This window comes from Dermacentor silvarum, chromosome 1 (assembly GCF_013339745.2).
Source record: "Dermacentor silvarum isolate Dsil-2018 chromosome 1, BIME_Dsil_1.4, whole genome shotgun sequence".
Classification (NCBI taxonomy): Eukaryota; Metazoa; Arthropoda; class Arachnida; order Ixodida; family Ixodidae; genus Dermacentor; species Dermacentor silvarum.
Genome location: NC_051154.1, coordinates 35,210,359 through 35,270,877, shown reverse-complemented (window position 1 = coordinate 35,270,877; position 60,519 = coordinate 35,210,359). Strand labels below are relative to the sequence as shown.

The 60,519-nt window shown below is 43.9% G+C and overlaps 3 protein-coding genes across 3 annotated transcripts in view; 1 reads left to right on the top strand and 2 right to left on the bottom strand.

Moving 5' to 3' along the window:
• Nucleotides 1-217: 217 nt before the first annotated feature.
• On the bottom strand, nt 218-27,792 carry LOC119460123 (E3 ubiquitin-protein ligase TM129). The gene is made up of 6 exons (XM_037721398.2): nt 27,576-27,792; nt 20,556-20,794; nt 18,301-18,530; nt 14,216-14,375; nt 4,988-5,196; nt 218-475 (listed from the first exon to the last, which is right to left on the bottom strand). The coding sequence occupies exons 1-6, from the start codon at nt 27,778-27,780 to the stop codon at nt 433-435; spliced, it is 1,086 nt and encodes a 361-aa protein (XP_037577326.1). The 5' UTR covers nt 27,781-27,792; the 3' UTR covers nt 218-432.
• Nucleotides 27,793-28,029: 237 nt separating this feature from the next.
• Nucleotides 28,030-44,169, top strand: LOC119460107 (tetratricopeptide repeat protein 1). Its single transcript, XM_037721397.2, has 7 exons — nt 28,030-28,173; nt 28,517-28,789; nt 34,145-34,318; nt 39,070-39,106; nt 41,966-42,114; nt 43,850-43,904; nt 44,006-44,169. The coding sequence occupies exons 2-7, from the start codon at nt 28,535-28,537 to the stop codon at nt 44,119-44,121; spliced, it is 786 nt and encodes a 261-aa protein (XP_037577325.1). The 5' UTR covers nt 28,030-28,173; nt 28,517-28,534; the 3' UTR covers nt 44,122-44,169.
• A 12,940-nt stretch (nt 44,170-57,109) lies between these two features.
• Nucleotides 57,110-60,519, bottom strand: part of LOC119460091 (ionotropic receptor 25a-like) — a 39,681-nt gene continuing 36,271 nt past the window's right edge. Inside the window, 2 exon segments of the mRNA XM_049672948.1 lie at nt 57,110-58,667; nt 59,888-60,015. Of these exon segments, the coding sequence (XP_049528905.1) occupies nt 58,510-58,667; nt 59,888-60,015 (286 nt within the window). The 3' untranslated portion in view covers nt 57,110-58,509.

The window sequence follows — 60,519 nt, the reverse complement described above, 5'->3', positions numbered from 1 at the left end:
TGGTAACAACAGAATAGCTTATGAGAACATCATGCTTGCTTCCACAAGTCTGAAGCATGATCTTTCCATCTAGAGCATAACCTCACTGCACATTCAGATCAATTGTTGGTCACTTTAAACCATCAATCACCATGTAAAAACACACCGTGGATGCAAGAGGTCAACCATGTTGCATGGGCAATTACAGCATGTGCAGGAAACAAACTTGGCAACTATGTGTACAGTAACAACAGGAAGGAGAGCTTTGTTTAGTGTGAGAACTTTCAGGAGTCTTTCCTTCTAGATGAGCTACACGATAGACTCACAATTTTAGCTTTATCTTCGTTGTTTGCATAATAGGCAGTATGTCACACACTGTGGTCACCAAGTGCTCTCATCCATTGATAGTAGCCAAGATCAACCTTCCAGATGAACTTCTTGATGGTAGGTAAGCTAGGCTTCAACGATGCACACGTCGAGCATGCAGAACACGGACCTGCAAGGAAACAGTTGCAGTGAGGCTGGGGAAGCAGCCTTCTGTGTGTGGTCTCGCCCCATGAGTGGCGATTATGAACTGCGTCAACACGCTGCTTGGACACACACTTATTTGATTCCTGCAAAGCATTACTCCTTGCAGCCTGCTAATGACTGGCTGAAGCAGCAGGTACAGTTGCGACGGCTCTGACACTGACAAATTCAATGTCAAACAGAGCCTTTGAGATTGTGGAATACTATTGCTTGAGGCTGACAATGACACCACTATCCCGAACACATACAAATGACTGCAGCACACATAAGCACTAAGAATAACGTGACAAACAAGACAACTCATGTTGAATTATGTTCCTCATGCTAGCTGCAAACATTAGAAGGTGCCTGAATGGTTTATAATATTAAGTGCAGCATGAATCCCCAAAGTTGTGTTTTTGTGAGACAGCAGTATTCTGGCTTCATTTATCTGACTAGTATATGTCACATTTATATACGATATATACTAGCAATAAGCTTTCAGACATGCCACTTTCTCGTCGTCTTTCCCTGTGAGAGCTCGCACATTGAGGATCCACGTTAGACTTCACTATCTCTGGGATCAGCTCACTTTTCCCCGTACTTTCCTCGTAGTAGTTTACACTCTGTAGAAACTGTGCAACGTTGTACCAACTTCATAGTCACCAAAGTTAATCATGTTTTAACATTTCTTCGCTAGAGTACAAATGCCATCGTGACATAGTCATAGGTACATACGATTGTATGACATGTAGTTTCTGATCATGTCACCATCTGTGTTTCTCTCGCTTACGCTCATTAACTACCCATGTAGAACCCAACAATCGTGATTTCATAAGCTTCCATTTAACAGCCAGCTTAGAAATCATACCTTTGCTGCCATACGATCGTCACACACACGCACGCTTCTAACCCCACACAAACTATTTAATTTACACAAACATGTTGGTTCACCTCGTAATGGTTTGTGGAACCCCAAATAGTGCTGGACAGCCAGGTATGCAAAATGCTTTACACAACATCGATTCCCACTGTGTGTGGGATCTACGCAATTCTTTTCTCCTAAATTAGTTTTTTTCAGGCTGCCCAATTTTTTGAGTGGCTTCACAGTCTGCTTTAGGTACAAACGAATTGGTCAACAGCAGTTTAGGAATTTTTACAACAATAACTCACTGCATATATTCAAAATAATTAAAGCACACCTCTGTAGACCACCATCGCGGTGCAAGCCCACACAGAAGTCCTACACCAAGGTTAGGTTAGGCTATGTTAGTGTCATGTTTTTCTACCTCAAGGCTGCAGTGATGATCATTATAGTGCAGCACTATATGGCAAATCAGTTCTACGAAAGCTTGCAAGGTGGAGGAACAAGAATGGGAAAATTGTCATCCACCCAGCTGTAGCACGAAGCTACAGAGGAAATGCAAATGGGTTTCCTTTGTAGCCTCACTGGATGACAACTTTTCCCTTTTATGCAGCATTATATACCAATTTGCCTCAGCTGCAGTGGATAAAATTAAAACAGGTTCCACACAGCAAAAGTGCAAACGTGCTCAACATTGTAAGGATGTGCTGCCTATCTTGGGAGGCAATCTGTGATGGGTTCGAAGGCTAGCTGAGATAGCTGATGGTCTATAAGACAAAAATAAACTAAAAAAATCAGCAACAGCCCTTCAAAGTTACAAACAAATGAAAATAAAAATAGAGAAGGATGTCCTTTGCACAAAAGGTGCACAGCCTCTGTCCTGCCTGATCATGGAAGGTTTTGATTGCTTTTGCTTTTCTTTTGCTGAAGGAGCTCGAGTGCTCTTGTTGCAATGCAGCCAATGTGTAAGTTGAGCTTGCCCTCCTTCCAAAACTGTCACTGCTTGTTCTTTATAGCCTGTACCTATTGAATTAAGAATGTCAGAATGCTAGACTTAAAGGCCAAGTGCAATAGAATTTCACTTTGGTTAAACTGATTAAAAATGAGTAATACAGTATATAGTACCATGGGTTCTCAAAGTGGGTTCCGTGGAACCCTGGGGTTCGCAGGCCCCTGCTCGGGGTTCCGCGAGCCACTGATAAATTTTCCGTGGTCCCGCGCTCGCCAAGTGGCTAAAACAGCGAGCACTAGGTGCGCTCGATCCACACAACCTCTATTACCCATGCCCGAGTGTCAAAAAGCACATCACAGTGTGTAATGGCAACGCGCGAACTACACAATAAATCCGCAACCAGCTTGTAGTGACCCAACCTCCGAAAACAGGCAGCCATGGGCAGCGCGACTAAGCTTTCGCACTTGAATCTCGGAGGCCGTAACTTAGCACCGTGCACATTTGTAGACAGGGTAGGTGCTGATGAACGTTTATACATAGATACTTTTATAAACGTTGGTGCTGATAGCGTGCGCACGGACGTATACGTCAGCGGAATAAAAAAAGAAATGTGCAGAGCACCGCAAATGCGCGCCGCAAAAGAGCAAAAACGGCGCTAGCGTCCAAAAACGAAGCGGTGCAGTCCGCATCGCTATGGTTTTCAGCGGCAATCGTACGCGGTACGTGACTGGCAGCAACGCCGGAACGCTTCGTGTCTAATTGTGCCCCCAAAGCCTTTTCTTGCGTTATTCGCCGCGCGTAACCGCGTTGGCCACTAACCGCATGCCTTCATAAGTGCGTAGTCGCCATCTATGGTCGCGTGGATAGCCACTACAGTTTCGTCCGCAGCGGTAACGGCAAACAGTAGTTTCGTTTTGACTTGCTGCGTGCGTCGGTCGCCTGACTTCTGAACCGCAAGGTTGCCGTACATGATCGCGTCGATAACTGCCGCACTTTCGTCCACAGCGGTTGCGGCAAGCAGTAGTTTCGCTTTGACTCAGTGCAAGCTGTCGAAGACTGAGCACCCGCTACATCGCGATGGACGGACAATTTGTTGGCGACCAGCTCACTAGCGAAAAAATAATCGGGATGTGCGCGCGGTAGTGAAAATCGTGTCTCAGATGAAGACCCGCGCCGCGGCCCTGCTGCGAATGATGTCGTGAGGCCTTCGGCGCTGCTAGCTCTAATCAGTCATGAGATGAGAATTTCAGCTTCCACACTGCTCTTGTGCGATAGAGAAGCAAGACTTGCCGATTAATTCAGTAAATAAAAGCGTGTTGACGTAGTAAGCATTCATTTATTGTTTTCTTGATACCCAGTATAATTTGACATTCGGTTAATTAGGACATTTTATTTTGGTTAATTCAGGGGGGGGGGGATTCCTTGGCGCTTCATGAAGCTTAGCAGGGTTCCCTGGAACGAACATGCTTGAGAACCCCTGGTATATACTATTAACCCTTTCTCTACCACTGACGAGTATAGTCGTCATGATCAAAAATGCCTCACACATTGAACTGATGATGACTACAGTTGTCAAATTGCGTCTATTCGCAATTTTGGCAATAGATGGCCACACCTGTTCATGCTGTGCCACTGTGTCTCGCCTTTCTCTTTACTGCCGCCTCCTCCGACGCCTGCGTGAGAAATATGGCCGCTTTCCTGCCGCATGGGAATAAAAGTAGATGCAAAAGGAAGAATTTTGACGACTGGTCGTTAGAAGACAGCTCTGTAAAGCTTTGGCCAGAAACAGAAAGTGATGTGTTCTCCTTTGAGGATTTGGACGACAATTCTGCAGATGGACTGAAGGTTCTAGCTGCTGCATGTGAGTGGTTCCCCATTGATGTGTCAAATCTGCCTGCAGCACCACTGCATTTCCTATTCTCTGCGTACATGTGTTTTACACATTTAGATTTTTTTTTTTTCGTATTCCTTTTTTTCTTCATGGAGTATCGAGCCCCGCAGGGCACCGAGCCGCAAGGCCTCACTGCCGCGTAAAGGAGCCTTCTTCAAACTTATTTTTCATTCAATCTTGGAAACAAAGCAACCTAACTGAATTGAGAAAATGGTACTTTGATAAGAAAAAAAAAGCGCTACAAACTGTGCAAAAAAGAAAATCTGGTAAATTTGGTACAATTTTCGTTATTCCAGCAGTACGGAAAGGGTTAAAGCAATCTTGACAAAGCTGCAGGACTGACAATTGTTCATTTTTTCTTATTAACAGCCTTTCAATAGCACCTAAGGAGACAACGCATGCAGCTGGTGGTTAGCGGAAATGGCACAAATCCAAGACCATGGCCTCTCAGATTTACAGTGCACCATGGGCGCCACCTAATCTTGGAGGTCATGCAGAGAACCCACACTAGTTCTAAAGTTCTGGGTTTCGAGACATTTTTGACAAGCAGTAATGGTGATGTTTATTTAATAGTTTTGGTATCAAAAACATTTTTGCAATCTTTTTGTGATGCAGTCAACCATATTTAATATGCAGAATTTTGCACAGCAATTGCTCTGTATCTACACTATCTGAAACTAGGCTTTTTAGGCAGTCAACATCTTTTGCGGGTTGGCATTTAAACACAGCAACAGCAGCACATGCCAGGAATGTTGGAAAGACAGCAGTGAAGCAAGGAGGGCACTTTTCTGACCTGCAAGTGGGGCAAAAGCAGCGACTTCCCAGCCATGTCTCGGGCCGTGCCTGGTCCTGGCGACTGGCAAACCAGCGGCCCATGCAATCCAGGCACCACATTGGTCGGCATAGGCAGCCCTGGCACTGGCCTACTAATGCTTCATCACAGAGTTTCTGCAGTTTTACGTTGGCTGTTGTCTGCATGCAGCCAATGCATGGCTCCAGTTCCTGCACCAAGCACAACCACCCCTCATCTCTTTTCCAGCTGCAAATTTTGGTTGGACAACCAGGGAGTCGAAACAGAATGCTTTTTGTTCTGGTTTTAGTTTCGTTCCACTGAAAAACATTCCGTTCCGATTCTGTTCCGGAACGAAAAAAAAAAAAAATGATCCATAACAGGTCATAACGGTTTTGGTTCGCATGCAAAAATTTTCCAAGCAAGGTAACGATAAAAACAAAGTAATAATTTTTCTCAATAAGTGAATTCTGAGATCATGCTCAGTGCCTTGAGTCAAGGCACTGATCATGACCTCAGAAGCAGCACGTCATCGAGTGTACTCGCTGTAATTCGAGACCGCTGTTCCAATAAAACGAACACAAACGAAGGATAAAACTTCGGTAACAAAGTGTTGTACCTGTAGAAAACGAAGTGATAAGCTCTTAGCGCACAAGTCCTGGGTTTTGCTACGATGCCAATCTGCTAGTGCACCGAGCGGCAGGCTTAGATTAGTGGAGCACTGGACCGGCTATCGATCGCACTATGCCTGCCTGAGATATGCGCTTACGCGGACCCCTGAGATACGCACTAATTCTGACGTTGCCAGACATCGGTTGTTTCAGATTGCTGACTTTTCCCTTGAACTGAAAACCGATCAAAAGATATTTCGGTTTCACTCCGAAACAAAATAATAAACGTTTCAGTTAACTTTTCATTCCGGTCAAAAATATAGTTTTGTTCGTTTTTCGTTTTTGTTTTCGTTCTGTTCCCACACACTGCGGACAACCCATACAGCTCTTACAAACATGCAGCAAAAAAAGCTCCAACAAAAGTGAAAATCATGAACATGCACAGGCATGCTGTCATCCATGTAGTAATGACAACTTTTAAAATGCAAATGCATATTTCTAACCTGGGCTTTTCTACCGAAACGCAACTAGCTTTGTTTCTGCACGACTTGCATATAAACCTTGACTCTAACCAACAAACTGACGCTATTTTTCTAGACTATGAAAAGGCCTTTGACAAAGTTTCTCACCGCCACTTACTACTAAAGCTTTCTTCTTTGAACTTGCACAGTGATGTACTCAAATGGCTCGAAGCATTCCTTACTGATCGCTACCAATTCGTTTCTATAAATGACAAATCATCCACTCTTCTCCCTGTAACTTCTAGTGTCCCGCAGGGATCAGTTCTCGGTCCTCTTCTCTTTTTAATTTATATTAATGACTTACCCCTACATGTATCTTGCATGATAAAAATTTTCGCTGATAACTGCGTGATTTACCATCCAGTTTCTAATGCTACTGACGAAAACACCTTACAACAAAGTCTTAACAACGTGCAGTCTTGGAGTGAACAATGGCTAATGACTCTTAATCCCAACAAATCTAAACATATATCTTTTACCCGCCGCCGTAACCCTTTCCTGTCCTCTTATACAACAGTAAACAATCCCATAGAATCAGTAGAATCATTTAAGTACTTGGGTGTAACACTTTCTCATGATCTCAGTTTGGGTACGCATATTTCCAATATACTTTCATCAGCTAACAGAACTTTTGGCTTCATGAGATGACACTTGCGTGACGCCCCGCAGAACGTAAAACTCCTAGCTTTCAAATCCCTTATCAGACCAAAAGTTGAATACGCATCACCCATCTGGAATCCATATCAAGTCTATCTTGTTAACGCGCTCAAGTCCTTTCGAAACCGCATCGTCAGATACATCCATTCATCATACTCATATGACGTAAGCAAATCATCCTTAAGAGCAAAATCTGATCTACAGCCCCTTGCACGTCGTCGCGCTACAGCCAGCTTTTGCCTCTTTCATAAGTTCTTTTACAGTTCCCTAATTCACGAGCCATATATCACCCCACCCGCACGCATATCGCTACGAACTGGGCACCCATTACAAGTCTTACGGCCACGCTCTCATACAACTACTTTTTCTTCGTCTTTTTTTTCCCGCACAGCATCAGACTGGAACGCCCTTCCCCACCACGTCGCTGAAATCACTTGCCCGACATCGTTTTTCGAAAATGTGTCTCTGTTGGCTGAAAAATAATCAGCTTTTTTTCACGCGTCATTTTTTTTTTCCTTCTTTCTGTTTTTATGCACTTGCGAACTGTAGCTTTCTTGTAGTTTTCTGAATACCTGTGTTTCTGTTGCATTATCAACTGTAACCAGCCCTTATGTAATACCCCTAGCAAAGGGGTCTTTAAGGAAATAAAACTGAACTGAACTGAACCTAATTTTTCCAGAGCTTTATGAACATGTGCAGCCAAGCCTCATGATGCTTTATCATTAAAGTAGCATTCATGTAACATGTGTACCAGTACAATACGGTTGACTTCCATTAATTAGACTTTGACAGGACCGACAGGATTGATAGTCAACCAGCGGGTCGAATTAAAGAACAGGCAGAATCTCATCCACACACACACCACTGCTTCAATTGGCAGTATGTACTCAATTTTAACACACCACCAATTTTAAAGCATATCCAGTTTTTATGGGCTCAATCAGAAAATAATGTGCACCCAAATCTATACGTGCGACTGTTTTTTATGCAGCATGCCTTCAATTCAGGCAATAAGAAAATGATGAAACCAACAAAGTTTACCTTTGCAAAATGGAATTTTATTTATGCTAAATGTCCACCATCATAACTCTCAGACAGCTCTGTATCACTGTATATGGATCACAACATGCGAACTTCTGTGCTGTCCATTGCGTTTGATATTCTGCATTTAGCGAACAACTCTGCAACAATAGCATATGGCATGTTGGCTCATGCCAGACTAAGCACTTCGCCTGTTCATCTTGCTACATATATGAGTCTCCAGAACACTGAAACCACGAGATGTGACTTCATTGCTGCTAGCTGAGCAGTAAAATAACTTATCTTCTGAATGAGCTTCGTAATTAAAGACTGAAAGCAGTGCATTGTTGCCACCATGCTATGCAAAAACTTGTTCTGTTGCCATGTGTGATGACAATGGCGACTTCGCTGTTGCAAACACCACGAATGTAGCTTTGGTTTTGTATCCTATCACAATGTTCTGGTGATTTCTGGACCAATATTCTCGTAAAAAAATTGTACAGATCCTACGTACATGTTGGAATGTACAGTTAAACGTCAATATAACGAAGTCGATACAATCGTCAGTTTGCTTCTTTATATTGAAATTCGACCATTTGTGCAAAAAAGTACAGCCACCGACGAATTTTTCTTACGGAAGGAGCTGCAAAATTTTCTGAATTATCAAGCAATTGGAAATAAATAATTTCAATAAGAAAAAAGATAACATTTTGTTAAATTTGGGAGTCAACAACAAAAGATATGGTTTCATGCTGTGTAGACGATATCTTCACATTGGCGGTACAAAGCAAAGCCTGAGACCCTTTCGTGCCCACTCCGCCTCTACAGTTGATAGTGATGCCTGCAGTAGGACGACGCCACCATGAAAAGCGCGTGCAGAGGGAAGCGAATGGTTTGTCTGCCCTCTTACTTCAACGCATTTCCAAAACTCGAGATTATGCAATCTCTAGCACTAAACACGCAGGAAGACAGCGCACACCAAATGGCCATCTCGGCTAGCACCCCTTTGCAGTTTCCACCCACTGCAGATTACTGCCAATATAGAGCGTACAGGCCGCGTATGTGCTCAGCTGCGCTGACAGTCAGGCGCAGCCAAGGCTGCGCTAGAAGAGGAGACATGCACTCACCTACCTCCCATCTCCCTAAGTGTGTGCTTGATCACAGTAATGTGTGCTCAATGGGCAAATATCCAGTGGCACATACCCAATGGCTAATCAAAGAAATTCAAAATGTAAATGAACAAAGCTGTTGAATGTGCTTTTTCACTAAGAGGTCTGCGTGCTTTAGAGCTGACATATGAGCTGACAATATATGTACTGGTTTCATGTTGGGATTTATTTTTTTTATTACGTAGGATAGAGGCATGGTCACTGGGCACCATATTGGTGGTCAGCATACATGAATAATATATATATATATATACATAAGGGGTGTTCAAATGAAAAGGTACGAAACGACATTGGGGTATAAATGAAGACTTTATCCAAAGTACAGTTAAACCTGGATATAACGAAATTGAGAAATTCCCGAAAAACTTCGTTATAAAGAGGATTTCGTTATATGCAGGTTCGGCACGAAAATTCGAAAAAGAAACGCTTACCGTATTTACTCGATTCTAACGCGCCCTCAATTAATTGTAACGCGCACCCGTTTTCCGTTTTCGTTGAAGCACTCAACCTCGGGAATGCCACACCAGGTACCGGATGCGTGGATGCGTGTCGTTTCGCACAAGCGCGAGGCATTGGAAACGAAGAGCGAGCGTCACGATGGCGTCGTATAGTGTTACAGTAGAACCCCGCTGTTACGTTCCCGGGGGCTGCGTTTTCCCGGCTGTTACGTCGTTTTCGGCCGGTGCCGGCACAGCTCCCATAGAACCCAATGCATTGGTAACCCCACTGTTGCGTCGCAACTGTGGGACCGTTCCGGCATCATACGTTGCATACTGCCGCCCCGCGCCGGCCCGTGTGGCCATTTTGACTTTTCATTTCGCTTGGCTTGGTGGCTTGACGATGGCATTGGCCGCCCAGAGTGCCGGGGCGACAACTATGACATATTTTCTGTTTCCGCCAACAAAATCATGGCCCTTGAGATCCGTGTTTGCTATATAAAGATGGTGTCTATGACGTGTTATGGCCCTAAAATTGGTTTTGGCTCATAGATATTCCGTATAAAGTCCAAAGACGATAACACAGTCACCGCGCTCCGTATGCTGTATGTGTGAGTGAAAATGTGCGAGGGGAGCCGACGACCGCGTCTAAATCTCGCGCGCGCAAGAAAAGCAGGGAGGAAGCGCGCGTTCTTCCGTTGCGCTCGAGGCACTGGCGAGGGAGCGAGGGGGGAGGAATATCGGGGCGGCGTTGTACTGTACTCTGGCATCAACTGCGCACTGCGCTGGCGGCGCGCGGTCACGCGGGCCGTATCTTGAAAGCGATCTGCGTAGGGGCAGAATTACAGTACACTGTAGCAGAGTCTAGCAGTGTAGGTGCGTCAGCGGCTCGTAGTTTTGTGCATGCTGTGTGTTCTCGGTGCTCAGTTTACGTTGAAGCGATAGACAACAGCACAAAGGTCACTTCGCTCGCTTCTCCAGCGGCGCTTCCACACGCCGCCAGCGTTTGACAGCGCGTGTCCGCGCTCATAGAGTGATGTCACAGCGTATACCAGCGCGTCAGCAACATCAACTGGAAAAGGAGAGAGTGCCGGCTTGGCGGGCTAGGCCAGCTGCAGCAAGCGGCAGGATCAGGTTTGAATGAAGGGAGGGGGAAAGGTCACGCCCACGGCGGCAAGATCGCCGGGTCGAGGGATGCAGGCCCGCCTCGCACACGTGCGCTGGCTTCGCATTCCGTCGCGGCGGAGAAGGTGCTTCCGGTTGCTGCTCGCGCAAAAATGACAAAATTTGGGGCGAAATCTCTAGGTTGCGGGAGGGGAAAATTTGTTATATCGAGGGGGTCTCCCGCTGCCACTTCGTTACGTAGAGGTCTCAAATACATGTGCTTCTATGGAGTAACGGCAGGGAATAGAAAAACTTCGTTATATCCAGGAATTCGTTATATGGAGGTTCGTTATAAGCAGGTTTAACTGTATACACCATAGGCTTGAGCACAACAATCCCATTGATGAACGAGCCGAAGGATTCCTTGTTCCTAGAATTCCTGTGGCCGTGACGAGACCCAGTCCTTCAAAGCGTCCTTGAGTTCGTCGTCCGAGTAGAAGCGCTTCCCTTTCAGATGTTTTTTCAGGGAACCAAACACATGGAAATCGCAGGGTGACATGTCCGGGCTGTAGGGCGGATGGTCAAGCTGCTCCCACTTGAACTTGGCCAGTTCCGCGTGTGTGACCCTGGAGACGTGTGGACATGCGTTATCATGGAGCAGAACCCCACCCTCCGTGAGCAGCCCCGGTCTTTTGTTCTTGACGAACCTGTGTAGGCTTTGGAGTGTCTCACAGTACACATCGGAGTATATGGTTCTTCTGTGCTCAAGGAATTCAACAAGTAGCGGACCATGGACGTCAAAAAAGGCAGTGGGCAACACCTTGACAGCTGACGCCACGGCTTTGCACTTTTTAGGGGGAGGTGACGACGCATGCTTCCACTTCATGCTGTCCCGCTTTGTCTCTGGCTCGTAGTGACGGCACCGGCTCTCATCACCTGTGACGATCCGCTCCAGGAAAGCGGGGTCTTCATGATATCGAAACAGATGTTGAAGTGCTAGCCTCATACGCAGTTCCTTGTGCTGGTCGGTGAGCTGCTTCGGAACACACTGCGCGCATACCTTCCGATAATGCAACCTGTCGTGAACAATTGTCCGCACTGTTCCAACGCTGATATCCACCTTCACCGCCAACATTTGCAATGTGACACGCCGATCACTTCTCACTAGATTGTCCACCTTGTCGATGAGATCGGCCGTGATGACTGTGTTTGCCTGGCCTGGTCTCGGGTCATCAACCAAACTCTCATGGCCTTCATGAAAACGGGCACTTTATTTTCTCACGGACTTGTTGGACACACAGTCTTCCCCGTATACGGTCACCATCCGGCGATGAATGGTGGCCAGTTTAACACCTTCCACTGTCAGAAATGTGGGCACCATCCGCATGCTCCAGTCCACGGCGGAGACTCCAATCGCATCCCTAGATGTCTCGCTAAGTTCTCCCATAGTGGCATAGGCATCTATGTTAATGGTTACGTTGTTACAACATTTCGTACGTTTTCTTTTTAACACCCCTCGTATAAGCCTGTATGCTGGCTTATATATGTTTGTTCAGCAAACATACATAACCTTCATATATACATGAAGGTTAGATATGTCCTCGGTGTCATTGTTTGTTGGCATCTTATAATATGACTAATAAAAATTGTGCCCCTCAGTTTCCTTTCTTCTCCTTTATATATATATATATATATATATATATATATATACACACACACACACACACACACACACACACACACACACACACATCCACAAATACCGTATGTACTCGCACAAGACTGGCACTCGCATACTGCTCGCAATCCCACATTGGCCATCATAAATTAGTTTCTTTTCCCCTCGAGTAATCATTGTACCCTCATACTGACTCAAAGTCGCTCTAGGTTCCCCCCCAGCTAGTGTCTGCAAATAAAAGGCCTGTGCAGTTCCTGCTCGTGTAGAACATGTGCTCTTATTACAAAGGTAAGTGCTATTCTCTAAGTAATATATTGTCCGAGCTTACAGTCGCTGGCCTGAGAACCCCAATTTTAACTTTATTTTTACATTTAGCCCCTACAACTTTCGGTCAGAAAATTTTCCCCCGCGTAATTACCTCCCCTAACCCTTGATTCACATCAATTTCCCCCCCCCCCCCAAAAAAAAAAAGAGAGTGCAAGCATTATGCAAGCAGCAGCAGCCACATCAAACCCGAGGGGCTGTAGACAGAGAAAGACTTACAATAATTAAACTCCTGTTTTTGTCTTTTTAGTTAATTCGATCCCAGCCACGGGCCTTAAACAGGCATGTGCTAGAGTTGGCTTAATATGGTAATCAATCATAGTGAGCTGCCACTTTCATTTGAAAATCAGCTTAGGGCAGGTCGAAAACGCGTTATCGATGAGAGATAATGTGTCATTAATATGTTCACTGTCCCCTACCTCCATCAAGACAGACACTACAGCCATTGGGGTTACGACTAGGGTCACGATTGGGGTCAGGCACATGTACAATGACCAGTTTAGTTCGAATTATCCAGCAAGGGCCAATTTCAAGATCAATATAATGAAAGCCTCGGCCCATATACAGTTAAACCTGGATATAACGAAATTGACAAATTCCCAAAAAACTTATAGATTATAGCGAGTTATAAAGAGGATTTCGTTATATGCAGGTTCGGCACGAAAATTCGAAAAAGAAACGCTTACCGTATTTACTCGATTTTAATGCCCCTCGATTGTAACGCGCACCCGTTTTCCATTTTCGTCAAAGCACTCATCCATGGTACTGGATGCGTGGACGCGTCTCGTTTCGCACAAGCGTGAGGCATCGGAAACGAAGAGCAAGTGTCACGATGGCGTCGTAGCGTTGTATAGTGTCACCTAGTGTCAGGTTAGTGAAGTGAAGCGCAGAGACTTGCGTAGTAACCAACGAGTGGCACTGCCAGCGCGTTGAAAAAAAAAAATAACTTTTTTATTTTCCTTCGGCAACATCAAATGGAAAAGGAGAGTGCCAGCTTGGCGGGCTAGCCCAGCTGCAGCAAGCGGCGGGATCAGGTTTGAATGAATGAAGGGAGGGGGAAAGGTAACGCCCGCGGCAGCAAGATCGCCGGGTCAAGGGATGCAGGCCCGCCTTGCGCATGCTCTCACGCACGCACATGTGCGCTCACTTTGCATTCTGTCGCGGCGGAGAAGGTGCTTCCGGTTGCTGCTCGCGCAAAAATGACAAAATTTGGGGCAACATCTCTAGGTTGTCGGCGGGAAAAATTCGTTATTTCGAGGGAGTCTCCCAGTGCCACTTCGTTACGTAGAGGTCTCAAATACATGTGCTTCTATGGAGTAACGGCAGGGAATAGAAAAACTTTGTTATATCCAGGAATTCGTTATATGGAGGTTCGTTATAAGCAGGTTTAACTGTAAATGTATGGGCGCTGGCTGGGACCTTTAGTTGGGATCGAATTAACTAAAAAGACAAAAACAGGAGTTGAAGATCTAATTAACTAAAAAGACAAAAACAGGAGTTGAATTATTGTAAGTATCCTGTTTATTCAATGTAGGGCAAAAAAGCAACTAATTCAGGACACCTAATGAACAGTTCTAGCCTTAAAAACCATGCAACATCACCAGTTGTACTTCCAGATATATAGTGCTATGTGTATACAAATTCTACCGGCTGAAAGCAGGCTAAATGTGATGCAGTGAACCCTAAGTGTGCACATGAACTTATACTTACCATGCCTGCCGGCAGCCTGTACCTGGCATTCTGTTCAACATGACTTCTGAAGGCATCAGTAAACCTGTCACTGAGACTCCGGTGTATTACAATATTGCGCACATTGTCCAATGGGGCCTGCAGTTTTTCCTTCAGATCATTGTACTCCATTGAATTCACCCTGGAACAATTATTCATACATTACAAAGAGGTAACAAAACAAGGAACTACAGTAAAACAAGTGTTGACAGAAAGTGTTCACTTCCTGCAAAAACTGGGTTCACAGTGCAATGGCATTTACATAAGGCTTTCAAGTTTCACACCGGTGAGTGATGAGCTATGACAGGGTCTCTGCACTCCTGGTGAGCTTCTCACTCAAACTCAGACAGACCAGTGAGTCTAAGCGACTTGACATGAGTCGGAGTGTATGTGAATCTAAGCGAGTTTAAAGAAGTCTGAATCACATGCGATTCCATGTGTCCATGGAACTATATGCAAGGATGACTCCATATAGCCTTGAGTGAACCTAACTGCGCATCCATGAGCAGTGTCCATTTCAAACAATGAGCCTAAGTGAGTACATCATTGGAAGTTTGCTCTGGCCTGCTACTTTGCACTATGGAAAGGGGACGGGAAAAAAAAAAAGGAGTGATAAGTGGTCATGATGAAGAGAAGGAGGTGCGTATTTACAAGTCCACTATGCAGTCACATCCCCAAAGCCATGTGTCTAGCCCAGTGGCTTGTAAAAAGGCTATAGCTGCACTTAAAGTCACAGCTGCACTGTTTGCATCAGGCCAAGGACCCAAAACAATTTATCTGGAAGTGGTCTGCTATTGCTACCGACGTGTGCGATTGAAGAGATCAGCATATGCCACTCTTGCAAGCGCAAAATGCGTATGCAAGTGTCTCAAGCACCTAACAGTGTTTGCAATTTTTACCAGTGTCACTGCAACCTATCAGGCACCTATAATGCCCAGTGAATGTGACACCACAATGAATCTCATGCCCCATACTTATTTGGTTGCTTTTAAACTTATAAGGCATACAAACCTCATTTCTGAGTCTCACTTATGCAAATGCTTGTGGCGTCAATTTAGTTGGGTTTAGTGCTCAAATGTAGTTTCGCATGATGCTACAAGGTAGGACGTTCGTGTGTTTCATAGGCATTGTTCAAGGCAATCTTTGCTTCAGCATCTGCCTGTTGTAATGAAGCAGACGCCCCTCGTGTTTTCGGTAGGAGCTCGAAGACGACGACGACCCGTTCTGTGTTTACTAGAGAGCTCGGGCTGTTCGCTCTGCTGCTAGCTGCTGCTAGACTGGACTGATAAATATTTAATTAAATCTCATTACATTTGGTGGAGTTTGCTGGGATACCTCGAATTACCCTGGAGCTCCGCACTCGTACGTTGCCCACCAACCCCATGGCTGACGCGACAATGCACCAAGTGAACCCATGGTTGCCCCTGTCACAGCGTCTACCATGGCTGACGCGACAATGCACCAAGTGAACCCATGGTTGCCCCTGTCACTTGCGCTGGCGTTCTCCATCAGCGTGATTGACCACCTTCAGCGGGACCGGAGAACATGATGTCGAAGACTGGCTGTCCTCCTATGAACGTGTAAGCGCTCACAATAAGTGGGACGACCAGTCCAAACTGAGTAACGTCGTCTTCTACCTTGCTGACGTCGCAAACCTATGGTTTAAGAATCAGGAACGTGACACCTTGAGCTGGTCTGCATTCAAGACACATTTCACCGAGGTGTTTGGCCGCCCCGCTGTCTGCAAGCTACGCACCGAACAGCGTCTACGCCAACGAGCACAGCAGCCAGGCGAGACATTTCCCAGCTATATTGAGGATGTGCCGGATCTCTGCAGCCGTGTGATTCCCACGATGACGGAGGATGAGAAGATCAAACCTATTCTAAAGGGTATTGAGGACGACGTCTTTCAAATGCTGCTTGCCAAAAGTCCGACCACTGTCACCGTACTCTTCAACCTGTGTCAGAGTTTCGATGAATTGCGCCGGCAACGTACTATCGCCCGCCAAAACGTCCCACAGGCTGACTCCGTCTCGGCCATTGCAGTAGCCGCTGGCCATACCGATCCTTCTGCTCTTGTCCTTCAGCTGAAGGATTTCATTCGTGAGGAAGTGGCCCGCCAGCTGTCGCTGCTCCCTCATAGCAAGGAGCCTGCCCCAACACTGACTCCGGCCGTGCAACAAGCCATCCGTGCCCAAATATCTGACACACTTCCCCCCATTCGCCCGCCAGCTCCTGTGGTGGCACCGCTCTCTTATGCCGACTACCCATCGCGCGTCACTCCTCCGCCGCTTAACTAGGCTGCCGCGATTGCAAGCCCCACCCAATGTCATATCCCGTACCACCACCAATGCACCGGGTTCCCCTTGCTCCCGTTTCACGGCAAGCACGCCAGCTTTTTCGTCGAGCCGACACATGGCGCACGCCAGATAACCGGCCTATTTGCTTCGCCTGTGGCACTGCTGGTCACGTTGTTCGCTTTTGTCGTCACAACATGTCCTCGAACCGTGGCACCTTCGACCAGTTTCGTTACGCGCCACAACATGCCTCAGAGATACGTAGCAGAGATGCTGCTGACTCGCCGCCGAGACCCTTCGATCCCGACTGCTGTTCAGACAGTCGCCGTTATCCTTCTCCACGTCGACGGTCACTGTCGCCTATGCGTCGTCGGTCACTGTCGCCTATGCGTCGTCGGTCACCTCCTGCCGAGGGAAACTGATTAGCGCTGTTCCGGAGGCAAGAACTGCAAACTCCTCGAACTTTCTAAGGACTCCATTTTCACCGCAGAATGTCACTGACATCCATGTTGAGGGAGCATCCGCACAAGCGCTTGTCGATACCGGGCTGCTCTCTCCCTCCCGTTGTCAAATTTTGCATACTGCCACTTTGTGACATTGCAGCAACTGAACAGAATGTCAAATGAACAAAGATCTCCAATCGCGCCCCAGGACTGTAATATTAAAGTTTTGCGATAGTTGATGTTGACTTATGGTCTTAAACTGCTGAATGATGATCAGTAGGGAAATGAAAAAAACTGCAGTAGAGACAGATTGCGTGACATATCCATCGATCTAATATGTGTGCAGTATCCCCATACATTCTAATAACGGGCTGTCTTTTCCTTGCTAGCAATTTAGGAAACCTTAATATTGATCTTGAGGTGGACTGCATTGAAAGCATGTTAGAAGAGGAGTTATTTTTATAATTAACAGAATTTTTAACAATCACCTGTGCGACTTCGCTAAATTTTGATTATAGAGCTAGATTGCTCTCAAAGGAGACATTATTTGCACAAGAAATCAAAATGAATATTTCACTAAATAACAAAGTCGAGCAAAGTAACTTATAAACTAACTACTTTACAGCACGCACATATTACACAGTTTGCGAATTGTAGCTAAATTATAAACTAACTACTTTACGGCACGCACATATTGCACAATTTGCGAATTGTAGCAGGTGACTTCGAAGATAATATTCACTTGGAACGAATACTGAAGATAACACCAGTTTTGAGATATGCATTCCGATAGTTTGCTATGAAATGCATTGGTGTTCTGCAATTTTTTAGCTTCAATGCATAAAAAGCCTGTTTGTTGAAAAAGTAAGAGGAACAACAGTGCATTTTGACAGCGCTTATCTCAAAACTCGTTCCAAGTGGATGTACCTTGTGAAACCACTGGGTTCGTATATTGCAACATGTACGCTAAAGTAATTAGTTAGAAAATTGATTAATAAAATGTTAATTTTCAATTATGCATGTTGAAAGTATGTTCACCTTTTCAAGTAATCCAGCTCAATGAGTAGATTTGTGCTATATGCCACAGGCAATTAAAAAAAATTATGTTAACGTTAAAAAACTAAAACACCCGGTATTTTAACAAATTACCGCAATTTATAGGGTTGCTGGTGAAGTGTTCCAGCCAACTTCAATGCTTTACAAAGCGTTACAACAAAGGTGACCAATTGACAAAATCTACCAAATGCACTGTGGCATTCCAAACACCCTTCCTGCAAAAATGTCGATGCAGTACAAAGCCTGACTTCAATATCTGGCAGGAGCCTACCTGATGGTAAAGGAGGGTATTCCAGGCCTGCGGCTCTTGACCAGGATGTCCAGGTACTGGATGCCCATGCCACTGACATGTGACACAGAGTGCTCAGCACTGCTCACCAGCTCTAGCACTGCATCTGTCTGTTGGATCAGATGCAAGTTGTATGGTGTAGCTTTGATGATCCATGAATTGGTTACTACAGTGCGTGTGAGTGACCCTGCACCACTGATGAACTTGTCCACCTGTTCAGAAAAAGAAGGCCACCAATGAGACAGAGGAAATGGAGTAAGAACGCCAAAACACTCTGAGCTTGAAAAGTTGTTACGTAGTGCCAGCTGTGTACCAGTGTGCAATTAACATTCAGCTGCAAGAATTTTTCAAAATGACACCACATAACAGTCAAAGTTAGAGGTGTTTGAAGAATGATTAGAAGCCACTGCTGGTTTCTCACTCGCCTTTGCTTCCCACCACACAGGCGCTGTCTCCTCCTCGCTTCATATTTTCACCAACTCTATGCAGCGTAGTGAAAGCTAAGTCACATCAACTCACCAGAAGGCTCCTCCATTGTCCACCTCTGATTGCCCTCCGTGCAACACCAACTGAATGGAAGCCTTACAAAAGAATTATTAACGCAAAATGGGTAATCCCCTTCCCTTCTCGGAACACAGAGCCATCTTTTGTCACTGTTGGCACGTCCCTCGTCAACCAACAAACTTACAGCTTTTACCCAGATAATGTCACATGCAGGACCCTGCTGCTGCCACAACATGGAAAGAAGGGACAGGAAAAGCCTAGAGAGGAGCACGGGATTGGTTTTTAAAGTTGTGGGTTTGCCGCGGCACTGCCATATATTGGCCAAAGATGACCATCGAAGTATTCTGTACATGATGCTTGTGCTTTTAAAAAGCATTCAAAATGTCAGAGGTGGTTCAAGGACCCTTGAAGGACATACAAAGGAGCCTACTTCCTAACTCTACAAACATGTTAAACCCTCTAAAACAGCACAGTCTTCACCTGTCCACCAGTGACAAAGTCAGTAAGGGTTGCGAGGTCCAACCACCTTCAAAATTTGGTGGTGTGCCAGATGCCCTCACTCCTTCGAAAATGCTGGCTATGCCACTGGTAGTAGCTGAGAAACTTTCTAGTTATGATGCCGCAGTCCACTCATAGTGCGAGAACCTTCCGTGGTTGCTCAGTGGTTTGGTGTTGGGCTGCTGAGCACGAGGTCGCGGGATCGAATCCCGGCCACGGCGGCCGCATTTCGATGAGATCGAAATGCAGAAAATACCTGTGTACCTAGATTTAGGTGCACGTTAAAGAACCCCAGGTGGTCCAAATTATTCCGGAGTCTCCCACTACGGTGTGCCTCATAATCACATGGTGGTTTTGGCACGTAAAACGCCATAATTAATTAATTCATGGTGCGAGAGGCAAAGAAAAATGAGCAGCATCACTCTAATGAGAAGGATGAGATCTTTGCCACAGAAATAAAGCAAGAATAGATAAGATAGGAAGACAAATGCTCTACTGGCACTAGTGCATGTGGGTGACCAAATGTCACATAATGGAAAGCATGGTGAGGTCAAGACTGGGGAGGAGTGTACGGGCAAGAGCTGGTGGCACTGGAATGCAAGGTTCTAGCATTGCAACTAGATAATGTTGTGCTGGTGCTGCCATCACCAGATAGCACCATTGTGCAATGGGCTCCAGCAAAGTTTGAGGTGTTTTGCAACAATACCTTGTTGCAATGAAATTTTTCTCTTTTCAATTCTTCCTCCACAGCCATAGTAAATTAAACATGTCCACTGAAATAAAGCTTGCAGAAATTTATGTATGATGTATCAAAGGCAGTAAAGGCCAGCCAGCCATATCCAGCAGTGTCTGGCTGGTCTTTACAGAATTGCATAACAGTGTGCATAAATGTGTGTTCTATTATCGCAGCCAGCTAGCACACAATCAGAGATAAGGATGGAAAGGCATTATAGCTCCGTTATTGATATATTGTAGCCAACACTAAAAAGTTACCACAACAGGTTGCTCAGGCATTTTATTAAGCTACATTTTTAATACCATTTTCATTCCCTTGATATGCATTCATATACAGTTTATGCTATGCTGCATGTCTTTATAACTAAAAGTTAACCAGTTTTCTTTTTGCACTTCACTTTTGTAACATTTTAGCAGTGACTAAATAAAAAAATAGCCACCACTGCAGTTCTCATTCCTTGTAAAGGGCCCCACTGATAGTGTTTTGGATCTTTGCCCACCTGGGAAAATTCTGTGTTGATACGCATGGCAATGATGCGCCAAGGGCTACCATAGTGCAGCAGCCGCTGGGTCACTGGATGCCGGGCCCAGTCTGCCATGGACCACGTGAACGCCACCACAATGCCTGCTGTGAACACCAGGCAAGACACAGCCAGGCCTACCTGCCACAACAGCTTGGACTGCCACAGCTCCACCAAGCTGTCATCTTCAATCAGGTTCGTGAAACCAAAGAAGTAACCTGGGAAGGAAATGTGCAACCCAGTCTACATAAGCTTCTCAATAGACCACTCGATTGATGAGATTTAATGTGTCAATGCAACACAGGGGCTATGAGAGACACCACAGTGGAGGGATCTGGATGACTGTTGATGACCTGGACTCCTTTAATAAGTATTTTTGCATTATGCTCTCATCAAAAAGCGCCCTCGACGGACAGGAACCCACACTCAGAAGCAGCATACCATAGCCATTAACCCTTCCAGTGTCACTGATAACTGGTACGTTTCCACGTCTCTGCCCCGCCAAGTTCCTTTTGACATTCCTTTTGACAGATGGGAATGCGAAGACCACACCAGGAGAGAATTTGCTGTTATCTGTGTTATTTTTTTTTTCATTTATGCACAACTAAAAATGAACTGTTACGTTTGTTTTATAAAGTCTGAGAAAAAACCCGATGCTGGAGGTGCGTCACCTCCGAAAAAAAAAAAAAAAAAACGACACTGAAAGGCTTAATCCACTGCAGTGGGTGAATAACATAGGTACAGCACAACAATTTTTGTTGTTGTTGTTTTGTTTTGGAAGGAAACGAAAAGACAGGAAAAAACGCTGACTTTCAACTGTGTTTATTGAAATTACACCGCTTTTATACAGGCGAAGAACCAGGCACATGTGCAACAACGTTCCGCCATCACGTGTAACAACACGTAACAACAGCTAACACAGTGCAAACGTACCAACACGTGCGTGATTATACATTATAACAGTGTTTACCGAGGAATAAAAACTCTATCAGATAGGTGAAGTGAAGGTGTGCTAATACATTGATCCGCGGCCCTCCTGATGAAAAACGCTTCTAAAATTTCCCTTTCTTTTCTTGTTTTTCCTTTTTTCAGAAACCTTGCCTTGTGAATAATGGATTGCATTTGCACTCCATGCAATGCACAGCCATAACCATTTCTTACGTTGTAGGCATGCTGCCTGGTTCGATCGTTAAAGCATTGCCCTGTTTGTCCTATATATACTTTTCCACATTTCATCGGTATTTCGTAGATGACTTCAGATTGGCAATCAGTAAATCTGCTTCCGTGGACAATGTTGCACAGTCGAATCTTCTTGTTTTTATTCTTATTTAAGACACACACCTTAGAAAGTTTACAAGGGGCGGAAAACAGTAAATTGATTTCATATCTGGTTGTTATTTTTTTCAAGTTGTGAGAAAGCTTACGTACGTATGGAATAACATGCAATGGTTTTTGACCTTTTTCGTTTCCTTTATGACCAGTTTTTCTGCACTTCACTTTCTGAAGAAGGGTTTCACAAGTTTCGAAGAGTAGGAGCCGCAATTCCAGAACGCTGTGGGTGTGAATTCCAACAATTTTTTTACGCTTTTAGAATTCTATCTCTGTTCAACTACCATTCACCACGATGGGCAATATTTAATTCAATGAACCGGCATATGTATAGGTTCATCTATACATATAGGCCTTTAACCTTTTTTTTTCCCTTTACCCGACCAGTTTTTCTGCACTTCACTTTCTGAAGAAGGGTTTCACAAACGGCTACGATAACACTGCTAGGGTAGCCAGCAGCTTTCAGTTTTCCTATCTGGTTTTGTAAATTGATTTCGGCCTTGTGCTCACATGATTTGTTAAGGACAGCCTGAATACACATGGTGGCAATGCCTCTTTTTATTAACTTTGAATGGCCACTATCAAAAGGGAGGACACTCTTAGCGCTCCTAGGCTGATAGCACCAACAAGTATGTCTATTAAAAGAAAAGGAAAAATTGACGTCTAAATACCGAATGCATTTGTCTCTCGGTAATTCAAATGTGAATTGAAGGCCCCCGAAATGCTCTTTGAAGACGTTGAGCATGTCGGCAACCTTATCATTAAAACACAGCTGCCCCCCTTCCTCAAGAATCACAAGATAATCATCGACATAATGATAGGCTCGACGAACATGCCTACATGTAAGGCTTGCAGAGATGCATTTGTCTATAAGAGATAAGAAGATATCACAGAGAAGTGGGGCTAAAGATGAACCTATACATATGCTGGTTCGTTGAATTAAATATTGCCCATCGTGGTGGATGGTAGTTGAACAGAGATAGAATTCTAAAAGCGTAAAAAAATTGTTGGAATTCACACCCACAGCGTTCTGGAATTGCGGCTCCTACTCTTCGAAACTTGTGAAACCCTTCTTCAGAAAGTGAAGTGCAGAAAAACTGGTCATAAAGGAAACGAAAAAGGTCAAAAACCATTGCATGTTATTCCATACGTACGTAAGCTTTCTCAGAACTTGAAAAAAAAAATAGCAACCAGATATGAAATCAATTTGCTGTTTTCCGCCCCTTGTAAGCTTTCTAAGGTGTGTGTCCTAAATAAGAATAAAAACAAGACTATTCGACTGTGCAACACTGCCAACGAAAGTAGATTTACTGATTGCCAATCTGAAGTTGTCTTCGAAATACCAATGAAATGTGGAAAGGTATATATAGGACAAACAGTCCAATGCTTTAACGATCGAGCCAGGCAGCATACCTACAACGTAAGAAATGGTTATGGCAGCCTGTGCATTGCAAGGAGTGCAAATGCAAGCCATTATTCCACAAGGCAAGGTTTCTGAAAAAAGCAATAACAAAAAAGAAAGGGAAATTTTAGAAGCTTTTTTCATCAGGAAGGCCGCGAATCGATGCATTAGCACGTCTTCACTTCACCTATCTGATAGAGAGTTTTCATTCCTCGGTAAACACACTTATCATATTACACGTGTTGGTACATTTGCACTGTGTTAGCTGTTGTTACATGTTGTTACACGTGATGGCAGAACATTGTTACACATGTGCCTGGTTATTCCCCTGCATAAAAGCGGCTGGAATTTCTTCAATAAACTCAGTTGATTGTCAGCGTTCTTTCCCGTCTCTTCGTTTCCTTCAAAAAAAAAAAAAAAAAGCAATTCTTAAGCTGTACCTACGTTTTACAGTATGAACCAACTCGCCCAAGTCAAGCTGTTGTTGCAGTGGGTGAATATACTACTTAATGAGTGTCTCATAATGCCCAAAATCATAGTGTGTAAGGCCTTTCTATAAACAATAAATTCAGTTTGGGGCTGGTTGAGTAAGATACGCAATGCAATGTACCAAACTGATACAAGGTGGTGTTTTTAATGATGCAGACAGCAATAAAATGATGAGAGCTTCTTGGTGCATCCATGTGAGCTGCTTTCTCTTTTCTTCACACGTAAAAAAATGCACGGAGCTACCAGTGAATTCAGTTTTGTTAGTGCCATGGGAGAATGTTTTTTCTGGGAAAGATTAGCTACACAAGTTTATCCCGACTTTCAAGGATGCACCACAACTTACCACACTCAAAAATAACGAAATACAGGCATCATAAATTAATCTTTTCTGTTTTCACTTGCATTTAGAGGTATCAGCAATGAAAAGTAGAGTGCAGGGGCAGCCTGTCAGCAAAACAACAAAGTGGCATTGCAGGGGTTCCCATGCATATTTTTTTTCCCCACATAAATAGTGAAAAAGTGCTGAATGATGGGGCCTAACATTTTAAAGGAACCCTGAGACTTAGAAGTGCTATAGTGGAGGGCTCTGAATCAACTTCGACCCCGTGGGGTTCTTTAATGTATACTAAAAGCACACTACACCAGTGTTATTGCATTCCGCTCACATCAACATACTGTCACAGCGGCTGGGAATTGAACCCGTAATCTTGTACTCAGCAGTAGAAAGCTGTAGCCACCCCAGCTGCAGTAAACAAGGTATTGTGCCCCACGAGCAGTGCATGCATGTTTAACAGCATAGCACATCACTTACCTGCTGCACAGTAGCGAGAAAGATTTTAAACAATGTTTTTAAGTATGCTTACAGAATAACAAACAAATTTTGGGCATTCGAGTGCACCACAAGAACACAGAAAAACTACACAGTCTACCATATAAGGAAGTACATCTACCAGCAACATTTTAACATGAAAACCAGATACAGCCCAAAAACATCTTGACTGTTCCAGCTTTAATGTGGCAAGGCACTGCTATGCTTGTGCACAAGACATTTACATATATCTGATCACTATTCAACATGATTTATGCCATTACATCATTTATGCAAAAAATGTGTAAGTATTTCTGCTTCAATAAGAAAAAAATCTGAAACAAAAAGGAATTTAATTACACTGCACTTTCAAAGAAATAAACAATGCAGACAATTCTGCCTGATTACCTATCTTTAGGATGGCTTGGTGGGCTAGTTGGTAAAGCATCTTACAGGGACACTAAAGGAAAAGATTATTTCTTCTGTATCAGTAGATTACCCTTCCACTACACCGAAAACACCACTCTTACCGCGAGAAGCCGCTTGGTAAGCCAGAAAGAAATGAAAAACACGGAGGCGAGTGGCGACGCCACCTTGAAGCTCCCCAGCTCACAGTGACGTCATGGATTTTGACAGCGTCTTCTAGGTCCCAGTTAATTTTTTAGCAGTAAAGATTGACTATATTGGGTTCTAAAGGAGCCTAAGACTGAATATGGCAAGTTTCGCGAACATTTACTGAGCCAACGTGGCCCAAATATGAAAAATTACTTTAGAAGTCGTGGACTCGCACTAAGTGCCGACGTCAGGGTTACCGCGCAAAATTCAAAAAAGTTAACTTTGAGCTTCATTTTCTCTTCTAATAATTGACCTATTGCAGTGTAATTAACGACAGCAGAGTTTTCAAAGAATACTTTATCAGCTAAGTTGATTTATTGTTTTGCTTTAGTGTCCCTTTAAGGGGATAACAGTGCACACAGATGGGGACAGAGTAAAGAGGCAACAGGACACAGTGCTAGACTACAACTGATACTTTATTGGAAGGAGCAACACATATAAAGGCTAACAAAGCCAAACACCAAAAAAATATGATAAAAGAGAAAAGACACTCAAGAGATAATTGTGTAAGCACGCCTTCAGTGTCGCTCTCAAAAAAAAAAAAAAAAAAAGGAAATTGAATATCTGGATGTCGCTATGTAAAGGGCAGAGGGCAGCATAATGAGTGTCTTTTTCTTTTCTTTTTTATCATTTTTTTTGTGTTTGGCTTTGTTAGCCTTCCTATTGGCTGGTTCAGCCTTTATATGTGTTGCTCCTTCCAATAAAGTATCAGTTGTAGTCTAGCGCTGCGTCCTGTTGCCTCTTCACTCTGTCCCCGTCTGCATGCGCTGTTACCCCCTTAAGATACCTACCATTGCCAATATATCCCTCTGAAAACATCAAGGCAATTTTCCTGCAACTAAAGCTTTTGAACACTAACTACCCCCCATTCTGACAGGCACGAAATACTTTCCTAATAATCTCAGAACCATGAGATATAATACTACAAAATCGGGGAAGACCGCCACTGGTGACTTGCAACACATTTCATTAAAGTGGCACTGTTTGTGATGCTGAGTACGAGGTTGCAGGTTTGATCCTGATCATGGCGGCCACATTTAGATATAGGTGGAATGCAAAAACACTTGTGTACTTAGATTTAGGCGTGCATTAAAAAACCTCAGGTGGGCAAAATTAATCTGAAGTCTCCCACTACTGCATGCCTAATAATCAGATAGTGGTTCTGGCATGTAAAAACCCGATTTTACTTTTAATTTTTTAAAGTGGGATTATTATGTCAGGATCTGGGCAACACAAGGGAAGCAGTGAAGAAGGAAATGTCACCAGATGCTTATTTTGCATCTAACTTACCCTAAAATACGATCACTTTGGACTGTGATCACAGACTTCTCAACACATATAACAGAGATCTCAAGTAAGTCTGGTGCCCTCAACTAAAATGCATGAATAACGGTGAAGACGCAGACAAGATAACAGATGACTTCACATTTAAAGTTCAGATAAACAGTACCACATGGAAAATCCATCCCCAAAAGCTTTCTCTTTCTTTAGGCTCTGTGGTTTTAAATTATTTACTAGCCTTCAGGGATGCACACCTTCCTCGCACATATGTTGAAAATGTCCAGAGTCCTGACCTCTGCTTCTCAATCATGTTGTCAGCACTCTGTCCTCTAACACATGGTTAGATTTTCCCAATATTGTGCAGACTGCTTGAACGTCCCTTAAATGCAGGGGATTCTTTTTAAAAAGCGAAAAAAAAAAATATGCTGCTTGAGTAAAGTCTACAGTTCACTAAGCTACAAGAAGAAAGAAAAGAAAAACCAAATGAACGGTTACACCCGCGCTTAATTTCATCAGGCTACTTTGGGAGATATGGCCACTAGGAAATATGTTCAGGTACACTTCGAATAGGACGCTTTTAAACTACGTGGCAAAGAATCTAATTCTTCCATCATTGCCAAGTAAGTTTTAGTGCTTTGCTCGGGAACGCCTGCTGTGTATTGGCATCCAGTCATAAGCCACACGATTTGAAACACCGACACTCATCGGCGCTGTTCCCCTTTGACGGCAACCGGCATTTTTTGCACGGATGTCTGCGCACACAGCTCAACACAGAAGATATGATCAGGGAGACTTGAAGCACTTAGCTTAGAATACGGTGCTGCTCATGACCACAAATATGGATGCGAGTGGCTTACTTGCGCAACTGCGTTGGCGGCGCATTAATGACGAGCGCATCCTAGCCACTAATGCGCTGATGGGACACGTCACTTCTACTCATGTCACCACATATTAAACAACCGTTTATAACGAGGTGATCACTGCACGCGAGTGCATGTATTGCGCCTACGGTGGTGTCGTACACGAACACATCTGCAACACTCGTAAGCAAAATGCTTTAGGAAACAGACATTACCTAGTGGCAGAAAAGTATGAACGATAACAGTCAACAGTGTCCTCTGAATGTGGTGCTCAACGAACTTCACATCCTCCTTGTCGATGAACCTCCCGAAGAGATGTGTAAGAGTCAGACCAGCTGTCACAAATTCTGTTGGTGGCGTAAGGATGTAAACACATATCATAGCATACACGACACTAAACCATACTGCCTCAGTCGCCATGTTTATTTACAGTCTGGCGGTGCTGGCTTGGCTAAGCACCCAGATTTAGTGGAATAGCTAGAAGCAAGATTTTAAGCCAAGGCTTAACATGTAAAATATTCCAAAAACATAATATTATGTTAAGAAAACGAGTCAACAACGTAAAATAAAATAGATAAGTTAATATATATTTTTTTAAAGAAAGATATTTGCCTTTTAATGTTTTTGCAATCGCAAATGAGGAAATTTGCGGAAAAGTTGTTTGCCCCTAGCAACCATGGCCATGGCCTCTAGTTGCAAGCAAATTTCTTTCTCGCGCGTCGCGCATCTCGCTTCATTGATGATATAGATGTGGACATGTTAATGGTTTAAGTCAAATCTTATAACATAGGCTGTAATAAGGCTGCTGGTGTGGTAAGCTACTATATACTGACTGAATTCCGCTTACGTCTCGTTGATAAAGTTTGTTTGCTTTGGTTCTGTACAGCGTCGAAGTATGCTGCGATAATTTTACTGCAAGTGCTGTTCTTACGCGGGGAAAAAAAGGAAACTTCGACGCAACTTAATTGCATCGTATTAAATTCAGTATGCTTAGAGTGAACTCTGAACTGATGTAGGCACTGAGAACTCCTTTGGGTGCTCAACTATTTTAAAATTGTCGCATGTGTCTTCACAGTTGACAGGTTTCGTATTCTCTTGAATGGGCGGTGTGTCACCTACAAAGACTTATCATTTTATTTTTTATCTTATTTTGCAGCCATCTGTACGTGTCATCATGGCATCAAGCCCGAAAAGTAAATATTTGGACGATCTCAAAAATTCGGCATCGGTTGCGGCGGGTACTACCGTGAAAGAGGATAAAAGGAAATCCTCCGAAGACAAATTACAGGACACCAGTGAAGCCTCCGAAGAAAAATTGCCGGGCACCGACTCTGAGAACGTCGAGGACGATGGCGAAGAGGACTTGTATATAATAGAGGAAGAGGAGCTCGAGAAACTTGAGAAGACGATGACCGATGAGGAGCGAAAGGTGTGGCGGTAGTTCTTTGCAGTTCTTGCATGGCTCTAGTTCGTGCAGTAAGCACTGCCACCACTGATATGGTACAAAACATATTACACGTGCACGATTCAAGCATGGTAGTCGCAAAGCTTGCTTCATTCGCGTTCACCAGCGCGTCTTATCGGTCGCGTTTTGTGTGAGTTCCGTTCGGTTAACTGCGCTAAGCAAACACAAGGGACTAAAAAAAGGAGACACGGACAAACATGTGCGCAAACTTTCAACTGTTTGTTGTATGCAGACGCACATCATATAAGACAAGAAAGGGTGGCAAGAAAAAAAAAAAAAAAAAAAACTGGAAATGAACGACGTATTGCACTTAGGAAATTGCGATGACAGTCAGTGAATTCAAAGGCTGCTTCTCCCGGTGCCACAGAAAGAGTGCCCACGTGGTTTTCCAAGTAATTTTTTAACAGAGAATGAGCTTCTAAGATTTCTCGTTCTTTCTTAGCAGTGTGCCAAAGCCGTTGTTTCACTGAAGATAAGCTTGCACTCCCACCATGCACTGTGTACCACCAAGTTTCCTGGTGACTGGATCATTTCTGTTGCCTATCTGTGTCCTCTTAACCTGGTGTTAATGCAAGAGAAAGCGGTCTTGTTACACATTTTAAATACCTATTGGCGTGCGTTATTTTGCACCTGTTTTTGGTTGGTTTGCCTGTGCCGGTCATTAACTGTTTTCCATTGACCTTTCATTGGTATAGGAGCTGGAAAAAAAATGCTTTTGGCGCCGTGCCTTTTGTTGATATATTAAGGCCATGTGAAATTTTGTGCATATAAGGGATCATCACAGTTACCATCCTATTATGCTCACCATCTGCTACACCTGATGTGTTAGACAGTGTTGTCTACAAGATCCCTTCCACATGCTGGAAATCGTACATAGTGCAGGCAGGTTGCTGGGTCAACACCAGGTTAAAAGAACACAGATTTGCTCCAGTTACCAGGAAATTTGGCGGCACACTTTGCACGATGCAGCTGCAAGCCTATCTTCAGTGAAACCATCATGGCTTTGGCACACTGCAGCTCTAAGAAAGCATGAGAAATCTTAGAAGTTAATTTACGATTAAAACTGACTCGGGAAACCACGTGAGCACTCCTTGTGGCGCTGAGAGAAGCAGCCTTTAAATTTAATGGTGAATATTAGATCAACCTATCCTTGTCATTGCAGTTTCAGAAGTGCATGTATGACTTTCATTTCCCCTCTTGTATTTTTGTTGTTTATTGTTATCTGTCACCTTTTCTATATAAAGGGTGTCCCAGCTATCACGCAGCATGATTTAAAAAAAGAGGAACGGTGTTACGTGAAGCCAACCTAGTGCGTATTGTTTCCAGTACAGTGGAGGAGCCGCCAGTAATTTTTTCGTTACTGATATTGAATTAATTGTAATTAATTATCTAACTTGAAGTACTGTCCTAATTATCAAAGTGTCAATGAGAAAGTTGAAGAGCAACATGAAAAACTCCTGATACAGCTTTCTGTTGCTCAATACGTGCTACATAAATGTGTTTTTCCGAGTGTGAAAGAAGTCCGCGAATAGATGCAGAATAGACCGATCCCAACGGCCAGTTTCACGACGCCACCACTGCCGCGGTGCATGCTGGTACTTGTAGTCATCTGGCCGTTCCAGCCGCCAGGAGTGCCTGTGCATCCTGTTTCTGAACGATTTATGGCAATTTTTATGGTTCGTGTAAAGCCATCGTGCGATGGGTGGATTGACCTGCTGCGTTCCTGGGTGCTACAACAACCCCACAAGGGACAACGGCTTCAGATTGTGTTTGCTAAAGAGCGAAAGCGTCAAGAGACATGGATCCAATGGATTAATAGGTGGCCCTGCTAATATATATATGCGAGAAGAAACACGGGGGCGAATAGCGGCCGCATTTCGATGGGGGCAAAATGCGAAAACACCCGTGTACGAAAACACCCGGATTTATAGATTATTTGTCGATTATCGATTAGCTATCGATTGGCTATCACAAGGTATTGGCCACGTATTTGAACTTGGCTAAGCACTACCAAGTCATCCCCAGCATTTCCCAAAATTTATTTATTATTGATCGATTATTGATTAGCTATCGATTGGCTATCGCAAGGTATTGGCCACGTATTAGGCTAGGCTAAGAACTACCAAGTCATCCCCAGCATTTTCTGGAATTTATTGATTAGTGATTGATTATCGATTAGCTATTGATTGGCTATCGTGGGGTATTGGCCATGTATTTGGGCTAAGCTAAGCTCTACCAGATTTACAACAATTACAACCAATTACAACAAATGATTGAGGACCTTAATCGAGAAAGTGTAAGAATTGGGTTGAAGATGGAAATGCAGAAGACAAAGATAATGTTCAATAGCTTGGCAAGGGAACAAGAATTCAGGATCGCCAGTCAGCCTCTAGAGTCTGTAAAGGAGTACGTTTATCTAGGTTAATTACTCACAGGGGACCCTGATCATGAGAAAGAAACTTACAAGAAGAATAAAATAGGGTTGGAGTGCATACGGCAGGCATTGCCAAATCCTGACTCGGAGCTTACCACTGTCGTTCAAAAGTGTACAATCATTGCATTCTACCAGTGCTAACATATTGGGCAGAAACTTGGAGGTTAGCAAAGAAGCTTGAGAACAAGTTAAGGACCGCACAAAGAGCGATGGAACGAAAAATCTTAGGAGTAACTTTAAGAGACAGGAAGAGAGCTGTGTGGATCAGAGAACAAACGGGGATAGCCGATATTCTAGTTGACATTAAGCGGAAGAAATGGAGCTGGGCAGGCCATGTAATTCATAGGATGGATAACCGGTGGACCATTAGGGTTACAGAGTGGATACCAAGAGAAGGGAAGCGCAGCCGAGGACAGCAGAAAACCTGGTGGGATGATGAAGTTAGGAAATTCGCAGGCGCAAGTTGGAATACGCTAGCGCACGACAGGGGTAATTGGAGGTCACAGGGAGAGGCCTTCGTCCTGCAGTAGACATAAATATAGGCTGATGATGATGATGAAGCACTACCAAGTCATGCCCAGCATTTTCTGTAATTTATTGATTATTGATCGATTATCGATTAGCTATTGATTGGCTATTGCAAGGTATTGGCCACATATTTGGGATAGGCTAAGAACTACCAAGTCATCCCCAGCATTTTCCAGAAGTTATTGATTATTGATTGATTATTGATTAGCTATTGATTGGCTATCGTGAGGTATTGGCCACGTATTTGGGCTAGGCTAAGCACTACCAAGTCATGCCCAGCATTTTCCGGAATTTATTGATTGATTATCGATTAGCTATTGATTGGCTATCGGTGTTTTTATGTTAAAAACGCCGCCTAGCTTATCTAAAACTTCTAGATATCGCTGTTAGCGAAGTCTGCAAGTCGTGCGCGAAACCCATGTAGGTAAGCATCATCAGGGCACGAAAGTTTCGGCACCGCATTTGAAACCTGTCTCCAACAGGTATACAAATCCTATTATGTCCGTCGCTAAGCAAACAGAACGTTGCAGTCACCGAGATGCACATGTGCAAAAATAGTAATGCAAAACGACCGCGTACATCAGCATGTACTACATACAAAGCTCGAACAAATACGATACTAAACGCGTAATCAGCGGGTAACAACCGTAATGAAAGAGCAGCAGGCACTTTTCAACGTTCGCGTCGCATGCTGCAATGAACAGCCAATGTAATTTCTTAAAATACATGCCGAATGCTTCTCAGTGGTGGAGTAGCAGAGATGTCTGGGAAGCTCGTGCGCAGTACTCAACGAGCGCGGACTGTGGTGGTGTTGTTGACCCTTGTTTCTTTCCTCCATGGGTTGACCAGTTGACTACAACCAAGATGGTGGCAGTGCTACTTCTGGAAAACCGACGCATGCACAGATCGGTCGGTGGGATCGGTCTATTGCCGCACGACTGGCCGCTCGAGGCACTTTGCGTGTATTAGCGGGCTTCTTTCATGCTCGGAAAAACACTTTTATGTAGCACGTATTGAGCAACAGAAAGCTGTATCGGGAGTTTATTCATGTTGCTCTACAACTTTCTTATTGACAGTTTGATAATTAGGACAGTACTTCTCGAGTTAGATAATTAATTACAATAATTAAATCTCTGTAACGAAAAATACTGGCGGCTACTCCACTGTACTGGAAACAATATGCACTAGGTTTGCTTCGCGTAACGCCGTTCCTCTTTTTTAAAATCGTGCTGCGTGATAGCTGGGACACCCTGTATATGGCATGTGCCTGCGTACAATAAACAGTTCAAAGATTGCGCACATGTTTGTCCGTGTCTACATTTTTATTGTCCCTTGTGACCTACCGTTGTAGCTATGGCAATGCGCTGCTAAGCCCAAAGTATACCTGCCAAGTCTCCTGGATTACCCTGGAGACTCCCGAATTTTGACCATTTCTTCCGGTGCCATGGTTGCTTAGTGGCTTTGGCATTGCGCTGCTAAGCATGAGTTCATGGGATCAAATCTTGGCCGTGGCAGCTGCATTTAATTGGGGGCGAAATGCACAAACGCCAGTGTTCCTCACTACGGCGTGCCTTAATCATCTAGATGGTGGTTGTGGGTAGTAAGACCCGAGAGTTTAATTAAATTTTAAATAATTTCTGAAGGCAAAATGAGCAACAACAAAATGCTTGCAAAAGTAAGACCTTGATGTTCATATGGTCGTTTGTATATGTATAAATAAACTTATAATGAAGTTCGGCTGGCAGTACGTGAAAATATCGACATTAGGGGGGGGGGGGGGGATTGTGTAACCAACTGAACTTCCCCCCCCTCCCCCCGGTCGGAAGGTCTCCCGGATTTAGTTTCTCCAAACTTGGCAGGTATGCCAAAGGCACGGGATCAAATCCCGGCTACGACAGCCGCATTTCAATGGGGGCGAAATGCAAAAACGTCCGTGGACCATGCATTGGGTGGTGCATGTTGACCCCAGGCGATCAAAAAAAAAATTCGGATACCCTTACTACAGCGTGCCTCATAATCATGTCGTAGTTTTGGCATAACTTTAAATTTTAATTGTTCCTTTTGTAAAAATTCCCGCTCAGTTAACCGAATGACACTTTACCAACTAGTGCCATTTGAAGCCTTATTGATTCGTGCGAGTTCGTACATGGTTCTCAGCAGGGCCCTACTAGCGCATTACCTTCAACTTCGTCTTTGCCTACTCGGTTTCTTTTCCTGTTTTTCTATTCTGTTCATTGGCTTCTTCCAGCTCAAGCCTGCTTGCTGTCAGCCCATATTTCTACAATTTGTTACTATGTGCCTGCAGTGCTGACTACAGCAGTTCTCTCCTGTTGATGAGTTATATGCATTTTTCACAGGCCAACAAGGAGCGTGCACTAAAGATGAAAGCAGATGGAAATGTGAGCTTCAAGGCAGGCCAGTACCTTGATGCAATGGAGTCTTACACAGAAGCATTGAAGATATGCCCCTTCTCCTCCTCAGCGGAACGCTCTATCCTGTATTCAAATAGAGGTGCCACATGGGCTAGGCTGGTGGGTATATCTTTTCCTTGTTTAATGAAAGAATTTCTACATTTGTGCATTGGCTGCAGATAGAGCTCCAATGTGCCATGAAATTGATTATGGCCCAAATGGATTTTATATATTATCTTGAGTAAAACCAAGAAACAGCTCCAGAAATCACCTTGCATAGCTGGAGATAGTTCAACAGAAAAATTTTAAGATGCCAATACACTACCCACAGCTTGGAAATCACTATCTCATATTTCACCCTTCCAGTGGAATAGGCTCATGTAGCGAGTATTGAGAGGTCATTATGAATAATTAGAAGACGGTTTACACCTTTTTAAACTTCTAAGGGTAAAAACTAATTGAATAAAATGTAAGGTTGAGCCCATTTTTGCTTTTTAAAAACTACATTTGGCTTAATGTCACACTCTGACTGATCGAAAAGGAAGTATATTAAAATAAAGTTTAGGGAAAAAGATTTTGAAATAAAAAATAATTTGAAAGGGTCTGAAGGCGAGCTTGTTGGTATGCATTGATGGTGTAGAAAAACAGTGCTAAAAACACGGACAGAAGGCATAACACAGGACGAACGCTGAGTCATCAGAGTTCGTCCTGTGTTCTTACTTCTGTCCGTGTTTTTAGTGCTGTTTTCTACACTATAAAAAATAAACATGGCATTAGGTTTGCGTTTCGTGGGCAGAGTTAGAATTATGAAAGAAAATGACAATAAAATAATTTCTGGGGAGGCTGGAACATCAATTCAAAAGAAGTGAAAAGGTTGGACAGGGAGGATCGGCAGAAAACTGCCAGTTTAAAATGCTGATAGTAGTAGGGACACTGTTTGGCATTTCTAGAAAATTGATGTCAAAGCTCCTTCCAAGTAATATAAAGTGACGCTTCTGTGGACAAAATATTTTCATCAAAAGCACTGTTTCCTCTAATGCTAAGAAAAGGACCAAGTTTTTGTCATTCATGTGTTTGACATTATTCAGCTTTGCAGCACTTATCCTATGCTTTTTCAGTAACTTAAGTGGCCCTCCTAAATTGGAGGATTTGTGTCATGATTGTTATCCTTTGAAACAAAGATCATATACATTCATACAGCTTGGTATGATAGGAACACAGGTGGCTCCTAACTGACACATTGAAAAGGCCTCAAATACTTCCCTGGCCATCTGATCGCTGTACCTTCTCAACACACGTGTGTCATCTAGGAGAGGTGAACAGCCACACTTTGCACAATGAACAGCCAGATTACTACCAGTCTTAATCTTGAGACAGTACGCATGCCCACAGAAGCGTTCATTAAGACAACGTCCCATTTGCCCTATGTAAGTGCAGCTGCAAGAGGTGGGAATGGAATACACTACATTGGTATTGCAATCTACAGGCTTGGTGACATGTTGCTTATTGCACAGTCCAGGTGTTCTCCGGCCAGGTGTCCAGGTGTCCTTGTACAACCTTCCCAACTTGTTAGGTGTGGTAAACACCACCTTTACACCAGCCCGGCCTGTGGCTTTCTTGATGCGATAGGACACACCATGTATATACGGGGTTGCAACAGTCTTGGTTAAGTCCTCAACCACTTTGTACGGTTTCTTGGGGGAACAAACCTCTTGCAATAAAACTTCCATCAAGGATGACAGCAGTTGTACTGGATAGCCACTTGCCTTAAGCAGAGAAGAGTGCTTGTCACTATGACAAAGGGCTCTGACGTGCTGTCATTCTCTACAAAGACCCGTGTGAGTGGGCATGCATTGTGCCAAGGACAAGGGCTGACCATGGAGAGATATTTTATTGCTTCAGAGGCATGTTTCTTGTTGCATATGCCCATCCTTACACTGTTTGTTATCCAGGCCAGTTTAAGGCACCTTTAGCGTTATCTTTTGCTTGAACATAAAATATGAAACATTAATCTGACTCAAATGATCTGGCATACATACAGAGCCAGTACTTCATGTACAGTTATTTCAGCCATGTGTTTAAAGGAATTGTACTGCAAGTTGTGTGCTCTTTCATGCTGCATGTAGCTGAAGCTGTTTATCTACAAAAATCTCAACCATCTGCACCTTGAACAAAAAATTTTACCTATAATTCACATGTAAGTTTTCTGAGTCAATTTCTGTTTTGGCTAATGCTAAAGCCACGTGACATGAATTAAAGGTTGGCAAAATGAATGGGGTGCCACAGTAGCCTTGCTTTTTTTGTTGTTTGTAGCAGGAAATATGGATGCGGTCACTTAGATTAACTACAAGACACACAGCTCATGAATAGAGACCTGGATCATTTGCCAAAACAAGGCGCTGACATATGTGGAAGCTGTGTGTAAAGCTTCTTGGGTGGCCCAAATTAAATATGGCAGCTGTGCTCATGTCAATCCTGAATGACAGCAGGTTTTCTGTAATGGCCATAGAGTTATGGAGAAACCATATGAATGTATTACATTGTAAAGGCTAGCATTACAAATACATAGAACATTGAAAACGCAATAACATTAATCAATATAGTGGTTTATAAACACATACAGGCACATGCGAAAATAAATTCAGCAAAACTTCAGCTTAGAAACATTTCCAACAAAGCCAGTGCAGACATGCTTGTAGAGCAGGTGTGTATGACTAAATTATTGATCATAAAGTAGGTTGACCTGTATTGTGTATCTGGCTATGATAGAGTCAAGCGTAGTTACTGCTCAGATTTTCATGTTAGACATTTTGGTGTGTTTTAGAAATATAGTAGCCTCAAGCTTACCTCCTGAAGAACACACGCACACATACACACATACACATGAAGCAAGAACAAAGCTGTTTCACAAATTATGCATATGTGGCTCTGGTCAGTTGCTTTTTGTGTTCGATAATAATTTCTGAGAAGCTCATTCTTTGAGAAATCGCTGGAGAAGTTGCAGTTTGCTATGAGATGCCTCATTAACTTCTGATTGTTAATTATGTTAATGCTCCTTCATCTTGTGTCCTTGCAAGGTATTTCACTCCTTCCTTGAAAAACTACAGTTGACAGCATCCATGTCGTCCACCTTAATTCTTTTTGTTTAATATCACCTAGGCTGTCAGATTGTCAACCTCGAACTAGTTAGCATAACTTCATGCATTCATGCAACCAAATCGGGGAAGGTTTCTGGACAGCGTTAAAGGAGTACTGGTACATATTTTTGAAGTTGTAGAAACTCTACCAATACGCTTCTCCCGTGGCCTGCTGCAGTTGCTTAGTGGCCATAGTGTTGTGCTGCTAAGCACAAGGTTGCAAGATGTGGTGTACACATTTTGGTGGGGTGGACACATTTTGATGGGGAAAAGATACAAAGACACTCATGTACTTAGATTTAGGGGCACATAAAGAACCGCAGGTGGTCAAAATTAATATGGAGTTCCTTACTGTGGCGTGCCTCATAAGCATGTCGTGGTTTTGGCACGTAAAATCCCAGCATTTTTAAACTTCACACATAAGAGGATGACACTAAGGAAGTACGGTGTTTGAGAAACATAATACCATAGTCACATAGGGCCGTTTCGATTGGGGTCAAGCCCAATTGGGATCGAAAGTGCTCCTTGTGACTGGGGTATAAGATATATAATTTGATAATAAAGTTGGTTTCAAAATGCTGGACCTTGCATCATTGATATTATCATGACATCCTGATAGAGAGCAAAATTTGCAGGTGTTGTGTAGGGATAGGGTTAGGTATGATGACATTGCTCACAAAAAAATTTATAAGAATGCTGCTTGTTTCTTTTGGCTGTGCTTGCATCTAGCAGCCACAGCTACTGCATAAATGGAGCAAACCATTGTATTATGCCGTCATGGCTCTTCCACCTCATGGGTCATCATCATGATCAGCCTATATTTATGTCCACTGCCGGATGAAGGCCTCTCCCTGCGATTTCCAATTACCCCTGTCTGGCGCTAGCTGATTCCAACTTGCGCCTGCAAATTTACTAGCTTCATCATCCCACCAAGTTTTCTGCCGTCCTCTACTGCGCTTCCCTGAAACTGAAAGATTAATCGAAAGAAGTATTATAGTAAATTATTTAGTGAGCTCTGATGCTTCCCAGTATATTTTCTAGGGTTTAGAGGGCTTGGATCTTTGTATAACTAAATATATGAGTGAAAAATGTTGGTGCTTCTTTTAAAAACCCTACAAGAATTCTTGTTAGCTTATGCTTGCAATATAATCATTTCTGTACTTTTACTTCTTGTATACATATGTTTGCAACTGCAAATGACACTCACACACATCGCAAATGACCATTCACGGTGGCTCTGTGGCGTTCTGTTACTGATGGTGAGGCCGCAGATTTGATTCCTGGCTATGGCAACTGCATTACGATAGGCTATAATCTAAAGAACACTGGAACAGTAAGAAAATTGGTGCACAACTAAGAACTCCTAGTGGTCAGACTTAAACCGGAGCCCTCTGCTAAGGCATCTCTCATGGCCTGTATGTTTTGTGGGACATTGTACCCAATCAGTCAGTCATATCAAGAAGGACTTGTTTTCTACTATAAGTTTTTAAAGATACGTTGCACATATATTTATTGTCCACAATGTCCCTACATTAACTTGTCTCATTTCTGCAAACTACTGAGATAAAATCTGTATTAGAACTATAGTGTCAGTTAACTCGAGATTTCCTTGGAAGTTGCATACATACCAGACTTTTCAGGATTCTGAAGTTATGTTGTTAGGGCTTTATATTTATTACTCTGTATTTGTTATTATTTTCCACCTGGTTTATATTATTTTGCTGTTTTCTGCAGGAAAAGAACAAATTGGCAATTAAGGATTGCACAAAAGGTGAGTGGAAATTTTATAAGCTCATAGCAGTATAATTCACAAAGAAATTCTACTACTAAGTGAATCAAAGTACAGTGTGCACTTTGTCAAAGGCTGAAATTTCACCAAGCTAGAGCTAAATGCATCTTTAGAAAGGGGTCCTGTACCACTCCTCAGTCTTGGTGAAAAAAACATAGTCCGCGGATAGCATACACTGCTGTGAACATTTCAGCCAAGTTTTGCAGTCATGCGTGGCTCGTGGAGCTCACAAGTGGAGTGCAAAGTCAGCTTTTTCTCAAGCGATCTTTTCTACAGAAGTCTGCTCCTCACTCTTTTCTGGGCGCTTTATTTCGTAATATAGCAGATTCCCTGTGCGGCTGTATTGGCCAATAGCTGACATCAATCAAGAAGGGTGTTTGGATCAGTGCACATTTTCCTACTGTTAATATGTATATTTATCAACAAAATTTAATAAGCGGGCTGAAGTAAACGAAAATCTGCTTTCGAATTTCAATAATAATTACGTACTTACGGAAGAAGCCGACTTTCGTCCTCTCACTCTTGGTCGCGGCCGCCCGCATAGGAAATGAACTTTGGCCACCCTGCTCATCGGTGTGGTAGCCGTCGGGTCTCGCTAATTTTGACTAGTTTTCAACACTCAACTAGGCTTGAAACATGCGAAACTTAAGGTCAGACCACACACACGCTTGCCAACACGTGCTCACTCCTGGCCACTCCTAGTTAGATACCTTGGCAGACGTCGCTTCATTTGAGCTATTGTTAGTGCCTGAAAATGCGCAAGTTGGATGTGCCTACCATATGTCGGTCAAGCTGATGCAGGACAAAGCCGGTCTGCAACATGTAGCACAGCCAGACTGGAACATATGAGCACGCACTTAAGCCCTGTCGTGCACACAGCAAACATTGGGCATTGCACTGCAGTTGCATGTAGCTGCGGTCTGCTATGTAGCATAGATGCTGCGGCCGCCATGGGGTGCCGTGACGAGTCCTCTGGCTGAGCACACTGCGGCTCGCTGACTTTGAGGAGAACCGCGTTTGGCATATCGTACGTGCCAAAATCAGAAGTAGGGGTGTCTATGGGAACTTCCAAAATCAAATTTGAACTGTGTACCACAGTGACGTTCAGTAGGCGGAACGTTGTGGGCGTGCCCTGCTTTGCCGTAGCCTTCTCAGTGCAAGGCATTGAAGAAGGAGTGGAAGCATTGTGAAGTGGATGTTTGATGACCACTATGACACCGCTTCTGCTGAACGTATTGAAGTACTGTTTGTGGCAAAGTATTTCTGAAATAGCCTAATTTAACTTCAAATGCATTTCTCCACTTCGATGAAAAGTGGTTCATGGCCGCTTTAAAGGCACACTAAAGAGAAACAGGAAGTTCAGCTGGAATAAAAGAGGGACCTTCAGGAATGCATGCAGTTTTTGTTGGGTGCAAAAATATGACTTATTAGCGGAGAAATTCGTAAACAAAGACCAAATATCTCTCCCTCAATTTCTCTCACCCCAGATTTGGCGCTGAAGCCGTGTCGTGACAGATTTCATTGCTCTCAGCGAATCGGAATGCGCCATGATACGTCACCGCTTGCGTAAACGGCCGAGGCGCTGGATGCATCATGGCTGCATGCATGGTCGCTGCGTTTGCGCTCGCCGCGATGGATACCGTTGCTGCCGCTGAACCTTGCAACGAAGAGCTCGCCAGGGAAGCAGGACTGCATTTCAGCGATATTAAGTGAAACGGAGCGCGAAGTGATCCTCCGTGCTCGAGCGGTAGGTGTTTCCGCGTGCGATGGCGGTGAACCGCCGGCCGCGCCGAGCTTCGTTTTTGTCAACGGAAAGCGAAGCGTCCGGTCCGCCAGGCGACGATGTTCCCGATGGAACAAGCGTAGAAAATTGCGCACGTACTCGGTATGGTTATTTCGTGGCTTTATTTAATGACATTCAGCACTCACCGAGCCGCCAGTTTGCTGCTGCAGGGGCACCAGTAGGGGGTTTGATGAAGGCCGCATTGAGGGAACAGCTGCTCGAGAAAGGACTGGCCTCTGGGGCACGCCAAGATACTTTCCGAGGGCAAGATTATACACATAATCCGAGGGCGAGAAATGCAGAGAGCACACCATAGGTTTATCTGGCTCTTTTGCCGTTTTATCATCGGCAGAGCACTGAGCCATTGCGAACGCCGGGGAGCCGGGGCTCTCCGCGCGACACCACATGAAAGGACACAATCGAGTCAACACTGCCGCTGCCCCTGAGCAAGCGCCTTGGGCCATTTATACAGCCCTCAACACTACACACACGAGGCATTTTCTGGCTGTTTCCCGCGAAGTCAACGTTTTTCGAGCCACGCAACACGCAACCAAATGCCGTAGAGCTGAACAGGCACGCGCAACGATGCATTCAGCAAAAACGAAACTACGAAACTATCACGGCCGCATGTATCGCCATGCCATTTTTTCTTATTTATTTAATTTTGTGCTAAACTTGTACTTCCTCGCTTGAAACTGTTTAAAAAGTTGGCAAATGCTGTTTATGCACGTTTAAGGTGTATTTAATTTTGCGTTTTATTAACAGCGATAAATCGCTCTCGACCAATCGCGACCAGCCTGCATTTGTAATCTCCGACGTCACGAAAGTGTAGTGCGGGAGTTTCGAAGAGGCGTCAGCACCTATCCTTCAGTTTTTCGCTATTTTCTCGCTTATTAAACATCTGTTTGCAGTCAGAATGGTATGGCTGTGACCGTGAAAGGTTAATCTACCATTTAAGCTCCACTTCCGGTTTCTCTTTAGTGTCCCTTTAAAACTGCAACTCTGTGTGTGGGCCTAGCGCTGATTGTTTCTCTCTTTCTGTTTTGTATTTTTCTCAGCCATTGAGCTGAACCCTTCCTATTTGAAGCCTCTTTTGAAGAGAGCTTGCCTTTACAAGGAGACAAAAAATCTGGATGAAGCTTTGAAGGACTACCAACGTGTCCTGGAGCTGGATCCCAGCATTGGAGAAGCAAGGCATGCGTGCATGGTGAGGTGTAGCAAATTTATGCCCTTTTTGATAATATTTCCAAACTTCCATCACATTCTATGGGTGTTTGCTATAGTGTTCTTTCTTTTATGTGGTGCCATCTTTTCCCTGTGGCTTCTGATAGATTAAAGCTTTCATATGTTTCTAGTGCTGGCTTATATGCCTTAAAAAATTGTAAGGAAACACAGTAGGCTTTCCTGTGTGCTGATGGAGTACAATGTATAAATGGCAGATAAAAATTATTGTTTTGAATTAAATAAGAAAGCGTGAAACTGCTCTGCGCAGTGCTTTGTGGCAATTGCTTCTTTTATTTTGTTGTTTTTTCTTCTTCTTTTTAGTGATAGTTTCTTTTTAATAAACCTGAAGGTTTTCGTGGTTGGCAGATGGCAATCTAACACAGTAGACGGTAACCAGAGTGAAGAGGGCGAGAGTTAAGTGCATAAAGGATAAGCACAGGTGTGGAGGAGGAGAGAAGGAGGCACATGATTGGTTTGCACAGGCGGTGATGTCACGCACATAGGTGGAGAGAGGCGAGTGCTAGGCCAGCATCCTCTCTGCATGACAAATGCCACATTAGAAACACAGTAGCGTAACCAGAAAACTCTTGCTAACTTTGTCCACAATCTTTCATGGTTTATGCCAGAATTTTTTAAACATTTGTGTTGAACTGAAATTTAGACTTTTTTGTACAGATTCTGGTTCAAATAAATGGTATAGATAAGTGATTCAAAGTATATTTTATTGCTTTGAACTATTGTGGCATAATAAAATCTTTAGTTGCAAGTAGTGCAGTTATGTGCCCCCTTCTCTTGTGTGTTCTGTTTGGCGCTCATGACACCACAATGATATCTATCTATAGTGCCTAATTTTCCTTCTTTAAATGTCCAAGGGTCTAGTCTTTACTCACGAGAATATATATTGCATTCTAAATGTAATGTTATTAATTGATGTAATTGCAGAGTTTCAGTTATGCATAAGGGATCAATGTTGGGCAAGTTGGTGCTCCATTTGGAAGGGGAAAGAGCGCGTAAGACAAGGACTAAGAAAGATCGACAAAGATCTTTCTTAGGCCTCGTCTTTTGTGCTGTTTCCCCTTAAGTTATGCATTTTTTGTGGGATAAACAAATCTCTGGAGTCTGAAAGACAAAATGCAGTGCATTAGCTTGTTTGTTTAGGAGATCACATGTGTGTGAAGTGCACGTAGATTAAAGTCAGGGGGAGCTCGGACTCCTCACCCCGGGCAAATTTTTTTGTGAAGGGGTCTTGGGCCTCCATGTCACGTGGCCAGTAAGCAAGAGAAGTCGCAGTCTTGTGAAGGACAACGCTTTGCATGAGGCACCTTCAGCCCCCACTTTTTTTACCACTGGATGGAGATCTTACGCCTTAAAGGCATACAGCATTTACATCCAAGGTAGCATCTTCTCTCTGAACCTAGGGGATAGAATACACACTTATTTCACCTGTTGCAGGTTGTATTGATCACCACCTTATGACAGTGGGATTCAGTTGGTTTGAGAACATGCTTACCTTGTACAAATAGTGAGACATTACTCTGCAAACTCTAATCTGGTGAAATGAAGCCACTGCAAAGGCAACAGGCTCTTTGAATGCATGACTTCAGAAGAAGCCGTGCCCTGTGCTAGTATGGATAGGCCCAGTGGCATTGTTTCTGCATTCTTTTTGCCTCTTGCTTGTAATATTGTGAAATTATTCAATCTATGCTTCTTTTCAACAGACACTACCTGATGAAATCAAAGAAAGAAATGAGAAATTGCAAGCTGAAATGATAGGTAAGACATTTTTAAAACAGCTGCATGTGCAGGTGTTTTTTGGTTAATCCTTGGAATCTTGATAGTTTCTGGTGTCTAATAATTTTGTTTGTTCCATGCAGATAAGTTGAAGGAGCTTGGCAACCTTGTTCTAAGGCCCTTTGGTATGTCAACTGACAATTTCAAGCTTACAAAAGATGGGGAAGGGGGCGGGTACAAAATACAGTTTCAGAAGTGAATGTGTTGTAAAGTGAAACCAAATAAAATAAAGAAATTTTACTCATTACTCTAGGTACGTGTTACACCACCTGCAATATTCTTGTGTCATTTCTATGAAAATTTACTAGTCTTGAGGACTTCCTCATGCTGCATAATGTAGTGTGATGCACTGTGCAGGATACTGGATGTTAATAAAAGCTCACTTACCTTTGTGAGCTTGTAACACCTTATCTTTTGGCCTTTTACTTGGCCTAGCATTGCCATCTTTGGGTATTGCTTATGGAAGAGGGAATAAAAATGTTAATATATGGTTAGTTACTCAGATGCATCAGTTGGTCGAATAAGTAGACACTAGCTCACCAATATTTCTTCTGGATATCTGCTCACTCACCTCATGTCCATTCACACTCACTCGCGTTTACACTCACTTCCACTCTCACCTACTCATGTCCACTCCCACACTGCAGTGCTCACTTACATTCATACTTCTGTCCTCTCACACTGTCATTCATACTCACCTTTAATCACACATTCACATTCACGTCTACTCATACTTGCAGGCTTACTCCTGTTCATACTCGCATGCACTCACTGGCAGTCACTCGCGCCTACTTGCAACCTTCATCACTCACTCACACTCATGACTGAAATGGGTATATGTGAGCATTCTCATGAGTGAGTATGCTGGCCTATGCTTAGATGACACATATCAACCAGCAAAGCTTCAATTCAGCTTGCACAATTCAGTGCATAGTCAGTGGTGCTGCAGTGCATAGTGAGATGTGTAATTGACCTAGTTTAAAGGTACAAGTTCCTGCTTAGTTTTAGTACTGCCTGTTTGACAGTGCACTTATCAGTGTATGCTTTGTTATGTGCACCTGTAGACATAGTGCTGCAAGACGTATTGAGTGCATCTGGGCATTATTCTTTCAGTGTCGACTAATTCCTCTCTCTATGGCTATGTCAAAATCTGTCACAAAATATACCAATTTTTGATACCTTTAATTGGACAAAGAAGCCGGTTGTGCTGAAGATGTTGAGGGGAAGTGTAATGAAAGTTTTTTTTTCACTCTATTCTATTTCATTTTTATCAACTGTTTACAACCAGCCGATCTAGGTAATATGTAGGCAGAGCACCACTCAGACTACTGGCAAAGCACATAAAGCAATAGCATTGGAATACCTGCCATTATCACCTGAATGCATCACCTGCCAAGGTTTGATTTGCTTCGTTTCAGTGTGAATCATATGCACTATCTAGTTGTCTGTCACAGCCGCATCAAGCACTGTCACTTGAGAGGCATGGTGAAATTAGCTTTCATGTCTGATAAAGGCTGGCTTCTATATTATGTGCAATGTCACTGTGAAGGAATCTTTTGCATGCGAGCATGCAAGGCTTGTGAAGGACACATAAGGGTGGACCAGGGAGCTCGGACAAAGGCACTGGAATGGCCTCAAGTGCTTGAAATCTGTTGCACTCGACATTCTACCCAATAGCTTATAATGATGATATTTTAAGGGGACATGTGGGCCTTTGACCGAAGATTTTTTAAAATCTTTATTCTTTGAGGTATAGCACTGGAAACTCGTATGTATATGTAATTCTTTGTGCTTATTTCAAATATGAGGTCCATTTTTGTTTATCTCCTTTGGTTTCAATTTTATGCTTGTGTGCTTTAAATATTTTGTGCACAGATTTGCAAAATATCGGATGCTTATATTTCTCAAAATAGGGTATCAATGACTTTTGTATGATTCAAGGAATGCCGTAAGACCAACTTTATTGCTATATCTTACCTAGAACATGAGTTGTGTGGCTTTGAAGTTGAAACTCGAAGGAGTGTTTTTCTGGTGCTTAACTTTGAAGTCTCGCAACTCGTGTTCTAGTTAAGGCAGAGCAATAAGGCTGGTCTTACGGCACTCCTTGAATCATACAGAAGCCATAGACACCCTATTTTGAGAAACCTAAGCATAAGATATTTTGCAAACCTATGCAAAAAATTATTTCAAGGAAGCTCATATAAAATTAGAACCAGGGGAGATAACCAAAAATGGACTACATATTCAACATGAGCACGCATCATTGCATATAGGTACAAATTTTCAGCACCATATCTTGAAGAGTAAAAAAGTTTTTTCTAAAACCCACTTCCCCCCTTAAGTCATATAGTGTCCTTTATTACAGCGATGCTGTTAGCCTCTAGTTGGTCAGCATTTTTCGTGTCCGCATTCATTAGCAAAAATGCGGGCTGATCCCAGAGGTAGTGCAATACCGGGCGGACCCGCGGCAGAGATGAAGCAGGCTTCAAGCACTCACCAAAGTGGAGCGAAAAGCGCATACATTCTTTGAAATCGCGTATACAACATAAAACATCATTAGTTTAAATAAAGAACAAGCATCCGAACCACATATTTGATGACTAGCCCACAAGAAATTCAAAAGGCTGTTCTACGCCGCTTCTCGATGCATGCGTCCGTGGCGTAAAGGTTTCGGTATCGGCTTCTGTACTAGAGGTCCTGTGTTCGAATCCTGCCGTCGACCATTTTTAATGATGTTTATTTATTTATTACACAGTACTTTGTCGAAAATGACAAGTTTTCAAAGTCACGAAGGCGTTTGAAGCAAGTAGGACGAAGTGTAGGTTAATCCTTGTACTTCCCATAATTCCCATGCTGGCTGAACCACCACAATTGTAGCTCCCGTAGACACTCCCGCTGCAGCACTGCTATTGGTAGGCTACACAAAGTGAGGGCTCCCGAGGAACCACAGCGACCACAAAGCGATTTTCTCTACCATTACTCTAAAGTAATAAGACGTTTCATACAGCCATCAATAGGTGTAGTGTAGTGTAGCGTAACAGCTTCACTGGACATACACTTTTGCACCGCCGGGATGGCGAGTAAATTTTATTTTATTATCTATAAGTTAGCATGATCCTTTATACACACATAAAATTTGAACACTTAGTATATTGGGTGTAGAAGATTGAAGCTTGGAATGAAAGGTACACTAAAAGATTGATTCATAGTGTAGTTCACTTATGTTTCTGAAAATTTGAATCCCGACGCCCTGCACCATGTTTACTGGGTTTTATGCTCATTTAAGAACATGTTTCTTGAAGAATGTGGCTTAAAAAAAGCTATTAGCACTTCCTGTGCACCTGATGACATAATAATACAAAGGCAATCATAGTATGGTGCTGGTTAATGGAGCTGCTCGATGCCTCTGGCTTTGACAGTACGTTGGCTTAGGTAATGCTGGCCAGAATAGAAGGTGGATGTACAGATGCCTGCATGCAAAGCACTCAACACAAGGCTGTTTCCTTGAGCAGGTATTACTATAAGTGCACATGGGAGGGCGACATTGGAGACATATTATTTCTCCATGCAAAGGAAGATGCCAGCTCAAAAATTGGTTCATTGTAGCAGGCACAAATGCACTGAATGTCGGCATGGTCATCAGTGTAAAGCTATCAACCAACTCGATGTATTTTATTGGTTTACAGCAGTTCATACAGTGTCAATTGGGTTGCCACCTGTCTGCTCTCTTTCTCTTTTATAAGTAAGTTGGTGGCTTGAGAGAGCAGCTGTGCCTGTGGCACTTTGGCAGAAGAAAGGCAGTATACTGTTAAAAACAACTGCAGTGATAAATTTTTTTTGCTTTGGTTACTTCTGCTCGGCAGGATAAAAATGCCATTGCTATTTATAAAGTGAACTCTTCAATTCTTGAACATGGTTAAACATGGTTTTTAAGACAGGTACAGGGGTGGTCAAAAGTTTCGAGGCCACAGCTTGTGCGAACACGTTCACTCTTAAGCAAGTGGCGAGGCCCCTGGAGTAATTTTGGCAGTCGGAAGCTGTGGGTGGTGATAAACAGTGTCAATTACCTCATCACAAAAACCTTGGGACTCTTATAATCCGATACATGACACACCACCGGGCACGAAGTCGACGTGTTTTAAGCTGTGGCCTGGAAACTTCTGACCACCCCTGTACATAGCATGACTTCACAAGCTTGTAGTAATGACACGCCTGGAGTTGACTGGGTGTTCTTAAAGAACACGGTCTTATCTTCTTACTGCTTTGTATTTGACATTGTGCACTTTTACATCCTGTATGATTCGTAATATTTCTGCATCTCTCTTGCGATGCTTGGCTGTCGTCTGTTGCACTTGTTCTAGAAAGAAAAGCAACATTAATAAAAAGATTTCATTACAAATTATTGCGCATTGGCAGTTGTAGTTCATGACGAGTGACAGCTTAGGTCCGAAAGTTGTCTGCACATCGCAATTGAATACAAAACCGAAACTTCTTTTTTGACAACAGCCATCACAGAAAGCGTCATTGTCATTATCATCGCAAAGTAGCTAAGTTCGGCGACTACGATGCGCTGCTTTCATTATAAAAGCTCATTCAAAGGGGTAGGTATTTTACATGCTAACAAACTGCTATGGGGCCGCATCACATTTTCGGCATGTCTGAGTATGTTGCCGCATGGCGACCTGGCAAAATGGTTAGTCTGTGTAGGCCACCATCTCGTTCGTGATAGTTGTACAGTGTGTCGGAACGAAAAAAAAAAAAAAAAACTATATATTTGACTGGAACGAAAACATAACCGAAACATTATTTATTGTTTTGTTTCGGAGTGAAACCAAAATATTATTAGTTTTCGGTTCAAGGGGAAAGTCTGCAATCCGAAACAACCGATATCAGGCAATGTCAGCATTAGCACGTATAACAAGCATCCGTATAAGCCCGTATCTCAGGCAGGGATAGTGCAAGCGATAGCTGGTCGAGCGCTCTACTAATCTGGCCTGCCCTCGGTGCACTAGGAGATTGGCATCATAGCAAAATCCAGGGCTTGCGCACTGAAGAGCTTATCGTTTCATTTTCTACGGGTACAATGTTTTGTTACCGAAGTGTTACCGTTCGTTTATGTTCCTTTTTTTTTTCACAACAGTGGTTTTGCATATCGCCGAGTACACTTGGTGACGTGCTTTTCTGAGATTATGCTCAGTGCCTTGACTCAAGGCACTAAGCATGATCTCAGAATTCATAATTTACTTATTAAAAAAATAAATATATGTTTTCATTGTTATTTCGCTGCGAATATTTTTGCTTGCTAACCAAAACCGTGTGAACTGTTACGGATAATTTTTTTTTCCGTTCCGGAGCAGAACCGGAACCAAGCTTTATTCAGTGGAATGAAACTAAAACCAGAATGGAAAACACTTCTTTCCGACACCCTGGTTCTTAGGATAGGATAGTCTATTTTGACAGAAGAAAAAAGGTACAATATAGCACACAATGCATGGTAGCTGTAATCGGCTAAAACACTTCTGCCAAAGAATGAAGTTAAAGGCAACTTGATGTCGCCTGACTGGACTTAATCCCTCCACGCTGCCTACAGCAGCCCACAGCATGCAGGTGTTCTGCCTAAATACATAATACACATAAGCAGATATACGTATACACATATATCCACTAAAGATACACACATGCAGAACCATATACATATAGAAATACACAATAAATTTGCTCAGTTTCAAGTAACTTTCACTATAGAAACATTTGATTGAACTATTTGACATTTACTATGAAAGATATATAACCGACATTTGCTACTAGAGAATAAGCAATAGCGATAAGAATAAAATTAGCGATTGTTAAGTGAAGCCTTTTTAGCATTTTTTTATATGAATGAATGGATTTACAACTGCATGCTGTTTCAACCATCTATGGGTGCCGGTTCAAGAGTTCTACAGCCTGATAATGTTATGACTGCATGCCATATGTAGTTCTACTTTTTGTCTGTATGTAACCAGCGTGCCTCAATTTATAACCGCACTCTGGACAGCTGTATGTTTCCAGAAATGCTGAATTGTCGTCTTTTATGTTTTTAAATACTATCCATCTTGCACGACGTTCATGGAATGCCTGATATACAGTCAGAATTTTGTTGCTTAGAAAATAAGATTGGGTGGGATTATAGTAACTTAAGTTTTCTATAAACCTGATGGCCTTCTTCTGGAGAAGAAGCTGTTGAAGTTTACCCTTGCCAGTGGTGCCCCAAACTAAAATACAGTAGCATAATCTCAAGAAAATCATGGCGTAATACAATTTGCACTTAAACCATTTTGGAAGTATGGTTCTTACTTTATTCAAAAAGCCTATTGTTCTTGATAAGTTATTTCTTAGGTGGGTTATGTGCATAGTCCAACTCAGGTGCTCATCTAAGTATACCCCAAAAAACTTAAGCAAACTGACTCGTTCAATTCTTTCACCTCGGAAGACCAGCTTTCCGTTAGTGTCAATTACTTTATTCTTAGCCCTAAATATTATACATTTGGTCTTATCAGCATTAAGATTTAGCGAGTTCTCAGAAAGCCACATGGATAGTTCAGTAAGCCATGCATCTGCCATGTCTATTACACCTGCAAGATAAGCACCATTAAAGAACACATTAGTGTCATCTGCAAAGAGAACAATATCAGCTAGGTGTGTTGGGCATTAGAACGAGATCATTGACATATATCAGAAAGAAAGCAACTGGAAATCCGTTCCAGTTACTTTCTTAACAAAACATTGTTTTATGCTTTGAAGCACAAAAGTAACTGGAACACCAATGCATTTCTCCGCAAAGTTCGGGTATTAATATGTCAAAACTTTGGCCATCCTGAGAATTCGTTGCAAGTGGATCTGCCTTGCGAACTACACGACTACAATTTGTAAACTGGAATATAGGCCATAATGTGATTAGTTAAAACATAATTAGTGATTTTTGTTAATTAGTCGATTATGCATTTCAATTTTTTGTGCAAGTAATGTCCGCCTCTCCGAGTAGACCAGCTCAGGAACTAGAATTGTGCCATCTGCCACAGGCGTCCTTTAAAAATTTTTGAAAATGTTCGCTGAAGCACCCGGTATATATATGAACGAGAAGAAGGGGAACCGAGGGGCCCAATTTTTAGTAATCATATCATAAGAAGCCAACAAACAATGACACCAAGGATAACTTAGGGAAAATTTTTTGTACTTACTAATTGAATTTAAAAAATGATAAATTAATGGAAAATGGATGAAAAAACAACTGCCCGCAGGTGGGAAACGATCCCACGTCTTCGCATTACGCGTGCGACTCTTACCATTGAGACACCTTCTCGCCCGGCGAGTCGAGAGAGGTTGCTACAGCGTGAGCGTGCGCCAACGGGATGAGTCATCACTCCCCCCCCCACGACGATGCTCCGACGGCGGTGGTTGAAGGTGCGAGAAAAGACGAGAAGATTCCCAGGCTTTGGCCATGCTACGAGATCACGACTCCGACAGGAAAGTTCGAGAACGCCTGTGGAAGCTATATAACCGCCGTGCGAGAATCATCAGGGGAGTTCAGTTCAGACCGCACCGGTGAAGTGATGTAACGTGAAGACCGAGCGTCTGCGGAAGAAGGGGATTCCCCGGCAAGCTAGTCGACGAGTTCATCGAGCGTCTGCATTTCCGGAAGAAGTTACTTCTTCGAGATTTGCCCCGATGCTAAGCCGAGATCGTCTGACAAGACCAACACGGGTGAATACGATTGGACACTTAGTGTTCTTATTCATTTTGTAATTTACGTGTTGGACTCTTAGTGCTTGTCGTGAATTATTTTTCTTGTGTTTGTTAATACCCATCTGAATTGTATTGTGTTGTCTAGCCTAAGTGTGCACGTGTGTGTGTAACTGCCTTGTGTGAAGAATATATTTTGTTGTGTTTTGACAACTCTGGGCTCTGACTCGGTCTTTGGATAGCAACCGGCCTCGCTGGCGCACCAGAGGGCCCCTTCTTAGTTGGCCTTGCTTTCGTGGGATTATTTTCGGAAGCTGATAAGTCGGCTTTGGAATTTGGTCCGGCGTTTGCGGCTCGTTTACGGGGTCTGTGACAAAAGTTAATGAAGAAGTTTTTGTTAATTAGTCTTTTCAGCGTTACTTTAGCAGCGGCAAAGTAGCCCAAGCGAACTCGCTCTATTTCCCAGAAGTGTGCCGTTCGGTGGCTTTGCCTTAACAGGTATATATTTACGGCGGTGCACCTCTTACAGGGGTATAGCGCAATGTGGGTAATTTTGAATGCGTAAGCATTTCTATGCCTACCCAACGAGAAAACCCATCCGTCCGTACGTCACGTAAGACGATCGTTTTCAAGATAGGGCCCGCAACAGCGAGCGAATTCACCTTCGTGCTGCCTCTCGCTTCAACGCGAACTAAGCGGTGTAGGATTCGGGAGTCGTGGCCTCGGAGTCCGACGTCAAACTGAGGGTCGCTCTCTAGCCTACACCACTGGTGCGTCTCGTAACGGGTAGCTGGCCTACGCTACCGGGGCGTCACACGGATGCTTAGCGGTCCCACGCCGTCGTCCGAGCAGACTTGATGAGGGTTGCTTCTTTAATGAAGAGTACGAGGTCGAGAGGTAGGGGAAACGGAACAGGGGGTTCATTTACATCGGAAAGGTAACATAACAAGGGGATACTCGTACTGGCCTGAGTACGGAGCGCAGTACATCGTAGCATGTCAGCGCTACTACATCTGAGCAGACTACATCGTTCTGGGAGAGCACTTTCTACATGTCAGAGCATATGGGAGAGCTGTTGACCTTCGCTGACAACGGTGAAGCCGCTATCGAGAAGCGAGAGCCGAGGGGGGCCCCTAACAAAACCGTCCGAGCAAGTTAATTATGAATACCACCATGTCCCGTGTCACGGACCCGACAGTGGCCACAGCACCCTCTCCACGGCACTGCAGGTGCCTGACTCATGCCCTTTTACTGTGTTTCTTGACTTCTTTCTTTCTACTTTCCTTTCCCCACTCTAGTCATTTAACTACTGCACAATAAACCAGTCTCGAAACGGATCCCAAAGAGTGAGCTTCTTCCATCGTGGCTCCTGCGCGCGCGGCCGACGCCGTCCAGTTTAGTTAATGCGCAGCAAAGTTGGCAGTCGTTCAAGGGCGACAGTGATTAGATTCAGCCCATCGGCGCGAGTATTCATCAAGAACACTCTAGATAAGCCGCAAACGGCCGCTTAAACGCCCTCCGTCCTCCCTAGATCCCTAGGCCAGGGAAACCAGCGGACACACCTTCATCCAACCGGAGCCTCGAAAGTCACCGGAGGTTCCTCTTTGAGGGCGAGGATAACACATAATCACTCCGGCGCCTTTATTCCGCCAACACATTGGAAAAGTAGCTCGGGCGCACATGGCTCACTGTCACAGAGAATAGAGGGGACGCTCATAGACGGGAGGTGTCACGCTTGACCCAATCTGGCGCGTCTTGGCTCCTAGGATGGCCCAGCAATTAGCTGCTTCGTCTGTCGAACAGCTATGGCGGCTAGCAGCGACCCTAACGAAACGGCGCGGAACGCACTTTCCCAAGATTTTATCGGTCCCAGCGTCAAGGTTAGCGACGAAGTGGCATCCAGCAACCACGTATTCATCGAAATGTGTCTCGCCATGGTGTCGCCGCTGGTCTTTCCCGTGGGCCGTATTTTCAACTCCTCAGGCGATTCGTCTAAGGAAAGCAGGGGAGGGTTAAAGGTCGCTGTCCCCGCTGGCCGTTCGTAACAGCGGCGAAAAAACAGTGCTCACGAATCTATGATCACTCGGCACACTCAGTCACCATCGCAGATCACTTTCAAGATAGGGCCCGCGTGGCCGCGCCAAAGGCAGCCGCCACCGGAGTACGGTTGATAATGATTCGTATCGAGAGGAGCTAGGCAGCGTCACCGACCACGTCTACGTACGAGGTCTACCAAAGGTGACAATGTTCAATTACGTCACGTATTGGAGCACGCATCGGCCAGTGCTCATCTTCCACGAAGCAGCGGCATCATCCGAACGTGCTTAGATGCGACCGCCCAGAGTGATGAAGGGATGGAGGCCAGGTTGAGTGGAGGGAACGCGGGCGCAAGAGCGGCGACATAGGCCGGTGTGAGTCGATCGGCAGCGACGACGTCTTCGCGGCCGTTAATCGCACCCTAGCGTGATTGTCTTAGGCGTACGATGGAATATGCGGAATGGTCCATTGTAGCGACATGTCTGCACAGCGCAGAAGACGAGGACTGAAGGAAGAACACAACACAGTCGCTGACTTTAACTTTGAAAAACCGCCAGAACTATATACTTTACAAACGAGCAAAAGTAATAAAAAAACTTTTCCATTATGTCACACATCTCATGAACCCCTATTGCATCACAGCCAAATACTTGATTTCGTTTTTGGCGAGGGCAATAGACGGCATGCTGATCTTGTCAGCATACCGTCATCTTGTCGCCATCTTGTCAGCATGCATGCTGATCTTGCCAGCCTCTATGATTTCACGTGTAAGCTGTTCTCGGTATTTGAAGATTACGGTGTTTGGAGATTAGTTGTTAATGGTTCGACGTGGATGGATAAGGTGCTAGAGTGATAAGAGATTATAATGGTCGGAACAATTCTGATAAGGTTAATAAGGACAGTAAGGTTTGAAAAGGATCGAATTGATTACGATAAGGTTGATACGGACCGATAAGTGTTGATAAGGCTCGGATCGAGTCTGATAAGATTGATAACGACCGATGAGGGTTTATATTGGTCGGATCAAGTTTCATAACATTGATAATGACGCCGGGCTGCGTGGCGATGAGCAAGTAGCCCAATGCTTACGCATGCTTAGACACCTCCCAGAGAAGCTTCTGCGTGATTTTTTTTTTCTCTTTCTATATTGGCGCTACTTATACGCCTGTGCCGTTAATCTTAGCTACTCTGCGACTAATTATCGCTTCTTCTGGCCACCGCCGAAGCCGCCGTGCAGACACCATTGCCTCGCGCGAACCCTGCTTAGTCCAAGCAAACTCCCTTTAGCATTTCCCAGAAGTGTGCCGTACGGTGGCTTTGCCTCAACAGGTCTGTATGTACGGCGATGCACGCTTTACAGGGGTATAGCGCAATGTGGGTAATTTTTTACCACATTACCGCTATTTATACGCCCGTGCCGTTAATCATATCTACTCTTCGACAAATTCTCGCTTCCTGTGGGCACCACCGAAGCCCCCTTCCAGACACCATTGCTTCGTGTGAGCCCTGCTTAGTCGAAGCAAACTCGCTCTATTTTCAAATAAATGCGCTTTACGGCCGCTTTGCCTCAACAGGTCTATATTTACGGCGGTGCACCCTTTACTGCGGTATAGTGCAATGTGGGTAATATTTTACTATAATGGCGCTACTTATATACCCGTACCGGTAATTTTACCTACTCTGCGACTAATTCTCGCTTGTCTCGTTGAGACCTTCATTTTGATACCTCTTGCAACTCGCTACGGCGCTCTGGAGGCGTGAAAGGGCCGTTTCTTTTCTGGAAGTGGTTACAAGACAACCAGGGCCGTGATTTTGTTGCGATTCCTTCTCCGATTATATTCTTTTTCGCACTTTTCGCGCTTTGTTAGTGGTCAGAGCGACGCCCCACCTGCGTTATCAAAGCGATCAGCCGACCGTGTACGGCGGATAAGAGTGGCATATAATCGAGCGGAAGGCATCGCTAGAAAATCGCGGCCCAGATCCCACATACGCAAAACCCACATGAAGTCTGTTTAGACCTTGTCTTCAAAAGGCCAATGAGATGGGAGTTACCATTAAAAAGGCAGAAACTATGGCTTAAATTTCTTTGCCTTATCTATTAAAATCAGACTTCCATTTGTCCACACGGATTCATCACAGAACCGATGTACGTCTTGCTTTGTCGAGATTCGTGAAAACTATTGGAACTCGGACAAAACACACACATTTATCTATTAGTTCTTCTCAAGAACAACACAGTAATGGAATCGGATTCCAGGCGATGTTGTTACCAACTGATAAATATTTTCTGTTCCCGGTGATAATCTTGGCACCGGTAAAATTGTTTTTCTCTGTGTGTTTTTATAGTATTGAGCAATTTTGGTATAATATTGGAACAACTATACTGCCGCGGGTATGTGCCAGTGGGGACAAGGTTGAAGCAGCGCGGGCTTTTAGGTTAAGCGTGGAGACGAAGAAGACGTTGTTGGTTTTTCTTGACGACTGATAAAGTGTCTTTGTTGGTGCTGCTCCGCGTCCTCGTCGATCCCACGTCGTTACAATATTTGTATTTTGCATAACAACGTTTGTTATTTGTGCTGCGTTGGGTTTTATGCTACCCCCCCCCCCCCCCCCCCCCCCCCACACACACACACACACGCAATGTCGTGTGGCGATGTAGGTGAAGTGTTAATATATTTGTTGTTACCCATTGTGCCTGAAAAAAGTGCATAATTTAAAGGCCGGTAGTCTTTAGAATTCCGAAAAATAGTAGGATTTTTTTTGTGTGTGTGCTTCATTACGTCTGAACGTTATAAAAAAAGAAAAATGACAATCTCTGTGTGATGTCATTCGACATTCCACAGACGTTCTTGTACGTTCTACCTTGTACCGCGCAGTGCAGCCTTTCTTTGCGTTAGCGCTTTGCGTTAGCGTTGCGTCGCACGCTAACGCTAATGTAAGCGTTTTCCGCTATACTAAAACTCCCTAGTAAACGTAATGTTTCACTTAGCGATAGCCGACTGTTTCCCGTCGGTCTCATGCCTGCACCATCGAGGTGCAACGCCACTTCGACGCTCCTCGTCAAGCCGGCGTTGTGAGATTACCGGTAGCTGCCACGTCGCTGTGCCAACATGTCGCACGACCGTATAGTCCGAGGAGTTCATCCGCAACACAAAACCTTGCTATCCCTGTCAATGTTTCGCCCTTCGGGCGAAAATGACAAATATTTTTTTCAATGCCATGCGGATATCCAAAACGTTTGTAAAGAGATACAGTAGATATCCAGTACTCTCGTCGAATGGCCATACTTTTTTTTTGTCACATGTGTTTGCTCTCTGTCACAGCTAGGTTGTTCTGTATGTGAACTAATGTGTAAAGAATATTGGCCAAAGGATAACCACAGAAGTTGCACTTTATTTTCATAATTCATCCATCATACTTGTGCGTTCATACATTCAAATGTGAGCACAGCAATAAGTTAAATAATAAAATAGCATACTTGCAGTCGTGCCATCGCCCATTAGGTTCTGTGCCAGCAGACTTTAAAACCAAGCTGTTGCGAAAAATTGTTATACTTAAAGTAGTGTGCTTGCAATAATAGGAAATTTGTTCAATTGGTGTTTCTTTTCCATTGTCTTATATGAGTGAAGGGAAATGTTGCTTCCTTAATGTCTGTGTAAAGTTAATCGGAAGTGGTATGCCCAAGAATGGCAGCTTTAATTGATTCAGTCGTGCATTCGTGCTCATAAACCTTGTACAAATGTGTTTATGTGCAATTATCACACGCAGTTGATGACGCGCTTTCTTTTACATCCTGAGCCTGGTTTAAGTTGTCTGAAACAAGAACTGTACTAGTGGACTCAATTAAAATTTTCGCGCTCTTCTGATTTATCTTGTGTACATGCATTATCTTCCAGGATTGGTTCTTGTTAGCGTAAAGTGACCAGGTTGTCTAGAGTTCAAAGCGGGTTAAAGAGGGGCGGGAGACGGATCTGTAGAGACAGAGGCGGTGCTAGGAGGAACTAGAAATCAGGATTACAGGCGCGATGTAGACATTGTGTTTGTTTTGGTTTTCGTGTTTTAGTTTGGGTTTTATACCGAACGTTGCCAAGGCAGATTTGCGACTCAAGAAACATTATTAACGGTACGCTCAAATCGCAGATATATTTGCGACTTGGCACTAGGGTATAGTGTCCTTACTCTCTCTGCCTTGATGCGGTTTCTGATGGCATGACTGGCTAACAGAACAGCATTTATTCTACGCCAGCTGGGACCTATGTTCTTGTTCAGGATTTTGCAGGACACCATCTTCTGTTTCACTGCAGCATTCGGCGTCACTACGAACGTTCTGGTCACCGTTACGGGCCACTGCCGCTTAGAACTGCCTCACTGATGCCAAGCGGCAACCCAGTTGGACACTGGCCGCTAGCACGAAGGCGGGCAACAGGACCATGCCCGTAAAAACGGGCCCTGTCCCGCTTTCTTTGGGAACTTCTGGCCACTTTACGCTAGCGGCTTGCAAAGTCACAGCTCTGTGACCTTTATTGCGATGATTGCTGAAAGAAATCTTAATGTGAAAATGAGACAGAAGTGCCGTCCAGAGCAGTGGTTCTCAATGTAGCTATAAGTTAAAGCACTTGAAAAGGGTTGTTTTTAGTCAACGCAACTCCGGTATATTTCTCTGGATAATTTAGTACATACGCACCTATTCTTAAAATGCGTTTGCACCAATATTTCTTCACTCGTAACTTTCCCGTGCACTGCTATTTCTAGCAAGCAAGGAAATATTGTCCGTTAGTATAACGTAGCGAGCGAGCTATTTCAGGAGTGAGTGCCCGCTTGAAGGCTACTAGTGCTTGATAGAGTCTTTGATAGAGTCTTTGCCAGAATATTCCTTGACGGCGACCACTTTGCTGTTAGGTTTGCGGTTCTTGTAGTAGCAGTACTCAATGGCCAGGGTGATGCAAGCCATGACAACGCCGATGAAGATGACGATGAAAACGCCACCTGTTTAAAGAGAATATATTTATCAGGTGACTGCTTTTATTTCAAGATACGCCGTAGTTTTCCACAATCCTATAAAAACACTAATCTAAAAATATACGCAAACCTTGCCTCAGTTCAAGCTGCCGGAACACCTTGCACTGAACCAAGGTACTTCGTTTAAGCTTCGCGGAGAAACTGTATGGTTGCTTCGTCCAATTACGCGTGTGTCGTCGCCTGTTCATTATTGAGCTTCCGCACATGCACAATTTGCTGAAACTATTGTCAGAACGACGAGGTAATGAAAATGTGTTCAACTGCGGCTGATTTTATTCCGTGATTTAATTTTATTCGATTTAATCTAAAATTCAAAATAGTTGTCCTCTGAGCCAATCATTCCCCTCTATTAAATTTTATATATTTTTATGTTGATTTCAAAAAATACTTCAGCCTATTCAAAGACCAAACATGTGGGAAAAGTTGTTATTCATGCATATGGAGCACGTTGCGCCGCCAAAAAGTAATACAAAAAATACAGCGTGGAGAAAAAAATAAAAGAAGAAGAAGAAGAAAAGAACGCACACACTTTGCGCAACCGAATTACAACAGTAGATGCAGAAAAAGGGTAGCACTGTCAGTGGAGATAATTAAAAAAAATGATGCCGGCAAGGAAGGTACTACAAACGTACAGCTTGCAATCCGGGAGCAACTTAGTCATGTATTTTGCAGAGTAATAAACAATCTAGTTATTCAAATAAACACTATTTGCTTTTTCTCCCTCCTGGCTTTAGTTTTCGGTTTTGTCATGAACTTCAAACCCTTTGCCGTAAGCACTCTGGCAGTAACAAAGTTAAAAAAAAAATTGTGTGGTTTTACGTGCCGAAACCACGATCTGATTATGATGCACGCCGTAGTGGGGGACTCCGGAATAATTTGGACCACCTGGGGTTCTTTAACGTGCGCCTAAATCTAAGTACACGGGTGTTTTTGCATTTCACCCCCATCGAAATGCGGCCGCCGCGGCCGGGATTCGATCCCGCGACCTCGTGCTTAGCAGACCAACACCGTAACAAAGTTAACGAGCTGTGGAAGCTGCTAGTGATAGTCAAAAACTTAGCGCAGCCGCTGAGAGGGCGAGGGTTTTTTTTTTTGGACTGTAATTTTTTTTCCCGAACAGACAGAGTTCTATACTATAGAACCGTGAGCTGCTCCACTTCACTTTGGTCTTGCCTCAAAGTACGTACCAATGTTCCGGATGCTGATGCCGTCGCTTTGGCGCTCGCTGTCGTCACATGTGACACGGGCGGGGTTCTTGTTCCACCAGGTTTCCTTGAGGCCTTCCAAGCGACGCTGGTTGAGCAGCTTTAGGATTCTATCGATACCGAACGTGAAAGAAAAAAGAAATAATGGTTAAGGTCTCGTCGTACAGCAAAGGCTTCCGCTCCCGGAAGTGCCGCACAGTTTCGAAAGTAGAGCACTGCACGGGCCGATTTTTGCGGCCCGGGCCCGGCCCGGGCCCGTTTTTACATTGGGCGGCCCGCCCGAGCCCGATCAAAACTTTTATGGCGAGACCCGGGCCCGGCCCGGGCCCGGAAATAATCTACGTTACCCGCCCGGCCCGGCCCGCCCCGCCACCCCTTTACCTTAAGCCCGAGCCCGGCCCGAGCCCGACTCGAAACCGGCCCGAACCCGGCCCAAGACCGAAAAATACATGTTTTTCAGAGTTGAGAAGCCCGAGAATAACTCGCAGAAAGCCCGAGCCCGGCCCGGGCCCGCGTCAAAAAACCCGAGCCCGGCCCGGGTCAAAAAGCACACGCCGTGCCCGAGCCCGGCCCGAGCCCGTGAAAAAACTCCTCTACCCGGCCCGGCCCGGCCC

Excerpts from the sequence above, each read along its gene's own strand:
- LOC119460123 (XM_037721398.2), bottom strand. The coding sequence starts at position 27,780 with ATGGCGACTGAGGCAGTATGGTTTAGTGTCGTGTATGCTATGATATGT. Across the intron at positions 18,531-20,555 it reads TCAACACAGAATTTTCCCAG|GTGGACAAGTTCATCAGTGG; the intron begins GTGGGCAAAGAT and ends TTTTCTGAACAG. Across the intron at positions 5,197-14,215 it reads ACAGGCTGCCGGCAGGCATG|GAACTGGAGCCATGCATTGG; the intron begins GTAAGTATAAGT and ends TGCTTGGTGCAG.
- LOC119460107 (XM_037721397.2), top strand. The coding sequence starts at position 28,535 with ATGGCATCAAGCCCGAAAAGTAAATATTTGGACGATCTCAAAAATTCG. Across the intron at positions 39,107-41,965 it reads AATTAAGGATTGCACAAAAG|CCATTGAGCTGAACCCTTCC; the intron begins GTGAGTGGAAAT and ends TATTTTTCTCAG. Across the intron at positions 42,115-43,849 it reads AAGCAAGGCATGCGTGCATG|ACACTACCTGATGAAATCAA; the intron begins GTGAGGTGTAGC and ends TCTTTTCAACAG.